This window comes from Camellia sinensis, chromosome 11 (assembly GCF_055761805.1).
Source record: "Camellia sinensis isolate YWXY chromosome 11, ASM5576180v1, whole genome shotgun sequence".
Taxonomy (NCBI): domain Eukaryota; kingdom Viridiplantae; phylum Streptophyta; class Magnoliopsida; order Ericales; family Theaceae; genus Camellia; species Camellia sinensis.
In genome coordinates, this window is record NC_138971.1 from 80,093,972 (window position 1) to 80,166,060 (window position 72,089).

Sequence of the window (72,089 nt, forward strand, 5' to 3'; positions counted from 1 at the left end):
TCACCGGCTGTGATTTGGTGGTCATCGGCTAAAGATGAATCCATCAGCCACCGATGGATAGCCGGTCGCCACTTTGTGTAGTCGATCGGCCGAAAATTCCTGCAGGACCTGTTTGACAGCAGCAGAGGGCAAAGCTTTGCATGGCAATGCAATTCAAGCGAATGTGTGCACCGACACATCCCTTGTCATGTTTGTGACTCAAAGGGATACGGCCCTTGGTTCTCGGACCACCAATCGTGCATTTCGATGCGTGATGGCCCAAGAGACCAAGTTGTGCATTTTCATTTCAAATGTCATGCAATGCACATAAACAAACAAATTGAACTCAACCTCTATCACAAGCAATTCAAGAGGGCAAGTATGCATGCTAGTACAATGCAACCTAAGCATGTGAGCCTAAGTGTGTAACATGGAGATGCAATGCACAATGCTCACTAGGCATGCAATCCATGCAAGCTAATCAAGTATGCAATGTGCAACTCAACCATGCAAACATGCAAGTCATACAAATATGCTAACAACTTGACCAAGAGGATGCATACCCAATGCAAGTGATTTTAAGCATGCAACACATACAACCAAAGCATGCAACCATGGAATAATGTAATGACATTTGAATGGCGTGCAAGGAAGGGACTTACACTAATTGGACAGCCCTAAACTAGGTCCAAAACAGTAGCCAATGCTATGGAAATGAGGGCCAACACACACATACACATGCACATGCTAATGGGCCAACACTCAAGCATCAAACATGCAACCTTTAAGCACACTTAAAAGTGACAAAACATGGATTAATGGCATGCACATAAAGCTCTGAAAAACATGTTATAAAGGTGCCAAACCAAGTAAATAAGGCAAGCCAAACATGCAACAATGGTCCAAGACTTAAGGCAAGCCAAAGGGGAGGTAAACCAAGGCTAGGTCAACCAAGCCTCACAAGGCCAAAGGGACTTAAAATAGGTCTAATGCAGACCTAAAAAAAGCTAAGGATGTACTTAGATGGCATCTAAGTGGTCTAAAAATGCAAGCATACTCCAAGGCCTAAACAAGGGGCATAAGGCAACAACCTTTAAACACATTGAAGGGGAATCAAATGCAAGCATATGGGCACATCATGAGGTCTGAAATAACATGTCAAGTGGTTCCAAACCACTGAAACAAAGCGAGGATGGCATGCTAGAAGGGCCAAAGCTTAAGGCATACAAGAGGGGTTACATGGTAGCTATACAAAGCAAGGCATGGATGACTCAAATGACTTAAAACAGTCCCTTAGCACATCAAAATATGCATATAAGCTTCACAAAGCTTGGCCAAAACACAAAAGCATGGTAGTCTAAATGCTATGCATGTATTGAGGCAAATCATGGCATTACAAGGTATGTATGCTAGACAAGCATGGTGTACCAAAACCAACATACAACAATGCTATATTATGACATAATGAGCCTGAAAATTAGCCAAGGCATGGTCAATGCATACTCAAACTATATGCTCCCTCAAGAGGCTAAAAATGGCCCTTTTCAATGACAACAAGGGGAGGGGGTGGCCCTCTCTTTCTTGGGATCTCAAGGCACCATCCTCACCTCTGAAATCCCTCAAGATTTTAGTGATGAGGAGGCCCAAACACAATGATCCCGGAGCTCAACCAAAATGGCACAAAATGGAGCCTTTCAAAGCTTAAGAGGGGTCAAACAACCCCAAAGCTTGAAACACCCTTAAGCAACTACTTAGAGCAAGTAAAAACACAACTTTTATATGTTATACACTAAGCTCAAAAACAGATGCAAGATAGGTAAATAAGCTATGCAAAAATGGGGGAAAAAGGGACAAAAGTCTTACCCTTGTAGACCTCCTTCAAAAATGGTGGACCAGCTGGTTCTTTGAGCTCAAACCAGCTCCACAGCTCCAAAAAAAACCCTCAAGGGCCTCAGCTCCAAGAAAAGGTGTGATGGTGGGTGTTTGTGTACAAAACTAAGACAAAACACACACAATACACAAGAGAGAGAGAGATATATATAGATGGAGGATATATGAACCATAACCCTAAAACTCAAGACCCTCTGAAAATGCTATCTAAATTGTCTAACCCCTCCACAAGAGAGAAGAGCCTCTCTTTTTGTAGACAAATGGTCATGTAAAGCTTCCAAAGGAAGCTAACAAGAGGGCAATCCCTCCATACACGTGTATGGAGGGGGTGGAAGTGTATGCCAGCTGCACAAAAATATCTGCAAAAGCAGATGCACAGTAATCGGCCGGCCAAAATGCAATTGACCAAAAAAAAGATAGCCGGCTGGCCATCTATAGTGCCGGCCGGCCAAACATTTGGCCGGTGGAAGCAAAACACAGCCAGTGGCCTCAAGCCATGGCCAGTAGAGTGTGGGGATGGCCCACAAGCCATTCCCTGCCCCTCCAAGGCAAAACACAAGTGTTTGGTGCAAAACCAGACACAAAACAGTCGAGTCGAGAGATCTTGAGGCAAGGCGCGTAGCCGAGACCTCCGGGAACTCAAGACGAACATAAACATGGATGATCACCGAGTGTTCAAGCGGTGACGTCCAAGTCTTGAGGACGATGAATTTGAATTCTCAATTCTCAAGTCAAAGACGATGAATTTGAATTCCCTTTAATTTTCATCCTAATTCCCTTTCTTTTCTTTCTCTTCTACCACCACTTAAGAAAAACGTTTTTCTCTAACTGTCTCCGTCCTTCTCCAACCTTCTCTCTTTTGATCTAGGAACTAATTAGCTTTGGCAACTATTAGTTTCATTAGCTTAAGTGGCTAGGTGTAATGACCCCAAAATGCGTATAAGAAATCATCTTTATTTCCCTATGAAATGATGTGGTTTAATTTAATTATATCTATGAGAATTGAAGCATTATTAGTTAAGTTACGGACTTAAAATGGGAATTACTGCCCTTTATGGGTCCAAAAATCAAAATTGAGCACTTGGATATGTTAATGGGAATTTTTGGAATTATTTGGGAAAATTAATTTGAAATCTAATTTGTCTGGTTCGTTAATGGACGTTTGGGTGATTAACTTTATACTACAAATTAAAGGCCTTAAAGACTTCAGATACCGGAACATGGGACATATTTATGATCAGCATAATTTTTAGAGTTATCTGGGAAGTTTAATTGAAATGTGATTTTGTGCGATTCGTAAGGGCGTGTTTGGCCCTTCCTATTTGTGGGAAGCTTTTATATATGCATATATGCCTTTTGAGTTGTTGAACTCATCTATTTTGAACCAAACAAAAAATAAAAATATCTAGAGAAAGGGGAAGGAGAACCGTGAGAGAGAGAGAGGGAGAGAGAGAAGAGGAAAAGCTTCTCCCTAAGGAATTCAACATCCATGGAAGCTTGAAGAGGGTTGAAGAAGATAGAAGAGAGAGGAAAGATCAACCAAAAGCTTGGGAAAATTGAAGAGACTAAGGGATGAACAAAGGTTTGGGTAAGGTATGTGGCTCTAATTACTAACCTTGTATAGAATCCATCTACTACTTGAAATCATGGATTGATATAGAAGATGTGAGCTTTGAACCCATGAACCTTGATTTTCTAAGAATTCCTTGATTGAAGAAGTAAAATCATTAAATTTGTTTATTGTGAGATTATGGTGTTTGATGAAGAATAATAATGTGAAATTGGTCATGTATTAAAGGGTTTTGGGCTTTGATTTACATGTAATTAAGGCTTGATTTTTGAAAATGAGAAGTCCCACAATTTCAGCCATTTTCGGACTGCTGCTGTCCAGGGCCGCACGTGCGGCACTGTTCATCCGCACGTGCGGAGACAGCTCTGTCCAGCCAACTTTGAATAGGTATATCTTTTGCATCCGGACTCCGTTTTGAGTGATTCTTCAGCCTAAAATCAAGCCCCGGAAGTCTAGTTTCCAATGGCGCTAGTCTCACTCCCAAATTCTAAATACAGAAAAAGTTATACCCAATGTAGTGACGACTGTTCACGTTATGTCAATTAGTTATGTACCATTTCTTCACTTAAACCATTTCCTACCGATTTCTCCTGTTTTCTAAGACATGGATTACAACATATTAAAGAATAATGAGCTTGGTACCACTATGACTAATTGATTGAACGATCAAAGAGAATTAGTAAAGGATCGAGTATAACCTCATATTATGTGTTGTGCACTGTAATTGTAGGTCGAGACGAGGACATTGTACCATTACCACCGGGAACCGATCACTGTGAGTAGTAGTACTTTGATGTACCTTTAACCATTTATCGTTATTGATGTTAAATCTTCGTTGTAAGAATTATGTTGACATAAATGTTATGAATGCTATGTGAGAAACACTGTGATATTATGGAAACTTCAAAAGAGTTTATGAAGTTATGTATGTTATGTGAGAAACATTATGGAATTATGAAAACATCAAAGGAACTTGTGAATGTGTGAACCCCTCAGGCCAAGGGCCGAACTGTGAATTGTGAAACCAATAAAGTCATCTATAATCTAATGAAAATGTACTTACTTTTCGTTACTAATTATCAGGAATGTCCTATTAACTTTACGTTGATTATGTCAACTCATGGGAATGATGTAACAGTTACCATTAGGACTATGTTAATTACAAGGCAAGGCAACTATGTTAACATATAAGAATGATTAAACAAAGGTGTATGCTATTGATAAGAGAGCACGTAAAGTAGGTCATTTACCCAAAAGAATTTATGTTCATTCTTGAAGAATGGATTCTGAGTAAATATAAGAGTAGCTACATGTATCCAGATGAATTGAAGTTAATTTGTTATGTTGCTTATGAATTGGAAGTGATCCAGAATCTACGATATAAGTACAAAGTTTAGCATCATTATGTGACCCTCATGAGAATGTGAATTTGTCACACCCTACACCTGCCCCTAAAGGTTTGGGCATGACCTAAGCAAGACCTGTCATGAAAACTGGTGTACATACCGTACGGGGCCTTGTCGGATGCATAAAATATTAATATAACAAAAAAAAAAAAATGCAAGCATATTCCATTGAGCTATTTCTATATGCCAGGATCTCATGCATTACATACATCATCAAAAGCGGATAAAGTTTAAAACTATATCCTTGGATATAGTGTATAACATATACATTTACAGTCCTAGCCCGATAATTGGGCATAACAAAAGGAATATAAAAGTTAAGTACAACATCCATAGGTGGCTCTCAAAAGCAGACCCATATCTTAGCAGCTTCACAAAAATAAATGGCCTGGTATGGTGCCTGAACATGTAAAGGTTGACAAAAGGGACAGCGTCAAAGTTAGGACTGACCCCCTGACTGATAACCTACAGAAACAGACATAATAAAGAGTGAGCCGAGCTCAATGAGTAGTAATACATAATGAAAGACGTCTGACTTGAAGCTTAAATACATCAATACATAAAATGATGTAGCATGCACATGATTTGTCTAATTCTGCATTTAACTCATAATGGCCCTAGGCCTATTCCCGTGACATAAGCTTGTGGCTAGAAGCCCTTGAAACATGATGGCACGAAGCCCATGAACATATGGCACGAGGCCCTTGAACATATGGCACGAGGCCCTTGAACATATGGCACGAGGCCCTTGTACATATGGCACGAGGTCCTTGAACATATGGCACAAGGCCCTTGTACATATTCTTGAAACTTGTGGCACATGGCCCTTGAAAATGTACTTGAAACTTGTGGCACACGGCCCTTGAAAATGGCATATAGCCCTTGTAAATGCTTTTCTTTACATATAACATTAACATATCTTAAACATGCATAAGAGCATTACATGCTTGAGACATTAACATGATTGCATAACATAACATAAGTACTACTACTCACAGTGTTGAGATGGCGTGTTGCTTCCTTCTGGAATGTGCCCTGCACACAAGTAATACATTAGTCTCTCTTTTTTTTTTTATAAAGCATTTCCTGAGTCTTACACCTTGCATGCTTACAACCACTTTAAAATCATCTGTAAAACATTCTAAAAATACCAGAGAAACAAGCACTCAAAGCTGAACAAACATTTAATTTTTCCTAAAAATGAGTCCTCCGCTCGAGCGTAACTTTGGCCGCTCGAGCGGACTGTAAATTGCACAAAACTGCTGAGAGGTGGTTTTTCCCGCTCGAGCGGGCTTTCCTACGCTCGAGCGGACCAAGCGAATTTTCTGAAATTCTGGACCTTCATTTGAGTCCCAACCAGGTATTCATTCCATTTTTACATGCAACCCAAGGTTAGGTTAATGCAATATACTCACCTAACTTCACTATAACATGAATTCTACCTTGAGTATTATAAATTAAGCAAGATTAGGAGCTTTAAAAAGTCATCTCCCTCTCTAATTCCACTCTTGAATTCAAGTTCTTTCATATCTTTGAAACATAACACATGATATATACATAATTCCATGAAGTGATGATAGAAAACTATAGATTGAAGTATACTTTCATACCACACCCAAATCTAGGTGCCTAAGCAACCAAGTAAGAGAAACCCTCATCATTCATGCATGAATTAGACATGAATCAAACATACACATCAATACAAACTGTAAGTGGCCATAGCAAGAAGGATTTGAGCTTACCTTGAATTCAATCCTACACCTCTAACAATTTTGCCAAGCTTCCTTGTGGAATCCCTTCTCTCCCGATTTCTCCTCTTTTCCCCCAAAATGGTATTCACGTTTGTTTATTTTTGATCAAGGCTCCTAAAGGCTTAGATATATATATATAAGTAAGGCATAAGTAAGGCATATAAGACAAAAATGGATCGTTTAATCATTCCAAAATTAAAATTTCACGAACATGCTTAATATTACCTAAAAATTATGCTGATTACGGATATATAATCAATTTCAGCTAATTAAGCTGTTAAGGCTTCCAATTTCTAATTCAAACGTGTTGATGGTGACAGATAGTTTCCTTGTGAGACAGATAGACATTCATAGACATGGATTTCACTTCCTTAATCATAATTTTTTTCACGGAACTACACAGTAAGCATTTAAGAAATCATGTACGAGGGTCGGGTTATTACACTCTCCCCCCCTTAAATAAGTTTGGTCCTCCAAACTTGGGTTACGTTAGGGTTGGAACAGGTGTGGGTATTGATGTTGCATTTCCTCCTCTCTTTCCCATGTTGCGTCGGTTCCGTAATGTTCTTGCCACTCAACTTTTACCATTGGAATTTCACGGGTTCGTAATTGTTTTACTTGTCGGTCCAAAATGCGAATTGGTTTTTCCTCATAAGTCAACTTGTCGTTCAACTCAATTGGATGGTAGTCAATAACATGTGACGGATCTGGAAGGTACCCACGAAGCATAGAGACATGAAACACGTTATGCACTTGACTCATATGTGGTGGAAGGGCAACTCGGTAAGCTACCGGACCCACTTTTTCCAGAATTTGAAAAGGACCGACATACCGGGGTGTCAACTTACCTTTCTTTCCGAATCTTGGGTGTCCTTTCATCGGAGTGACTTTCACGAAAACATAGCTATCCAAGTCAAATTCCAAATCTCTCCGTCGGTTATCAGCATAGCTTTTCTGCCTACTTTGAGCAGTTTTCAATCTTTCCTGAATAACGTGAACTTTTTCAGTAGTCAACCGAACAATTTCAGGCCCTAATAAGGATTTATCCCCAACTTCAGCCCAGCACACGGGAGAACGGCATGGTCTTCCATACAAAGCTTCATAAGGTGCCATGTCTATGCTCGAATGGTAACTATTATTATACGCAAATTCTATCAACGGGAGATGGGTTTCCCAACTGTCTTGAAAATCTAGTACACACATCCGGAGCATATCCTCAAGAGTCTGTATCGTCCTCTCGGATTGACCGTCGGTCTGAGGATGGAAAGCTGTGCTGAACTTTAATTCTGTACCCATTGCTTCCTGTAAACTTTGCCAGAATCTAGAAACAAACTTAGGATCTCTGTCTGACACAATCGAGACCGGAACACCATGAAGCCTCACAATTTCATTTACATAAATCTCTGCTAATTTATCTGTGTTATACTGAGTTTTTACTGGCAAAAAGTGGGCGGACTTAGTTAATCGGTCCACAATGACCCAAATTGAATTCATACCTCGAGGAGTCCGTGGTAACCCTATAACAAAATCCATAGTCAAATGTTCCCATTTCCATTCTGGGATGGGAAGAGGTTGCAATAATCCGGCAGGTCTTTGATGCTCCGCTTTTACTTGTTGGCATTGCAAGCACTTAGAAACAAACTCCGCAATCTCCTTCTTCATACTTGGCCACCAAAAATTCTGCTTTAAATCTCGGTACATTTTAGTACTCCCTGGATGGATTGAGAACCTTGAGGTATGCGCGTCCTCCATCAATTTTTGTTTAAGACTCATCACATTGGGAACGCATAGTCGGTTTTGAAATTTGAGCACTGAATCTACCACACTGAATCTCGGTTTTGGTTTTGTTTCGAACTCACCATGCATCTTCCTCAAAGTTTCATCTTCCATTTGGTGCACTTTAATCTCTTCCAATAAGGTTGGTTGTGCTACTATCGCTGCTATTAGGGCTTTTTGACCATGTAACACAAGGTTCAATTCTTCCTTATCCAATTCAATTACTAAGTCCTTTTGTCCTGTAACCATACTCGCCATATCTGCTGAAATCCCCATATTTTTCCGACTGAGCGCATCTGCAACTGTGTTGGCTTTACCAGGATGATAATGAATCTGCAGGTCATAATCTTTCAAAAGTTCCAACCACCATCGTTGCCGCATATTTAATTCTTTCTGAGTGAAAAGGTACTTGAGACTTTTATGATCAGTGTATACCGCACAGGTGCTACCGTACAAATAATGTCTCCATATCTTTAAAGCAAAGACTACCGCTGCTAATTCCAAATCATGTGTGGGATAATTCTGCTCATGGAGTTTCAGCTGTCTAGATGCATAAGCGATGACTCTTCCGTTCTGCATAAGTACGCAACCAAGCCCTTTGTGTGAAGCGTCACTGTAGATCACAAATCCTTCTGTACCGGATGGTAAGGCCAAAACTGGTGCTGTTGTCAACCTTGTTTTCAATTCCTGGAAAGCAGATTCTCGTTCCTCTGACCATTCGAATGCAACTCCTTTCCGTATTAGTTGTGTAAGTGGCACAGCAATTTTCGAAAAATCTTGAACAAATCTCCTGTAATAACCAGCTAACCCCATAAAACTACGCACCTCAGTCACATTAGTGGGAGTTGGCCAATTTACGACTGCCTCAATCTTGTGTGGATCCACAGAAACTCCTTCCTTTGTGATGATATGCCCCAGAAATGCCACCTCTAGTAGCCAAAATTCACATTTCTTCAACTTTGCGTATAATTTCTTTTCCCGGAGGGTTTGAAGGATCAAACGGAGGTGATTCTTGTGAGCATCTGCATTCTTCGAATAGATGAGAATATCGTCAATAAAGACCACTACAAAGTCATCCAAATAGGGCTTGAAAACACGGTTCATCAAATCCATGAAAGCTGCTGGTGCGTTAGTAACTCCGAATGGCATAACCAAAAATTCATAATGACCGTACCGGGTTCGAAAAGCTGTCTTCTCAATATCATCAGCCTTGACCTTTAATTGATGGTACCCAGATCGCAGATCAATCTTGGAAAAGACTTGTGCCCCCTGCAGCTGGTCAAATAGATCATCAATCCTTGGTAATGGACACTTATTCTTGATTGTAACTTTATTAAGTTCTCTATAGTCAATACAAAGCCGGAGTGTTCCATCCTTCTTCTTTACAAACAGAACCGGTGCACCCCACGGAGACACACTCGGACGAACGAACCCTTTGTCCAATAAATCTTGCAACTGCACTTTCAATTCCTTCATCTCAACTGGCGACATTCTATACGGAGTCCTTGATATGGGTTGAGTTCCCGGTGCTACTTCAATGGTAAACTCAATTTCACGGTCTATCAACTGCCCTGGTAATTCTTCAGGAAAGACGTCCGGAAATTCACACACAATTGGGATCATGTCAATAGTTCCATTCACCACTTGCCCCTCCAAAACACTGCATAAATACCCCTGACCCCCTTTTTGAATTAATTTACATGCTTTTGCTGCCGAGATCAAATAAGGTGGAGAAATTATGCCATGCCCCTGTAAGGTAGACTCTAATTGTCCCGGAGGATGGAAGCTGACTCGTTTAGTTAGACAATCTATAGTTGCACCATATTTACCCAACCAATCCATTCCCAGAATAATATCAAAATAAGTCATGTCGAGAGGCAACAGGTTGGCATATACCCGGACATCCCCAAGTTCGAGTTCGCAACCACAATAAACAGAAGTACAAAGCACAGAATCTCCCATAGGTGAGGATACACATAACATATAAGACAGTGTTTCTTCAGTTTTGTCTAAGTTTTGTGCAAATAATTTTGACACAAAGGAATGAGTAGAGCCAGAGTCAAATAAGATAGAAGCAGAATGACCGTGAACCATAAATGTACCTGACACCACTGTTGCTGCATTCTGCACATCTCCTGGAACCAATGCAAACACCCTGCCTTGTCTCGCTATGTCTTTATTGTTGTTGGGTTTGACCGGCGCCTTGGTATTAGTGGTTGGTGTCGACCCTGCTGAGCTAGTAGCAGTCCTGTTACCATTTCGTTGATTCCTCTGAGGGCAATCCTTTATCAAATGACCCGTTTTTCCGCACTGATAACAGGCTCCAGACTTCCATTGACATATCCCATGGTGCCTCTTTCCACATTCCAAACAAACAGAAATTGTACCCTGATTAGGGGCAGAAGTATTCGAAGTCCCTGAGTTTTGTTTCTTGTTTGGTGGAGTAGCCACTCCCTTTGACCATTGATTATTTTGTCTCTTTCCCTTCCATTCAGCAATCCGGTTCTGAGCAGCAAGGTTTCCCTCAGCTATAACAGCCCTCTCCAGCACATCTACGTAGGTAGGCAACTTTAACATATTGACTCGATCCAAAATGGCACCCCGTAAGCCCCCTTCAAATTTTCGTGCCTTTTTATAATCCGTATCCACCATATGCGGTGCATACCGGGCTAACTCTGCAAATTGGGCCTCATACTCAGCAACAGTCTTGTTCCCTTGTCTGAGAGTCTCGAATTCTGTCACCTTTTTGTCCCGCATTCTTTGGGGGAAATATTTATCATAAAAAAGCCCCAAAAATCTATCCCATGTTAATTTTGGATGGATTGTCCTCGTAAGCATCCACCACCTCCGTGCCTCGTCTTCAAGAGTGAAGGCCGCTAGTTGTACCTTTTGAGCTTCGGTGCAGGGAAAGACTTCAAATAACTTCTCTATGCCCAATACCCAGGCCTCAGCTTTCATCGGTTCTATTCCTCCTTTGAAGGTTGGCGGTTTCATCTTTTTAAACTCCTTAGTGAGGGTGATAGTTCGGTCTTCAGCATGAAAATCTTGCACCACAGGTGGGGGTATTGGTGGTGGTGGCGGCTGTTGGGGGGGCTGTTGCTGTTGTTGCCGTAAGGTCTCTGCCATTTCCATGAGCATCCTTTCCATCCTATCCAGTCGTGCTGAGGTGGCATCTTCCACATCTTCTGTCCTTGTTCTCACCATGATCTACACAACAATTAATTCAATACTATAGACATAATGCGACATGGTTAGTATTATCAGAGTACACTTAATGTTGCCATCGAACTTGTCTTATATGTTTAGGATGTCATGCATGAGGCCTAAATCCTTTCTAGACACCCTACAGCTCAATGGATCCGTGTGTGAGATAGCAACTCGTGCTCTGATACCACTGTCACACCCTACACCTGCCCCTAAAGGTTTGGGCATGACCTAAGCAAGACCTGTCATGAAAACTGGTGTACATACCGTACGGGGCCTTGTCGGAAGCATAAAATATTAATATAACAAAAAAAAAATACAAGCATATTCCATTGAGCTATTTCTATATGCCAGGATCTCATGCATTACATACATCATCAAAAGCGGATAAAGTTTAAAACTATATCCTTGGATATAGTGTATAACATATACATTTACAGTCCTAGCCCAATAATTGGGCATAACAAAAGGAATATAAAAGTTAAGTACAACATCCATAGGTGGCTCTCAAAAGCAGACCCATATCTTAGCAGCTTCACAAAAATAAATGGCCTGGTATGGTGCCTGAACATGTAAAGGTTGACAAAAGGGACAGCGTCAAAGTTAGGACTGACCCCCTGACTGATAACCTACAGAAACAGACATAATAAAGAGTGAGCCGAGCTCAATGAGTAGTAATACATAATGAAAGACGTCTGACTTGAAGCTTAAATACATCAATACATAAAATGATGTAGCATGCACATGATTTGTCTGATTCTGCATTTAACTCATAATGGCCCTAGGCCTATTCCCGTGACATAAGCTTGTGGCTAGAAGCCCTTGAAACATGATGGCACGAAGCCCTTGAACATATGGCACGAGGCCCTTGAACATATGGCACGAGGCCCTTGTACATATGGCACGAGGCCCTTGAACATATGGCACGAGGCCCTTGTACATATTCTTGAAACTTGTGGCACATGGCCCTTGAAAATGTACTTGAAACTTGTGGCACACGGCCCTTGAAAATGGCATATAGCCCTTGTAAATGCTTTTCTTTACATATAACATTAACATATCTTAAACATGCATAAGAGCATTACATGCTTGAGACATTAACATGATTGCATAACATAACATAAGTACTACTACTCACAGTGTTGAGATGGCGTGTTGCTTCCTTCTGGAATGTGCCCTGCACACAAGTAATACATTAGTCTCTTTTTTTTTTTTATAAAGCATTTCCTGAGTCTTACACCTTGCATGCTTACAACCACTTTAAAATCATTTGTAAAACATTCTAAAAATACCAGAGAAACAAGCACTCAAAGCTGAACAAACATTTAATTTTTCCTAAAAATGAGTCCTCCGCTCGAGCGTAACTTTGGCCGCTCGAGCGGACTGTAAATTGCACAAAACTGCTGAGAGGTGGTTTTTCCCGCTCGAGCGGGCTTTCCTACGCTCGAGCGGACCAAGCGAATTTTCTGAAATTCTGGACCTTCATTTGAGTCCCAACCAGGTATTCATTCCATTTTTACATGCAACCCAAGGTTAGGTTAATGCAATATACTCACCTAACTTCACTATAACATGAATTCTACCTTGAGTATTATAAATTAAGCAAGATTAGGAGCTTTAAAAAGTCATCTCCCTCTCTAATTCCACTCTTGAATTCAAGTTCTTTCATATCTTTGAAACATAACACATGATATATACATAATTCCATGAAGTGATGATAGAAAACTATAGATTGAAGTATACTTTCATACCACACCCAAATCTAGGTGCCTAAGCAACCAAGTAAGAGAAACCCTCATCATTCATGCATGAATTAGACATGAATCAAACATACACATCAATACAAACTCTAAGTGGCCATAGCAAAAAGGATTTGAGCTTACCTTGAATTCAATCCTACACCTCTAACAATTTTGCCAAGCTTCCTTGTGGAATCCCTTCTCCCCCGATTTCTCCTCTTTTCCCCCAAAATGGTATTCACGTTTGTTTATTTTTGATCAAGGCTCCTAAAGGCTTAGATATATATATATATATATATATATAAGTAAGGCATAAGTAAGGCATATAAGACAAAAATGGATCGTTTAATCATTCCAAAATTAAAATTTCACGAACATGCTTAATATTACCTAAAAATTATGCTGATTACGGATATATAATCAATTTCAGCTAATTAAGCTGTTAAGGCTTCCAATTTCTAATTCAAACGCGTTGATGGTGACAGATAGTTTCCTTGTGAGACAGATAGACATTCATAGACATGGATTTCACTTCCTTAATCATAATTTTTTTCACGGAACTACACAGTAAGCATTTAAGAAATCATGTACGAGGGTCGGGTTATTACAGAATTAGTCTCTCATTGTTAAGCGTACGATAATGACACGATACAAGAAGAAATGCTCTAGTTATGATATGTTCCGTTTGAATTAATGAATGATGTTCAAGTATGTTTCAGGCATGTTTCCAGTATGTTACAAGTTCAAGTATGTTCAGGTATGTTTCAAGTATATGTTACAAGGTTAAGTCTGTCACAAGTTTATGTATGTTACAAGTTTATGTTGTTACAAGTTGATGTTGTTACAAGTTGATGTATGTTACAAGTTTATGTTGTTACAAGTTTATGTATGTTACAAGTTCTTTGTTTCAAGGGCTTAATGCCAATCTTTCAAGGGCTTTCATGCCAACTTTTCAAGGGCTTAATGCCAATCTTTCAAGGGCTTTCATGCCAACTTTTCAAGGGCTTAATGCCAATCTTTCAAGGGCTTCATGCCAACTTTACAAGGGCTTTATGCCATATGTTTCAAGGGCCTTAGTGCCATATGTTACAAGGGCTTTATGCCATATGTTTCAAGGGCCTTAGTGCTATATGTTACAAGGGCTTTATGCCATATGTTTCAAGGGCCTTAGTGCCATATGTTACAAGGGCTTTATGCCACATGTTTCAAGGGCCTTAGTGCCACAAGTTTCAAGGGCTTATAGCCACCATGTTTCAAGGGCCTCGTGCCACCATGTTTCAAGGGCTTATAGCCACCATGTTTATGTTGCAAGATTGAACTTAAGGCCGTTATGTACGTAGCACAAAATCAGACTAACTATGTGAACTCTATATCTTTATATGCATTGCTATGTGTTATGTTTCAATTTAAGCATCGTTTTATTTATGTATTACTATTCACTGAGCTTGGCTCACTCTGTCTAATGTCTGTTTCTGTAGGTAACCAACCAAGTGGTTAGTCCTAGTCATGACACCTGTTTTCTTTTGTCAACCTTCGTGGGTTCAGGCACTGCACGAAGCCATTTATTTTTGCAAAATCTATTGAAATGTTGGCTTAATTTTGATTACCCATTTAAAGCTAAAGAGGTAGAACTTCAATGATTTTTATATAAGCCCAATGATGGGGCTGGGTCTGTACATATGGTTGTTTATCACCGATGCTACAACATATGGTTTGGAGCTTTATCTATTTTCCATGATGAATGTGATGTATAAGAGGTCCTGGCATGTAGATGTAGCTCAATGGAATTTATATGTATAGTTATTTTCCTACTTTATGCTTCCGATGAGGCCCCATATGTTATTTACTACAGGTTAAGTGTTCGTTTTCAAACAGGTCATGCCCAAACTTTTAGGGGCGGGTTTGGGGCGTGACAAGTGGTATCAGAGCACGAGTTGCTATCTCACACACGAATCCATTAAGCTTTAGGATGTCCAGAAAAGACTCAGGCATCATGTATGACATCCTTAGTGTACATGAAAGGAATTGATAGCAACGATAATGGTACATGTAATGACGCTAACCGCAATTGTTATTATTCATGTCTGTTATACATTTCTTGTATATATTGTGATTGATTACTATGCAGAACATGGTAAGACCTGTAGATGGGATTAAATCAATAAAGTTGCGCAGCGGAAGCGTGGTAAGAATTCACGTTTAACGGTAAGACAAGTTATATGCCTATGACTAAGTGAAATGTGTGTTATTAATTGTGACTGTAGAATTGATAAATATCTGCGAAGCATCTGTTTAGATGACTTACTTACATGATTTAGTGCGCACATAAGATAATATGTGCGATGTGCACTTTCTGTAACATAGGCACATCCTCCTTATTATAACAATGTTTAAACCTGCGAGTTCGAGAGGTTATTGTAAGTTGATAGTTGCTAAAATAAGTTTCGCATGATACTTTGTAATATGTTGAAAAGGACTGGCCGTGATAAAAAGTTATACATATAGTGATCCTGTTTTGTTCATGCGTAATCTGTAATCTGTAATCAGGATTTCTTACAAGGAATGGTCGAATAATATGAAGAACCCCACCTATATGATGAGTCTGCCCATATGATACCGGTAAAAAAAAAAAAAAAACTGATAAGTTATGACAAAAAAAAATTGGAATTTTGTTTCTGCATTTTAATGCAAACTGTTAAACTAATCCCTATTTTGTATTTAAAAAGGGGTTAAGTAAAGTTTATGACTAACTAGTCAACTTGAACTTATGACGACATGACCAAGTGTCTAGTATGTTGCGAGAAGTTACGAAACTATATGCTCTTTGTTTTGATACTATAAGGATGATTTGTGATCACATGTTTTCAAACAGTAAGTATTTTTCGAAATGATCAAAATGTTATGAACTTCCGACATGTTTATGACATGATAAGCTTTCTGGATAATTTTCCAAAATGACTAGATACGCTACGAAGCTCCGAATGTTCAAGATATGAGAAGATTTCTGAAAGAAATATTCTGCTATGCGTGAATGAGTTCTTTAATTGATAATTTATTGTTGCATACTTGATGAAAGCTTTATGTTGAGCCTCAAGTTATTCTGCCTATCTGTTACAAGTTAAATCAGAGATTGTTCTGTCAAAGTTTAAATAAGTTTAAGGCTATTGAGAATTATTCCATCATCTGATATCTTTGAAAGGCCTGATAAGTTTATGAGTAATATCTCTGAACAACGTATTGTATGTACGTATGAAGGGTTTGAAGAACTTTATGTATTACATATTTTTGGAAAATGTTTTTGTCCATGTTAGAAACATTTTACTACCTATGGAACAAGAATATAAGAATTTCATGGTAAATGTATTATGTGCTTGCTGTCAAGATGTTGACTTTGAGATCTTCTAAGCCAGCATGGATTTTAAATGAATACTACTTTACTGTAATGTGGGAAGTATGACCATTAATGTTTGATCTGTATTTGATTTTACGAATCCTCTACTCTGAACATGTAATTTCTTGATATGAAATTTAGGTTGGCACTTGGAGTTTGTTAGAGATTTGATTTGAACTGATAAGTCTAATTCAGATAATGAACAAAGAGCCATGACGTCGTTGAGTTAGAATTTAATTACTACGATGGGTCTAATTATTGTACGAGGTATATACCTTTGAAACATGATTATGTCGTGAATGTTTCCTTAACCTTTGAGGAATTATGATAATGGGGGTTATTTGTGAGTTTGAATTATGTTTGATAGTTTATGAGCTGCATGCGAACGAATACTTGAAATGAATTCATTTTTGAATACCCTTAAGTTGTCATATTATGTGAAAGATATGATTTGTGAAGTAATAAATTAAAATGTACAAGTTATGAATAATGAGACGATACTTGATGTTATTACATACTACTATCAAGTGGGTTACCCTATTTCGCTTTATTTTCTCTAACTTTCTCTTCTACCACTCGGGGAGAAAGATTGTCTCTAACTCTCTCCGTCCTTCTAGAACCTTCTATCTTTTACTATAGGAACTAATTTGCTTGGGGAACTATTAGTGTCATTGGCTTAAGAGGCCAGGTTTCACTCAAACTAATCTTACTTGGCCTCATTGAAAGAGAATTTACGGAGTAATTGTTGCTTAACGAAATTAGTTTAACATTAGCAACTCATTTCATGTGTTTCTAAATTACCTATTTGTTCAGTTATCAAGTCCAAAATGATGAATTTGAATTCCCTTTAACTTTCATCCTAATTCTCTTTCTTTTCTCTTTCTCTTCTACCATTCAAGAAGAAAGTTTTTCTCTAACTCTCACCGTCCTTTTTGAAACTTCTCTCTTTTGTTCTAGGAACTAATTTGCTTGGGCAACTATTAGTTTCATTAGCTTAAGTGGTCAAGTTTAGCTCAAACTAATCTTTCTTAGCCTCCAAGAAAGAGAATATACAGAGTAATGGTAGCTTAACGATATTACTTTTACTTAAGCAACTCATTTAATGTTTTCTAAATCACCTAAGTGTACAATTCTTAAGTCCAAAAAGATGAATTTGAATTCGCATTAATTTTCATCCTATCTCCCTTTTTTTCTCTAACTATCTCTTCTAGTTCTCAGGAAGAAAGTATCTCTCTAACTCTCTCCATCATTTTCCATTCTTCTCTCTTTTTCTCTAGGAACTACTTAGCTTAGGGAACGAATAGTTTCATTAGCTTAAGTGGCTAAGTTTAACTCAAACTAATCTTGCTTAGCCTTCAAAAAAGATATTTTACTTAGTTATTGTGCCATAAGGATATTAGTTTAACTTATGCATCTTATTTAAAGTTTTCTAAATCACCTAAGTGTTCAATTCTCAAGTCCAAGTGGATGAATTTGAATTCCATTTAATTTTCATCCTAATTCCCTTTGTTTTCTCTTACTTTCTCTTCTACCACTCAAGAAGAAACTTTTCCTCCAACTCTCTTCGTCCTTCTCCAACCTTCTCTCTTTTGTTATAGGAACTAATTACATTAGGAAACTATTAGTTTCATTAGCTTAAGTGGCCAAGTTTAACTCAAACTAATCTTTCTTAGCCTCCAGGAAAGAGAATATATGGAGTAATTGTAGCTTAACGATATTTCTTTTACTTAAGCAACTCATTTAATGTTGTTTAAATCACCTAATTGCTCAATTCTCAAGTCCAAAAAGATTTATTTGAATTCGAATTAATTTTCATCCTATTTCCCTTTCTTTTTTCTAACTTTATCTTCTACCACTGAGGAAGAAAGATTCTCTCTAACTCTCTCCGTCCTACTAGAACCTTCTTTCTTTTATAGTAGGAACTAATTAGCTTAGGCAACTATTAGTTTCATTAGCTTAAGAGGCCAAGTTTCTTTGAGAAGCTTTGACCCTTTCTTGAGGCTTCTCCAAGAAGCCATGGCTCTCTTCCTCTATAAAACAAACCATCCCTCTCCATTTGCAAGGGTTAAAAAATTTAGCCAAGGCATATACATACTCTCCTCCATATCTCTCTCATCCAAGGTCAAATACTCTATTGTTCTTTGCCATTACACCACACCTCCTAGCACAACACCTCCACCATCCATCCAAGCACCTTGGAGCTATTTTTCAGAGGTTGAAGGCTCACCTTCTGGGTCCAGAACTTGCTGCATTGCTATGCTACAAGGGTAAGTCATCATTTCCCCCATTTTTGCATTATTTTGCTTCATAACTTAGCCCTATTCGCAAGAATTTTTGGGTTTCGTCTTAAACTGAAAAGTGTCCTGTTTTGAGCTCCTCTTAAAGTTTGTTTAAGGATACTTTTATGTTTGAGGTCATCTACCTCCTTGTATGCTCCATCCCTCTTTGTTGGCTTATTTTGCTTCCTATCTTAGCCTTACTTGCAAGCATTTTTGAGATTTGTCATAAAATGAAAAGAGTCTTATTTTGAGCCCGTCTTGAAGTTTGATTAAGGGAATTTTTCTGTTGGGGGTCATCTACCCCCTTGTATGCTTGTTTGCATCTTGTTTTGAGCCTTGCATCTAGGCCTTTGTTTCATGCTTTGTTTGGCCTTCTAGCCACTGAAATCCAATGGATTTTCAGTGGCTATCACACTATTTTGAGAGCCAAAATCAAAGGGGGGTGATCCCCTCTCTCCTTGTCTTGTTTGTTGGCCCTTTTGGCCTTCCAAAGGACCCCCATTTTGCATGCTTTGAAGTCTTGTTTTAGGCCATTATTTGTGAGGTTTTAGGTCTGCCTTAACTCTATCTGGAGCCCCTTTGGCCATATTTTGTGTCTATCATGCATGTGTGGAGCAATCCTCCTCAAGGCCTTTCAAAGGGGCTTTCATTTTCTTGATTCATTGACCCATTCCAGGACCTTTTTGGTGGGTTTTGGGACCTTCATAACCTATTTCTAGAGTTGGTTTTGCCATTTGGCGTGTCCGTCATATAGGTGTGGAACAACCCCTTGCATGGCCCTCCAAAGGAGCGCATCATTTTTGCATGCATTGACTGAGTTTCAGTGGTTATTTGGGCATATTTTAGCATACCATATTGCTATTTTTGTCTGGTTTGGTGACCTCTCTTATGCTTCATATACATGAAATGTAAACCATGCTTACTAGCCTATGTTGCATGTTGTTTTAGCCCTTCATGTTAGCACTTTTTGGCCATGCTTAAAACTGATTTGGTGCATGTTTAGGATTGCCTTGGCTCTGTTTTCATGCCTCATGGTCAAATAATGCTTGCTTTGCATACTTGTGGTTCAATGCATTTGCCTAGTTTTGAGTTTCGGGGCTTATTTCGTGCATTGGGTGACATGTTTCCATGATTTGGGACCATTGAGCATCTTATTTCAGTGCTGGAAATTGCATGTTTGTATGCCATCTTTCATCCCTTGCCATGCTTTGGTAGAGTGGCATTTGATGCCTTAGGATCGGTCCCTTGCATCGTGCATGTTTGCATGTGTTTCGGTTGTCTCATTTCCGTCATATGGCCACTGATGTGAGTGTGGATGAGGTCCACTCATATTGGTGTAAGTCCATCTTGCATTGTGTATTCCATTTCAGTCCGTAGCATGCTAGGTTGCATGTTAGAGCATTGTGCATGCCATGTTACATCACGCGCATTGTGTATGCCATTTTAGTCCATAGCATTTCGTATGCTAGGTTGCATGTTAGTTGCATTGTGTATGCCATCTCATTTGCATTGTGTTTGGGATAGGAGTTAGCCCAAACATGGGAAACAAGGAACGTTTCGTACTCAAAGTGACGAAACGCGTCTCAATTTCCGGTCACCGACACTCCGGATTATCCATGATGGAGTCTAGGTCTTGTTGTGTTTTCATGTGCATTCATTTCACATCAAGTCGTGCAATTCGAATCCTCGGCCATCATGCATCAAGATGCGTGATTGGTGGCACGAGGATTGAGGTCTACACTCCCTTGAGCTTGTGCAAGGATGGGGAGAGTGGTCTTGCACACATATGTTGAAAATACCTTGCTTTCTCTCTCTCTTGCCTTTGTTGCAAAAAAAAACCAGAATCCAAGGGCAGAAAGTGGTCGACCGACCAGGTTTTTTGGCAGGCCGACCACCTTTTTTGGTTTCTACCACAAAGGGTGGTCGGTAGGTGTTTCCCAAGCCAATATCTAGTCGGCAGCCTTCCCAAGGTGGAGTTCATCCTTCTGGAGCTTTGTGCAAGTTTCTAAAATCAGTTGCAAACAAAGGCGAGACGAGGCATCGCAATGGATTTCCGCGCAAGGCAACTCGAGCATGCATCTTTCATCATTCGGAATAGAGCTTAGGCGGTCCATGAATTTGCATACTAGTTTAGTTAATTTGTTAATTAATTAGGGTTTTGTAATATTTAATTATTCATTCGGACTGTAATTATTTATTCGGACCCTCCGAGCGATGGCACAATTGTAATAAGTGTGCGTGTGTGTGATGTATGTCTTCCAACCCCACGTCCTTTGCCCTTTTATTTACCAGCTTATGATGGTTAGATTAGGGCATGTTTCAATTAGCATACTTATGCTATGCATGCGTGCATCCATACATTTGTCTTGCATGCACCGGGCTCGGCACATCATACTATCTACATTGTATTTCAATTCCAAGTTGAATACGTGTTAGTTGTAGCACCATCATATGCCATCTTAGAATAGCCGAGCCTATTGTAGTTGCATCTCGTATGTGTTGCATTAGCCATCTTAACATGAACTAGGATCATGCATATGATTATTAACTAGTTTCTGTTTTGGCTTGGAGTACTCGGTAAGCATTTATGTTTTAGCATCCTTGCATGAGTGTAAGTGTTGCCATGATAGCATGCTTACCATGAGGCTATGTGCTTATGTGTTATAACTGCCTGAATGCTTGTGGGTGAAGGTTGGGTTGCTTGAATTGGAATAATTCGCCGAAACCCGTGTTTTAGCCTACTTGCGAGTAGCAAATTTCAATCCATTTTCAAAACAAACGGATATGCGATGTTTTGTTCCAATTTAGGGAATTCAGTCTATACTTGTATGCTATGCGCATCACATAGTAATTCTAGGCTAATAAACCAGAATAAGAGTGCATAATGTTTTCAAAAATTTATATCATGGTTAGTAGAGGCCAACCTTTGATCGGGCGAGCCGGGGTGCTCATAGCTGACCTTCCCCAATCGTACCCAACTTCCCGAGCCGAGGCAACTTTGGTGATGACGGACATGTGGCCTTAGGCAAACGAGTCAGGGTTTCCTAAATTCCCCCATAAAAAATATTTAGGTGGCGACTCTGTATCTGGCAAAGTAGTCCATGTTTGGCACTTATTTACAAAAAATCTATTTTCAAAAATGATTTGCCGGATTTGGACTCTTTGGTTCAGATTTAGAACCATGACAATTTGAGTCCTGAACTGTAGTCAGCCCTAACGAACAGAACGGGATTCCCTCCCGGGACGTTCGGGGACGTCTACAGTTTCTGGCGACTCTACTGGGGAGTTAGAGAACTTGACTCGAACTCGTGATATCTGGTTTTGACTACACTTGTGTGTTTCTTTGCATTGCATTTGCATTGGTGCGCCTAGGACACCGTGTTTGCCGTATGGTATTCCTGAACGGTTTGCCGGAGGCTCGCTTCGAGAAGCATGCCATAAGGCTGACCGGTTGCGGGCTCTGCCACGACGGGAACACAAACCCCGATTTTACTGGGGCACCCTTTTTGACCATTCGACCTAGTGCATATTCGGAATCCATAGTGACCATTCCAAGCTAGGACAGGTTACTTACCCGATCATAGGTTGTTTGAAACCGCTGCGTGCGTGGTTTCAGAAAAATAGGACAGGGAAACCCTACCCCAACATAGGGGTGTTTTGGTTCTCGCTTGCTTGTTATGTGCTTTCAGAGTGCGTCTCTACAGGAATGCATGTATTAGTTTGCAAGTCTGGGTATCAGGCCTGTGGGCATCACCAGTTCAGTATTTTGGGAATCAGTTATCTGCGGGTATCAGATTCAGTTTTTGGGGCAGTAATTTGGGGAACAGTGATCAGTGGTTGAATATAGTTATCCAGCCATGCCTATATCTGTCCTAGTGAAATTGGGCTGAGCTGCTGCCTATTTTCTCTTTCAGTTTGGAGAATTCAGTTCAGAGCAGTCAGTATCTTCCTTCGCTGAGGCAAAGCAGAGAAAGGCCAGTTAGGACGCATCGGTTCATCTGATCCGTCAGTCACCAGTCACATCACCTCCGGTCAGCTCAGCGGACTCGTGATGACACAGAATTAAGAGGAAATAGTGGTTATGGAAGCCGCATTAAACCAGGGAATCATCATACAGGGTGATACCGGCGTCGAAGTGCCACACCCACCCAGGTCACCTACCGCGCGTCCGATCTGGAAACGCCAATTATTTCAAGCTCAAGAGCCCACTACCTTTGAGTTGATGAGAATGATTGGCAACCTTCAGAGGTCTGTGGCTGATGTCACCTACAGAATGTCGACCCCGCCACCAATCACATCGTATGCCGGGAACTTCATGCCAGAGGAGCCCCCGCTACTAGGGTGAATTGTAATAGAGCTCAGCCAACCTGAAGCTGTCTCGAGCTCTGGCAATGATATGTCAACAGCAACTGGACTTCGCACTGGTCAAGCAACCCAAACCTTCCACCAAGCTGAGGCTAGCAGAAAGAACAAGATGAAGGTGGACATTGATCCCTATGAATGACTTCAGCAAGCTGTTGAGGCTCTAAAAGCCGAGGGTTTGCATAAGCAACAAGTACTCGCAGTTGTGGCTAAGATTGTGGATGACATCTTCCCAACTCAGGCCGAGAGCAATTTTAGCCAGAGGAAAAATTGAGATGGGGACCGTTGTACCAGAACAGTTCCTTCCAATCCTAACCCTGCACCTGGAAAAGATCAGAGAGCTAAGGCAGCACCTGCCGATCCTTTTTCGAGTGCGCCCAGCAAAAGTCAGCAAACCTCGAAGTATCTGCCTCGAGGTCACAGGGTCTTCCATGCCCCCTACATGCCTTTGTCTAAGGCCCTTCAAATCCTCGTCGAAAAGGGCATCTCAAACCCCTCGAGCCTCGGCCTCTCCCGAGTCCCCTTCCAGCTAAGCATGATGGTACCCAGTACTGTGCATACCATCAATAAACCGGTCACAGCACCGACAACTGCTTCCGTCTTTGCCACAAAGTGCAAGATTTGATTGACAATGAAGTCATCCTCCCGCCAAGCTCGGCAAAGTCTGTCACCATCGGGTTGGTGGATTTCGAGGATAATGCAAGTATGTGATCAGGGGTTGGACCACCTGCGGGCGGCGCACGGTTTACCTCAGATGTGGCGTACGACACGCACTATTTTGAGCATTTGCGAATGCTAGTTTTGTAGTTTCTGACTTAGGTGTTGAGTTAGTTCTGTAGTTTTGTTTTAAGTCTGTCTCATTGTCTTGAGTCAGTCTTTTTGATTAAGGGTCTGTCTTGTTGTATCGAGTCAGTCCTGTTGTACAAAGGTCGGGTGATTCCGGGGGTGTTACCTCGGGCATCACCACTTTGTTTTGCGTTTGTCTTTTCGTTTTGTTTTGAGTCTGTTTCTGCCTAGGGCTAGTTACACCAACAAATTTGAATGGAACAGTAGTAATTTTCACACTCTTGCATTTGTTTCTGCCTTGTGCCGGTTGTGCCAGGAAATCTAGGATGAATTGACGGAGCATCTCACCTGCTCTTTTGCACCTTTAAATCATTGCATTGACCTAAGTTTTTCAAAACTTTTTCTAAAATGATGTGTTGAAAACAAAGAAGAAGGAATTCCTCGGGATTTGCAAAAAATTGATCAATTGAGAGAAAGAGAGGCATGCTAAGCCCTTAATGATTGAGATCATGTTTGTTAATGTGAGTACTGCGAAGGATCTTGGCTTGATCCAGATTGGTTCCGCACTGTCTTCAGCGCGAGCGACTAGTCGCTCTCTTAAAAGATTTCAAAAAATGTTTTGCGCGGTCCTGCGAAGACCTGTGTGGAATCGCTCTTGAGATTGTGCAGCTTAGGATCGCTCTCAGCCTCGAGAATCAACCCCTTCGCTTCCAAACCTTGAACCTTAATTCAGAATGTTCGACGGTCAACCACAACGTAAAGCCCGTGTGGCCGGATCAGAAGCAACCCATGAACTAGGGGCGAGAATATCATATGTGATCAAAGGAAGCTTCCGAAGCTAGATCAAAAGCAGCCCTCGAACTAGGGGCAAAAATGCCAGATGCGCTCGAAGAGTCAAAGATGAGTCGTTTCTGCAAACCAGGGAAGACTAGCAAGAATGCCAAATCCCAGAAAGGGGAAAGAAGAAAGTATTGCTGAAGGACAACCAAGTTCCTATCCACAACACTAGGGGCAAATTCACCCTCCATTAGATGGACTCCTACATCATCAGCGAACAATAGCCACTCTCTTGGATTTAGATAACTTCAGATCTCAAAACCATTTGACATGGACAAAGCTACACTTTTACCCTTGAGAGGCTCGTTGGGCCGAAAACCCGGAAGGGCGACCCAGGCAAAAGTTAGAGCAAGAAAAAGAACAAAAAAAAAAGAAAAAAAAGAAAAAATGCAAAGAATAAAGAAAATGAAAAGAAAAGATGAAAAAAGAAGAAAAAAAATGAAAAGAAAAGAAGAATAGAGCTCGCAAGGTTGAAAACCCGGAAGGGCAGCCTTGGCAAAAGTTAGAGCGCAAAAGGAGAGGTCAATACCCGAGTGTACCTTACCCCCAAACTACGTAAGGCTTCATTCCCATCTTTGGGATACGTAGGCAACTTCATTCTGAAGTCCAGCCATAAACACTTCAAATTGAACTGTGTCCGTGCGATGGTTCTGGTCATCTTTGACTTCTCTATATCCGAGAGTTTGGTTGTGATCGTCACCTTGAAAACTGGTTACAGTGTGCTGCGATGCTATTCAAACAAGGGGCAACTTTCCGTTGCCATACAGTGCGCTGCGGTGCCATTCAAACAAGGGGCAACTTTCCATTGCCATGCAGTGCCGTTCAGACAAAGGGCAATTCTCCTTCGGATCTGAGGTTGTGCATCTCGAGAGTAAGTTCCGTGCTCGTTGAGCAGTGGTTGTTTGCAAAAATAGTTTTGAGAATTTTTACTGAGGTTGGCTAATTCTCTCGAAAATTATTCCACTTTTCCAAAACTAGACCATTTTTTGGACCCAAAAGGGAAAATTTTCAGTGCTCATAACCTAACTTGCATGATTTCAAATCAGAAAATTGAACAAGCATGTTAATCTAAGTCGCATGTTGGTCAAAATTGTTTTAGTAGAAAGCCAAAAACAAAAAATAGTCAAAATGATGAACTAGGGGCACAGTTGAGTCAGGTTTTCTGTCTTTTTCCCTTTATCAACGCACTTGCCAGAAAGGGCATCATACCTGCCGGAAAAGGGCATAACTAAAGCTAACAACAAAAGGTCGAAAAGCTCTCTTATCCTCCAAGCAGCGAGGTATGAAGCCAAGTGTGAAGCACGAACTGGAATGGAGTAGGATATTCCATTCCCTCATCTGGACAGATCTGATCACGTCCAAACTCCCCAGCAGAGCATTATCAACCGATGTCAATTGCAGATCTGCTGCACATCTAGCCGCATCACAACCCCTCTGTGGGGGAAGTTCACTGTTGTGAGCAGAAGAAAGAGAATCTAGCAGAATGCTAGGGGCAAGAGCCCGCAACTTCTTATTTACCCATCAACCACCCAGGGGAGGGATAAAAAATGAGAGATTGAAGAATAGAGAGATGTGCGCTGAGAGAAAAAGTGAGAAAAAGGGCTTTTTCAGAAAAAAACAGAGCCTGAGGGCCGAGTGATGCGAGAATCACAAATGAGAAAGGGTGGGAAATAATACTCGGAGAAACTGGCTCCTCGTGCACTGAGAGGTCTCTTGCCATTGGAACATGTTTGTGTGTCGTGTTAGTCGTTTTGTTTGTCTCGATTCTCGTTTTGAGTCGTTTCGAGTGCTTATAGATGTGTTTAGGTTGTTTTACCTTGTTTTTCCTTTGTTGTGTGGTGTTTAGGTTGTTCTACTTTTGTTTTCCATTATCGAGTCGTTTTGGTTATGGTCAGTTATAGGCTCAATACCCGGTTGAGAACCCTTTTCCCATTTCACTTTCAAAAAATCGTTTTGTGCTTAGAGTGCTGTGCCATTCTCCACATTTGTGCAAAACAAAATTTGTTCTTTTATAAAACCGCAGGATTCAACCCAGGTCATACGGGAACATTAAAACCAGGACCTATCTGAAGCTATATAGGTTCCAGACTTCGAAGCAATAGAAAAAAAGGAAAATGTCAAGCATTTGAGTTGGTTTCAACTTCTACAAGTTCCGTCGTCGCATCCTGTATGTTCAGAATGAGCTGTGTGTTCAAAATTAAAAGACTACTGTATTATGAGCCGTGTGTTCAGATTGAGCAGAGTTGTGTTATGAGCTGTGTGTTCAAAATTAAAAGACTAATGTGTTATGAGCCATGTGTTCAGATTGAGCAGTGTTGTGAGTTGTGTGTTCAAAATTGAAAATGTATGAGCTGCGTGTTCAGAATTGAAATGTGTGAGCTGCGTGTTCAAAGTGAAGTGAATGAGCTGTGTGTTCAGACATGAAAATTTATGAGTTGCGTGTTCAAAATTAAGAATGAGCTGCGTGCAAATGAAAATGTATGAGCTGCGTGTTCAGAATTGAAATGTGAAAGCTGCGTGTTCAAAGTGAAGTGAATGAGCTGTGTGTTCAAACATGAAAATTTATGAGCTGCGTGTTCAGAATTAAGAATGAGCTGCGTGCAAATGAAATGAATGGGCTGCGTGTTCAACTTTCAACAAGTGTGTGCTGTGTGTTCACAATCAAAAATGGGCTGCGTGTTCAGAAATTCAAGAGTTTGGGCTGCGTGTTCTACTTTCAAAAACTGTAGACTGCGTGTTCACTACAAGAGTGTGGGCTGTGTGTTCACACTACTACAAAAATAGTTAAAGATCACACTTTGACAAAAAAAAAAAAAAGATCTCACTTTTATTGAAAGTGTGATAAAAAAAATTAGATTGATATTTTAATCACACTTAATTTGATTGAGTGTGATACTATTTATTTTTTATGTCACTTTTCAAGTAAGTGTGATTATATATATATTTTTTAATCACACCTTCTAATTAAAGTGTGATTATATATACACTACTACTTTTTAATCATACTTTTTAAACAAGTGTGATTATATATATATTTTTTAATCACACATTCTAATTAAAGTGTGATTATTTATATATTTTTTAATCACACTTTTTAATTAAAGTGTGATCATATATATATTTTTTAATCACACATTCTAATTAAAGTGTGATTATTTATATATTTTTTAATCACACCTTCTAATTAAAGTGTGATTGTATCACTATTACAAAAATAATTAAAGATCACACTTTGATAAATGAAAATATCTCACTTTTATTAGAAGTGTGATAAAAAAAATTAGATTGATATTTTAATCACACTTAATTTAATTGAGTGCAATAATATTTATTTTTTATGTCACTTTTTAATTAAGTGTGATTATATATATATATATATATATATATTTAACCCACTACAACAAAACTGAGTTTTTACGACTTCACATCAACGACATACAGTAAATGCAAGCCGTGGTTTCTCACTTTTACGGCTTGTTTTTTTGGCATGTCGTAAATAATTTTTCAACCACGACGTGTCTATTGTGTAGGTCGTGAATGCTAATAACAATGACTTTTTTAAGGCTTGCAATGTTAGCCGTAAATAATAAAACTTTTTATAACATGCATATGGCATGCCGTTGATACATTAACTATAAAAATATTGAACATTTCACGATGCACAAAAAGTCAATCGTTAAAAATTACACTTTCCACGACGTACAAAAGCCAGCCGTTTAAAATATTATGCTTTCCACGACACGCAATTGCTGTCGTGAAAGGTATGATCAGGAAACAAAATAATAATAATACAAAAATGTTTCAGGCCCCATTTTCCCCCACCCCCTCTCTCTCTCTCATTGGTTACATTTTTTTTCCTTCTCCTCCAATCACCACCCGCCACGTGTGTATGGAGTGGTAGAGGTAGTGATTGGAGGAGGTCTCTATCATGGCTCATAATAATAATAATAATAATAATAATAATAATAATAATAATAATAATAATAATAATAATAATAATAATAATAATAATAGTGCCAAAATAAAAATTTTGAGCGCTAAAATGAAAAATTTAGCGGCAAATTAACCCCCCAAACAAAATAAAAAATCCAAAACAACACCAGCACTATCAAAATTAAAAGAAATAAAAATGAAGAGACACATATGGAGAATAGCATAATCATTTTCTCCATCATCGACTGAAGTTCGTCGGCGACCAGTGCTTCCGTCGGCTACTATTACTTCCATCGGCCTCCTTTTTTTCCTTTGTCAGGTATGTAATTACATCATTCTTTGTATCGCAGTGCCTCTTCTTAGTCCTCTTTGTCCAAATTTGAGGTAATTCGTGATGAGGCATAAGGAAATTGAAGCCAATGCCTCAACACTTTGAAGTTATTTTCTGAATCTTTGAAACTATTTTCTGAATCTTTGAAGCTTTTTTTTTATTGGGTGAATGAATCTTTGAAGCTATCTAATATCTATCTATGTTTTTCTCGCATAGCCCTAAAGTGTTCGACATCAATCGGTTTAGGGTAAACAGAAGTTGCGACTTTTATTCTTGAACAGAGCTTCGATTCTTCTTCTTCTTCAACATAGCTTCGACTTGCAGACCTAACAGGTTAGTTTCGACGTTTCTTCTTCTTCTTCTTCTTCTTCTTCTTCTTCTTCTTCTTCTTCTTCTTCTAATTTGAAAATACTGTTACAAAGTTCAGTTTTCATTATTTATTTATTTATTATTGTCATTATTGAGTTCAAGCATGTGTTGTTGATGAATTTTACTTATCTTTCTCCATTTTTCTAGTTTTGTTTTTTAATCTAACGTTGTAGTATGAATTACTTTTGACAAATTTGGTCAGATTTGTTAAGTTGATCCCAGTCCTCCTAAGAAAGATGGCTCAGAAGAAAGCCCTTGTTCGGAAATTTCCTAGTGTTGAAATTATTTGCTGCACAACCGTGATTCGTTCTCAGCTTCATTCTTCATCTCAATTGATGAAATGTAAGGAAGCTAGTTACAAGGGTTTTGATTTTTCTGAATTTTCTTTTTCAATTTTGTGGCTGAGAATCTGTAATCTAATGATGAATTATGCGTTAAGGGGAGCTAGTTACAAGGGTTTTGATTTTCGTGGATAATTTGTAAATCTAATGATGAATTGTCTGTTTACTTTGTCATATTCTATTGAGAATTTGCCATATTTACTTCACAAATGATTATTCACGTAATTTTCTACAATCCTCAGCAATCAAAATAACATTGATTATTTTTATTATTATTATTACTTTTGAATTGAAATATAAAGTGCTTTAGTAGATGTTTAATATTCTGTTGGGAATGGACACATTTCATTATGCAGGATAATATGACAATGGATTTTGATGAGAGGTACTTCCATGGGAAACCACAAAATAGCTTCCACAAAGCAGTGAATATCCCTGATGTGGCAGTTTTTCCAAGGTGAGATTGGGCTTTTTTTAACTTGGAAACTATAATTTTTTTTTATTTTTATAATTCGCACTTGTATTTATTTTCGTTATTTTCCATTTTTGTTGTGTTGGTCCCAGTTTACACCATGAGCTCGTGCATTCAAAAGAAACGCGGCATTTTATTTGTTCACTGAATGCTCATAATTGATATGTTGCTTCTGTTTTCATCTACTCTTGAGAAAATCTATGTATGATGCAGTTCCTATTTTAGCTATTGATAGTGGACATAAATTTGACTTGTGTCTTGAATTTGTTCATTATTGATTCATAGGCTATTACTTCAACATTTCATGATATCCATAGAATTTTCATCTAACTTGAAATAACACATGCAGTCCTTGGTGTTAGTTTGGTTGTTATCACAAATATGAGATACGGGATACGACTGTCTATTGTAAAGATGGTTCATCAAGCTATTTTTTAGTAGTCCTTTTCTCCATTTTTTTGTGGTCTGCTCAGCAGTACATTGTGTAGTGTATCCTAGTTTTCTCTCCAAAATGCACCTTAACTGTAGTTTGTGCAAGTAGGAATGCAGAGGAAGTGTCCAAGATAGTCAAATCTTGTAACAAGTATAAGGTCTGAGCTCCTTGCTTTTGAGGGTTGTCTGATTTTTCTCTTTTTCTTTCAATTGTTTCTTATTGTTTTTCAGTTGCTAATATATAATGTGAATGGGTAACTCTTCTTTTACGCATTTGAGTTTTGGGCTATTGGATTGTTCAAACTGATAATTATTTGTATCCATTCATTAGGCATGAAAATCCAAATTTGAAATGCAGAAAAGAACCAAATATAATGGTTGCTTTTACTTAACATATACATATTCACTATAAATAATTTTGACAACTGGCTTATTTATTTGAACTTTTCTTTTATTTTTTTTATAATTTATTTTCTGGTTTAATTTGATGAGCAGGTCCCTATGGTGGAGCCACATCACTCGAGGGTCATACATTATCACCTCATGGAGGTGTTTGCATTGACATGAATTTGATGAAAGTATGAGCTTGTTTCTTGTTATAAATCACGCCACATGATTTTAAGGCCCCTTTTATCAGTAAAATTTAGTTTATTGACATTCATTAATAACTTGATTTTGTTTTAGCTATCAACCATACATTTTGGTGCTTTCTAATGCATTTTAATCTCAACATAGGGTTCGCATATGTTTGTTTTATAATGGAGATTATTTTGAATACTTTTCTTAGGTCTATTTTGGCCCTTTGGTGATATAATGTGTAGTTCATGTCACTTATGTTTCACTAGGTCCAGGGACCCCATTTGTAGATTTTGGCTCAATCAATAAGGCCTACTTGTTTCATGTTAGTGGTGAAGCTTGTGCAGGCTCACCTTATTGCTTTACTTCGGGTCTGTGCGGTCGTCTCTGATTGAATGCCTTGGAGTGGAGACTTTCTACTAGTTTCCTTTCTTGTGACCCTCTCTCTCTCTCTCTCTCTCTCTCTCTCTACTTTATTTTATTATTATTATTTTTTTGCAATTTTTGAGTTATATAAAGTGTGATATCTTCTGTTAATGGAACCAAAATGGCTCTCTCTCTCTCTCTACTCTAGTTTTTTTTTTTTTTTTTTTGCAATTTTTTGAGTTATATAAATTGTGATATCTTCTGTTAATGGAACCAAAATGCATTCTTTCTATTGTCTACAAACATTTTTTTTTGAACTTTCCTTCAAATTTTTTATTTTATAGGATCTTTTATTCCAAAAATCCTAAATCAGATGATCCAAAATCTCAAAATGAGCAATTTGTTAAATGGGATTTGTATTTGAGATGATACTATCATCATTGCTCTGCCAATTTTTGAAGTACCCATTCTAATTTATTCTAAACTTTGAGTAGGGTTGACTGGACATAAAAATAAAAAGGGCATTCAATATTTGGTGTTATGAGCTCACATCAACAACTAAGGTGTTCAATTATTTTTTTGAGGGATAAAAATGGCATTCTAATTAGCTCAAGATGTTGGTTTTTTTTTTTTTTTTTTTCGAAGGTGACAATTGATAATCCAAGCAACTCAAGGTATTCAAAAATTTCTTTTACGAATGAAAAATATAGAAAATACATCCATTAAATGTATGAAAAAGAAAAAAATTGAAAATGAATACCTTCTCACATCTGTGGTGCCACCTGTCTACAAATATCATGCCATTTGTGTGTCTTTTGATTTCTTATGTGATAATTGAATGTTCCAAATCCACAAAACAATAAATAAAATAAATCAAACACAGAGAACACAGAAATACGTGATTCGGCCTAACGCCTTGGTCCTCCAGCCTCCGTAAAACATCCCTGCAGTAAATCTGAACATTAAAAAATACACAACCCCTCACAGCACGAGTGTTATAGGCTGTTTGCAATGAACATCTAATCTAACCCAATTTTTGGTTGATATTCTTAGTAGTTAGTTGTCTAATCTTATCTTTATTTATTCTCGAGGCATAATTCTTTGCACATGATCCACAGTCTAGGCTATAAACATGATGATTGATGCGAGGTTTGGTGCGAGTTAGTGACAGAGAGTTCTTGAGAATGCTAACGGACCACTTTCTAGCCTCGAATACCTTCCTTTTGCAGAACAAATGAACAACTGGGCTTTTGCTTTTTCTTTATGATGAATCTTTTTCTTTTTTCTTTTTTCTTTTTGGGGTCTAGATCCTGTATAATGACTTAGCTTTTCTTTGTGGATTACTTTTTCTAATTGTTTTTGACTCCTCTAAGTGCAACATTTCTGCCAGATACATCTTGATCTATATAAAAAAAAGTGACCTTTATTTTTATTTTCCTCTATTTTAAAGTCAACCAAGAACATTTTTGCATCTTGCTTTCTTATTTTTTTCCCAAATCTTCAACCTAAAGTGCACATTGATAATTTTTAACCATGTTCATTGATGCCTCCTATTTTTGTAGAAAATAGGAGTTTCTTTCACAGGGGTCATGCGTTATACTACCCACAGGGGTCATGTGTTATACTACCCTGACATTCTTCTTTAGGTAATAAAGCTAGGTGTTCTTGTATGTAAGGGAGAAGATTATTATATTAAAATATGAAGGGTCTCAATTAGAGTTACAATTACAATGTCAAAAAGGAGTAAAATAAAATATCCTAATACCATAATTTCTCCACATGAAGCACTGGACTTTAAAAAATTAAAATTGAGGGTTGGCTCATCTTCTATAAGGAGGGTCTATGTTCCAGTTCTTTCTGCACTTGATGTTGCTTTTGTACTAGTTATAAACTAAAGAGTAGTGGAGTTCTGTTTCTCTTTAAAATAATAGTTCACCTTTTTAACAGTGGTGGAGTTCTATTTCCCTTTGTTCCCAAACTTTAAGTTTTCAATTTATTTTCAAAAAGATTTTCAATAGTGGAAAGAAAATGATAAAATCAGCTTTACTTTCCATTATGAAGAATAGCTACAACAGAAATTCAAACTGAAATGTAAATAAATGAACATTTTTTTAACTTCTCAACTCTTAACTTCTTCAATGCTTCACTTCAGTTGACGGTTCTCGGCTTCAAGACTACAATCAAGTGAAACCATGCTTAAATGCGCTGAAAGGGAAGAAGTATAAACAATAAACTTTCAAATTTAAGGGTACTATAAAGCAAGAGTTAGAGAGAATATTGGTGCTAGTTGTATGATTTAATTTTAACTTCTCGTGGTGATAAGGATAGAATTGGGAATATTTCTTAGAAGCTATGCTTTTAATCAATCATGGACAGAATTTTGTGTCCTCGTTTTCTGCAGGATGTTCACAGAAGCAATATCTTCTTTTGTTTCTGTCCCCTAGCATGCCCATTATGTTCAAATTTGTGGTGGTGTTATGTGAGGTTGCTTTTGTTCTTTAGTTTTTTTTTTAATCTTTACAATATCGTTTCTGCTTCATTGAAAGATATTCAATCTATTTTTATTTGCAGTTGGACCTCATTTATTCAATTTCTATCAATGCTCAGAAATTGTTTTGCATTTCTTTTCCTATGCTTGTAATAAAAAACAGAGTAGTTGTATTCTTATCTTTACTAATATTGTTGCTTCCTCCAGATACATGCATGATGAGCTAATTCATTGCAAGGTATCCACTGTTGAACCAGGAGAGTAACAAGAGTTGCTGAGGTCATGTTCGAATCATTGATATGATTAGCATATACCCCACACTGAAGCTCCTCATGAAGCTCCAATCCTTTCAAGTGGTTACTTCCATTTTTATCCTATTGAAGCTCCTCATGAAGCTCCAATCCTTTGAAGTTGCTGCAAAGCAATAAATATTGAGCTAAAGCAATTTTCTCATCATGAGTGTTTATGTTTTTTCAGGTTATGGTTGAGAAAATGGGACTTCCTAATGGATTGGATTCTGGTACATCTAAAGGTTATGGTGATGTTCTACGTAAGTTACAATTATAACTTATGTTTTTGTTGTTTACTAAACATGTTTACGTGGCTGCTAATGTGTACCATTTAATTTTATGTAATTGAAGGTTGTTGTCGGACGTGGAGTAAGATTGAAAGATGGATTGCCACTCTTGAGTTTGACCATGATAGGAAATCAATGGGAGTTATAGTGAGATGCTTCTTCTCTGTAATTTCTTCATTTTTATAGAATCTTTATTGCTCATGAATGCTTGATCTGCACAAAATGTGATTCAAATGCATGAAAATTGTAAGTTTCTTATAGATTAGCAATTCAAGCTCTTCAGTTTTGATGATTTTATTGTGTGTTGTTTAATGATTTTTATTTTTATATTTTTTCCCATTTTCTTGGGTGTAGAAGAAAGTTTGAAAATTTATAGCACTCCAATTGTTTGTTCTAAAGCCTAAAAGAGACTCATTGATGACTTTGGCTTATCAAAATAACTTGTTTGAATTTTGAAACTATACCCTTATTTGGTCTGTGTTGTTCTCAGTTTTCGATTCGTCGATTTGATTGGCTAATGGTGATATTTGTTTGTAACAAGGGAATTTAGTGTTGTTCTAGGAAGAAAACCTGAACCTTGTACTGCTTTTTATTCTTCCTACCAGTGCAGGTAACTCATGTTCATTGAATGATAAATTTTAGTGAAGGAATGCATTTTCAAAATTTTGGCGTATTTATGAAGGGTTGCAGGCTAGGGTTGCCTAATTGTTAAGTGTTTTTGTATGGGACACGGACATTCAACACACCACAGATATCTGAAATCCAGTCAAAGTATTTGCACAATCAACATTGAATTGCATTTCTTTTGTAGAACATTAAATATTTAAGATGGATAGAGCCTCTTAAATTAAGTTGTTGGTTATAGTAAAATTTCTGTTGAACTTCCAATTTTTATGGGTAAAGTGACATTTTGTTTTTACATGTTTCATGTCATGGCAGAGGTATTTATGTTAAGACATTTGAAGGGGTGTGATTGGTCAGACTTTATCTTTTTGTAAGACTAGAACAATCTCTGCAAATAGTTAGTTTATTCATATGCTTCTAGTGGTGTCTGAATTAATTTGTGTTTTTATTTTTCAGGTTAGAAATTTTTTGGAGAGATGCAAAATATGGTCAAAGAATTCAAGGACTTAGTTTTTCAAGTTTTTTTTTTATTTTTTAATATATGTAAGCACAGCTTAAATTTTTTTATTTAATTCATTTGTATATACTTTTGAACATATTTAATTTTCATTTATGAAATATATGACATTATTCCATTGAATATGTGGTTATGATTCAAAGTATAGTATATAGTGTGTATTACATTCCTGAAATGCGCGTACAAAAATAATATCGATTATTCTTCAAATATGTCAAATCTTTTTAGTAATTAATCACACTTAAAAGATATGATCTAAATGTTATTAATCACACTTAAAAGATGTGATCCAAAGTTTATTATCACAGGTTTTATTAGTTTTTAATCACACTTAAAAGATGTGATCTAAATGTTTTTAATCACACTTAAAAGATGTGATTTAAAGTTTATTATCACAGGTTTTATTAGTTTTTAATCACACTTAAAAAGTATGATCTAAAGTTTATTATCACAGGTTTTATTAGTTTTTAATCACACTTAAAAGATGTGATCTAAATATTTTTAATCACACTTAAAAGGTGTAATCTAAATGTTATTAATCACACTTAAAAGGTGTGATTAAAAATGACCCCTTTTAATCACACTCTCAAAGATCACACTTTAATAAAACTTAAAAGGTGTGATTAAATAACAAACATCATACAAAAAAAGTGTGATCTTTATCTGTTTTGTAGTAGTGTCACCATCAAGAGTTTGGGCTGCGTGTTCAACATTCAAAAACTGTGAGCTGCGTGTTCAACTTTCAAAAAATGTGGGCTATGTGTTCACGACAACAAGTTTGAGCTGTGTGTTCAGATTTCAAGAAAGTGTGGGCCGCGTGTTCACCGCAAGAGTTTGAGCTGTGTGCTCGGATTTCAAGAAAATGTGGGCTGCGTGTTCATGACAAAAGTTCGAACTGCGTGTTTAGAAGTTCGAGTGCTTGAGCTGTGTGTTCAAAATGCAAACCGAATGCTGTGTTATGGACTGAATGTTCAGATTGAGCAGTGTTATGAGCGGTGTGCCCGAAATGAGCCGTGTGCCCGAAAAATGAGCTGTGTGCCCGAAAAATGAGCCGTGTGCCAAAAAATGAGCTGTGTGCTCGAAATGAGCTATGTGCCCGAAATGAGCTGTGCGCCCCAAAACGAGCTGTGTGCCCGAGATCTGCCGTGTCCCTGGAAAATGAGTTGTGCGCCCAAAACGAGCTGTGTGCCCGAAAAATGAGCCGTGTGCCCCCAAATGAGCTGTGTGCCCCCAAACGAGTTGTGTGCCCGAAAAATGAGCTGTGTGCCCCGAAATGAGCAGTGTGCCCGAAAAACGAGCTGTGTGCCCGAAAAATGAGCCGTGTGCCCAAAAATGAGCCGTGTGCCCAAAAATGAGCTGTGCGCCCCCAAACGAGCTGTGTGCCCGAGATTTGCTGTGTGCCCGAAAAATGAGCTGTGTGCCCGAAATGAGCTGTGTGCCTGAAATAAGCTGTGTGCCCAAAATGAGCTGCGTGCCCGAAATGAACTGTGTGCTCGAATGAGCTGTGTGACCAAAAGAGCCGTGTGGCCAGATAAACAGAGTGCTGTGTTTCGAGCTGCGTGCCAAATGAACAGAATATTGTGTTGTGAGCCGCGTGCCAAACAAACAAAGTGTTATGTAGTGAGCTGTGCATGAATGGAGTGCTATGTCATAAGCCGTGTGCCATTACTTGCATTGTGTATACATTTTATCGTGCTATTTTGAGCATCGCACTGTTTTGTGCAGTTTACATTCGCACTATTTTGCGCATCGCACTGTTTTGTGCAGTTTATCATTCGTGCTATTTTGCGTACATCATTGCACTGTTTTGTGCAGTTTACATTCGCACTGTTTTGTGCATCGCACTGTTTTGTGCAGTTCACATTCGTGCTATTTTGCGCATCGCACTGTTTTGTGCAATTTATCATTCGTGCTATTTTGCGTACCTCATTGCACTGTTTTGTGCTGTTTACATTTGCGCTGTTTTGTGCATCGCACTGTTTTGTGCAGTTCACATTCGCCTTATTTTGCGCATCGCACTGTTTTGTGTAGTTTATCATTTACGCTATTTTACGTACCTCAATCGCACTGTTTTGTACAGTTTACATTAGCGCTATTTTGCGCATCGCATTGTCCTGTGCATTGCATTCATTCGCGCTATTTTGCGCACCTCAATCGCACTGTCTTGTGCTTTGCATATCACATCGCGCTATCTTGCGCACCTTACCTGCACTTGTTAGTGCATTGCATCGCACTATCTTGCGCACCTTATCTGTATCGCACTGTTTTGTGCATTCACCCCACTGGTACTGTTTTATACACCTTTAGCATCACACTATTTTGTGCATCTGTTTAGCACTGTTTTGTGCATTCACTCTGCATCACACTGTCTTGTGCACCCTCTGGTCTAGGAGACCTTAAATCCTCTAAAGGTGCAATTCCTTTGGTGTTTGTCGTGCCAGAATGACTTCCGGTGGTTTGGTATAGCCACCTGCCTATGTTTGCGGTGAGTTCCTAGGAGACCAACTGAGACGGTGGAAACTAGAGTTCGAATGGCTCTTGCCTAGAACGCAAAGGTTCGGGATTTCCAAGACTAAAGTCTGGTTTAAATACCCAGAGGTATATCCTCGGCTTGAAATCTGTATGACAGCCCCATAGATTGAGATAACATGTGTATGCACCTCAATTCTGGATACTAAACCAACCTAGTCTTTCACCCTATTGCAGAATAGGGAAAGCTGCGACCACAGTCAGGGAGAAAAGTAGTACTTGTGGTTCAACCGAAAAGAAGGGGAAGATTCCTACATCAGCAGGAGGTAAGACATTGCTGAGGAAGGTCATTGCCAATTGCCCTTGTAAGATACCTTCACTTCCTATCTATTGCATCACATTATGTTTATTGCATTGCATATAGCATCCATCGCATGCATTCTTTCCAAGTTAAGCCTGGTCTGGCATGTACCCATACTTTTCACGTTGAAGCATGGTTATGAGATTTTGTGTACGCACCTATTCCACTGATGGAATTGTGGTTTGAGGGTGACAACACCATTTCCGTGTTAGACGTGGTTTGTTTGTGTCCATGCCTTTCCTAGGCAAGATACGGTTTGGCCGCGCGCGTTATCCATTGCATTCATTGCATTGTAGTGTAGTGTGTTGCATCCAGCATTTAGGATCATGATCTTTCCTCAGCAGATCATTCCTCACTTATATCATGCCACCCAATTACTTGTATCATGTGTTCCGTCTACACACATATAGTTCTGCATGTGTACGAGCCTATTCCACTGATGGGATTGTGGTTTGAGGGTGTCGGCACCTTTTCTATGGTAGACGGGTTTTGCATCTCCATCATCTTTATGATATTTGTGTGGTTTTATACTGCTTGTGGTTTGATCATCTCAAATGCATTGCATATCATTTGCATTGTTTCATTACATTGCATTGCAAAAATTCTGAATTTTCAAACCGGCTTCGCGTAGCATATAAGTCCAATTTTCAAACCGGCTTCGCGTAGCGTATAAGTCCAATTTCCATACCAGCTTCACGAAAGCGTGTAAGTCCAATTATCAAATCGGCTTCACGTAGCGTTTAAGTCCAATTTTCAAATCGGCTTCGCGTAGCGTCTAAGTCCAATTGTCAAAATCTTCTTGCATGTCTTTTGCATTTTTTTTGCGTCTGCCTGTGGGCACGTCTTTGTTTATCTCGCCTGTTTGTCTAAGTCTTCGGCCTGGTCAAAAATGGGTCGTCTCTGGGCTTTGACATTCACTCCCGTCACTTATGACACTACAAGAAATTGCACTTTTGGCGACTACTTTTGGCGACAACGTCAATTTTTCGTAGCCAAAAGTATATTTTTGGCGACACAGTGATCAATTTCGTTGGGAAAAGTAGACCTTTACCAACGCAATTTACTATCGTCGCTAAAAAGGCATAACATTGACTAGGCGCCAAAAATATTGGTTGGCGCCAAAATTTCATAAATTTTAGCTACGAGGCTTATTTTTTAGCAACGTAATAAGCGTCGCTATTAATGTGCTTACTTTTGGCGATGACAAGTTGGCATGGGCAAAGAGTTAAACATTTAGCGACGATAATACTATTCGTCGGTAAAAGTTTTGGTAGTGAAATAAGGTGATTTAGTTATTTGTATTTTTATTATAATTTTTCAAATTTTTTTAAATTTTCTAATTATTGAATTGTAAAATTAAAGTGATCATCGAATTATATCACAAAATGAATCCATCAAGCCCAAAAACACTCTTAAGTTTAGATGGCTAATTTGAGATAATTTAAACTTTTTCAAAGAATCTAGTTAAATTTTCAATTTCAATATGTTTGGTTTTATTTTCAGAAACCTATTTTAGAATTTTTTTTTTCCTAAAAAACTAAAAAAAAAAATTGGTGAAAAAATAAAAAAATACTTATTATTTTTGTATAATTTTATTTTTTAGGAGGTCATAAATAATTTTTTAAATTTTGAAAATATAATTTTGATTTTTAGTGTTCAAATTAGTTTAATCTTTTTTATTTATTTATAGCATTCATTCCAATTTTAATAGTTTTTTAAAAATGATGTAAAAGATCAGTTAAGTTTTCAAATGGCATTTTATTATTGTTATAATTGGAAAGATAATGCTGAGGAAAACCTGTATGCAGAGGCATTAGAGATAATTTGTATTTAAATTTAAATTTAATTAAAAAAAATGGAGATGCTATAATGCTTCCAACATTAATCGTCTGAGCATAGAAGGGCTACAAAATCAGAGGCAGAGCTTCCTCTCTCTCTCTGTAGCTCTGTAGTAGCATCGATACTTCAAGTTCAAACCACAACCGCACCAAATCGCAGACCCCACAAATCTCTGCATAAACAACCCCCCCTTCTCGCTCGCTCTCCCTCACTCCACCTCTTTCTCTTTCAGCAATGCTAGCTTCCTCCTCAGGTAAACAAACCCCACTAACCTAACTTTTTCACTCTCTCTCTCTCTCCTACTCAATTTTCAAATTCATCAATCTCTCTCTCTTTCTCTCTCTCTCTACTTTGCCATTTCCACAGAGACTCGCACCAAGTGGAGGAAGAAGAAGCGAAAGAGAGACCCCCAAATCACTCGACGACCCAATCCCCAAGACAACGACCTCGACGATGATGACGAAGAAAACGAAGACGACGACGACCTCAACCAACAACAACAACCCGAATTCGAAGGAGACCCTTAATCGGGTCCCACCGATTCGGCTCCGATTGCCTGCGAGATTGAGGTCTTATCGGATGGCGGGGGTTCGAATCTCCCACTTCCCTCCCATGATCAAGCACACAGTCAATCGCCCCCACTCCTCTGTGCTTGAGATTGTGGCCCTAGAGAAGGCGATTCAGTGTGGGGAGGGCAAGAACCTGCAGAACGGCGTCGTATTGGAGAACGTATCGCATGGACAGCTCCAGGCGCTGTCGGCCGTGCCGGCGGATAGTCCGGCGTCGGCCGGCGATTAAGGGTCTTCTTTCACGGTCGCGTATGTGATTACGCCGCCTCCGGTTATGGAGGGTTGAGGGGTTGTGAAGCGTTTTGGGGCTAATCGAGTTCATGTTGTTCCAATGCACATAGGTGCTTGCTTTATCTCTCTCTCTCTCTCTCTATATATATATATATATTTTCTTATGCCCTAATCTGCTCTATTTAGGTTGATAGTTGAACTATTATGTCTCATATTATTCTCTGTTTATGTACACATGCTTATATGTATTCGTAAAAATTTGTTCAAATTATTATTTTTATATGTTTGTCTCTTTCATTGTGCCATATTATTACTTTGTGAGTTTCAGGTTTTGGGTTGTTGATTTGGAGTTTCCCCTTGGCACATTGCTCTCACTCTCTATGTGTGTTAATATTACAGTCTGTTTAGATCAAGTGATAAGAAATGGAGAGAAAGAGAAATCTTTTATCATTTTTGGTTTATAAATTAGGTGAGAAATGGAGGGAAAGAGAACTCTTTTATTTTATAGGTTTCATTTGTCATCAAAAGTAGTGAGATTTGGTAGGAAGCAAAATCATTGGTTGTGTATTTTCATAATATTGAAATTGCCCTGTTAAAATACGAAAGAAAAAGAAATCCCACCCATATTACCATATCACATACTTTGCTTTCACATAGAGTTCATTTCTTTTATTTTCTCACTTGGATGAGAGACCACAATCATTTCTTGCCTATTATCTTTTATATTTTGCTATGCTGTTTTGTTTCAGTCTGTCTTTGTTGATCTTGTGCTAACAATATTCACATTGCTCTATTTCTCATCATGCCATATTAATTTGCTTTTAGTTTATCTCATTTGGTTTTGAGCTTCTTTGGAGAGCAGATTGGTTTTCGCCCAGTACTGTGCATAGATTAGAGAGACAAGTGGTGCCACATTTTTTCTCCGGGAAGTCAGCTGAACATATGCCAGAAAAATACATGGAATGTCGTAACTGGATTGTTGCCAAGTACATGGAGAATCCAGAGATGAGACTGTCAGTTGATGATTTTCGAGAATTGGTAGCTGGCATTGATATTGATGATTTAACACGAATTGTTCGGTTTCTTGATCATTGGGGAATCATTAATTACTGAGCGTTTGCTCCCAATCGTGAGCATCGGAGTGATGGTTCATATTTGAAGGAAGATTCAACTGGTGAGGTTCATGTGCCATCAGCTACTTTGAAGTCCATTGATAGCTTAATTCGGTTTGACAAGCCCAAATGTAGGCACAAGGCAGCAGATGTTTATCCATCATTGTCATGTCATGATGGTGAGGAGTCTGATTTAGACAGCAGGATCCGAGAGCGATTATCTGAGAATCGATGCAATTGTTGTTCCTGTCCCCTACCCATTGTTTATTATCAGTCACAGAAGGAGGTGAATAGCATACCTTTTTCTAGCCACTTGTTATTATGTTAATTTGAAGAGCAAACAGGTACTCGAAATCTTTGTTTTTGGTCTCTAAGATTAATTTGAACCTTTAAAGATAGTTATACTTAATAATAATAACCGTTATATTGAAAAAATATATCTTCTAATTGTGGCTGGTTATATTATGGGGAGTGATGAACCGAACTTAGTGGATTATCTTTGAGGCAATTTAGTTATCTTGTGAGAATTAAATGCCTCTCTCATATTTTAGGCAGCGTTTGAGGATACAAATCCATGATTTGAATTAGTTCCGTTAAAGATATGGAGGAGCCAACAATATTGATGGTATGAAATCAGTTTTACAACTTGTAAAATGTCTGTTGCAATTTTTCTATGTTAGTCGTGGTGATGAAAGTCATTTTTCTGCAAGGATCCCACGCTCAATGATGGATTTGTGCATAAAATTATATGGCAAAACATGGTAGGGTAATACCAGTTCTGTGAGTGTACAAATGCTTTCAAAAATGTCATCAACCAGTCTAATCCTACCTATGATTACAATGGATTATTGTTTCTATATTTGTTGCAAATAAGTGATTACTCATTCATGAGAATATAGAAAATAATGAGCAACTTCTTACTTTCACCTGCTTTCTTTAGGATGCTATATTTTTTTTTGGGGGGGGGGGGGTGTTTAGATTTGAGAACTCTGGATTTAGTGGAGGCTATAATCTTAAATGAATGAATACTTAAAATTTAAAAAATGATGCAAAATTAAGCAAATGTCTTCCTTTTTTCAGAAGTTACTCCAAAGGTGGTTCTTAGCTTATTGGTTAAGTGGGGGCTCATTTTTATGTACTTAATTAATTATAGTAACTGGCAGATGAAGACGTGTGTACTTTTTTGCTCTCTCTCTCTGCCCCCCTTACCATCCCTCACAACAAGGGTATAGGTTTGTTCATTAACAGTTTTATCATTTTATTAGCAACTTCTCCAGCAGAGACAGTATTTTGGTTAGTATGGAAAGGTGTTAAAGGTGTCTATATCTCGGACAGTAGCTGGTGCTATTCAACATTTTGCAAACAATACTTGTAGTGTGTAAGTCTAAGTGTTTTCATTATTGCTAGTTTTTGTTTATGTATTTATTTTTATTTTCCTTGAGAAGTGAAATTGAGTTATAAATACTTCAAAATGTTTTTGTCAAACATTGCTTGTTCATTTCAATCTTTTGCTTATTCTATTAGTTCATATGTACAAGGAAACTGCCTAATCTGAAGATGCATTTTATTTCTGCTTTTTATCCAGTTGTATGTTGATACTGGCTTGTTTACATATTTTTGTTCCATTACTTCACTACAACTGTTTTGTTCTTCAACGTGATTTCTATCCCAGATATATTACTTACCCAAAGGAGGAGGAAGCGGTTCGATGTATTCAATCAATGCATGGGTTTACCTTGGATGGTAGATCATTGAGGTGGAAAATGGCTACATTCAAGATTTATGTTCTATTCTGTATTCTCTTATGTGGGTGTTGGGATTTCATTTTGCAGGGCATGCTTTGGAACCACAAAGTATTGTCATGCCTGGTTGAGAAGTGTGGTATGATTTCTGAATTATTGATTGGAAATTGGACTATTGGTTATAGGCGAGGATTGAAAATTTTTTTGGTGCAGTCTTGCAGCAATCCTGATTGTCTGTATTTGCATGAGATTGGCACACAAGAAGATAGTTTCACTAAAGATGGAATAATATCAGCATACACAATGTATTTTCATATTTTGATTACCCTCTGCTTTTCCTCTCATTTAATTAAAATATGGCCCCAAGTCCATACTATAAGATTCTAAATGAACGCTGTGAATAACACTTGAGTTTGTAGTGGTAGACTTGGGATTATTTTTCTGCGAGCTAACTAAGAACGTCCCTGATGTGGATTTTATCTTTTTAAGCACCTTAATTGGTCACTGATACAACTATTATTAGCATCATTGGTGGGGGTGAGGCAAAATCAGAAATACAAGATGTCCTTGGAAAATTTGTCTTAAAATGAAAAGGAATATAAACCTGAGACTGGGCCCATCAATGGACTGTATTCTAAGCTAAATCTAATCCAATAATTTGTGGTTGAAATGTGATTATTCAATTACTATCAGAATCTAATAGGTCTGATTGTTAACAGATCATACATGGATTTAGTTGATCTGATCTGTTAATGATTCTGCTCAATTATAAAGATGAATATGCTAGTTATAAAATGTTTCAACTGTCAAATCCTAATTTATTGGATGGTGGCTTCTCTGTATACTGCAGAACAACAACACTTATTTGACTATAGGATTTTTTTTAACAACACCACTTGTTTAGAAACTTATATATGATATAGTTTTTGGGTAGTTTATAACTTTTTGGCCAATTATAACTTAAGGATAGTTCTTTTTGGATGGTTTTGAATTAAGGCTAGTTTTTGGATGATTGGAATGTATAGACAATTCTGAATCTAGGTTGAGAGAGGAAGACAATAACTGGACCATGATTTTGTGTTCACTGGCTGCCCAACTGCATAATGACGGCATCCTATATTCAGTCAGTCTTAGAGAGTAGTATAGTATTGTGTAACCTGTATTTAGTCAGTATTAGATGGAGGAGAGACAATGCCTAAGAAGGTATGGTTTTGTAGTTAATAAAATGGAGAAAGATTCAAAAGAATGTTGGACACAAATCTAACTCCATTCACAAAGACATTAAAATCTTCAAATCACTTAGGATTCCCATGGCAAAGGACCCAAATGGTTACCTGACAGTTGATTCAACACCTAGGTGCCAATATTTTCTTTTTTTCACATTATCGTTCATCTAACATCGATGTGGCGAGATTAATTTCCTGCAATGTATGACTGATATATTTGCATGTTAAGGAGACTTGAACTTGAGCCTCTTTATTGCTGGGGTGTTCCGTAGGTGACTCTCGCTGCTTCATTAGGAAGGTTTATTTCCTATGTGTAGACTCTAGACTATTTGTAGTAGCATGCTACTATTTGATCATTGTTGTAACCTCAAATTAATCTATATTAAATTTATTCCTTTTTTCTGTTGTCATTGATATAGTTTATATTACTTTCTGGATTGTTTCCTTTTGTTTTCCACTGATTGAAGCAATCAACAAGTAATGAAAAAATACTGAACTTCAAAGCTACTAAAATGCTTCCATGACTCTGAATACTGTCTGTTATTAGTCCGTAAAAGCAGAGTTACATCTTGATGATAATGGTTCTATTGCTCTTTTGCCACTTTCAGGTTGCCACTTTGACTTTATCTATGTTATTTTTTATTGATAATCTTATAGAATCATGCCTTATTTCCTTTTTCTTCGTTTGAAGGGAACCAAAAATCAATCCCATACTGACCAAATTTTGTTGTGCGACCACATATCGTTCATCGAGATATCAAAGCTAGCAATATTCTCCTCGAAAAAGACTTGACACCCAAATTTCAGATTTTGGTCTACCAAAACTTATCCCAACCAACATGACTCATGTCAGTACCCGTGTGGCAGAAACGATGTAAGTTCTAACAATAATGCATCCATTTTTTTAATCCATCTAATCATAAGAGTTCATCTTCGTTACATTCTAACAATAGTGCAAATATGGAATTTACACTTTCTTAGGAATGTCTGTGTCTGTGAGTTGAATTTGATATGGAAGGAAACTAATATCTGTGCTGATCTCCTAGCTAAGAATGCAGCAGCTCGGCGTGAAACTTTTATGCTTATACATGATGCTCCCAAGACTCTTCTAACGTTATTGGCTAAAGATAGGATAGGTGCTGGGTGTTTGAGAAGGGTGCATTTGTGATCTTTGCTTTCTTTTGTTTTGGCTTCAGCCATCGTTTGGGGAAAAAGAACCTTATAAAAAAGAGAATGTGATATAAATTTCCAAGTTCGTGATTAACTTCTTAGAACTGCAGATTTCCCACTCATTACCATTTATGCCACACTTTCATCATTTGCATCATTGTTTAGGATTATTTTCTTCGACTTCTTTATTTATTTATCCCTTTTCTATTTTAGATATATCGAACAGTGTAAACATGTGCCTTGGTATTTCGCATCTGTTTTTGTGTGTTTGATGCAGCTACTGGTACCTTTTTGGTGTGTCTTCAATACTTAAGTCTCAAAACTAGCAATTTAGTTTCTTTTTCTTTGTTTTTTTTAATTTTTTTTTTAAGTATTCCCATGGTGCCCTGAATAATGATTTTGGTATTCCATATTTATTAGAACAAATGCAAATTTCATTGAACCTACCTAACGTACTTGGCTAATCTTTTTGCATGCTTTACTTTGAAATGTGATTCACAGATGCTTCTGTTCTGAGCTTATGGTTGTAGTCTCCATTTTTAACTTTGCAGAGATGTCTTTTGAGCTTGTGTCAGTATTGGTAGATATGATTTTCAAAACTTTTTGTATTTATGATGATCGAGGAAGGAAAGTTGTTGATGATGTGATCACAAAAGCTTTGGGCGAAGTTACATTTATGATGAGTTTTGCGGCAACCGTTGTACAGGTCATGGAAAAGCAAATAAAATTGCAGTCTCATGTAGGCTGCTACAGACTTCTCAAGTGGTCGTGTCTTCTACTAAGCAAGAGTCAATTTGCTTAAGTATCAAAGAATGCATTTTACAGAGTGGCTGCAGTGCAGGCATCACTTCTTCATATTGTTATTCAAGGATCTTTTCGTGAGAGAAGGGCTTGCAAACGAACATTTTTTCGTTTGTTCTCAGAGGTTTACCCCTCTAACATTTTTCCAGTTTTGATTAAATCATTTTTATGGGTTTCTAGTTCTAAATTTCTTATGCATTTTATATTTTTAATTTTTTCAGTCATCATAAATCTACAAAACCTACATTGCATAACTAAAGGATGTGAGGATCCCATACAAAGATAGCCCGGAACTGTTGGGGCTTTTGCTGGAATTTTCAAGTTCAATTCCTTCTTTATTTGATCAATGGAAGGTAAGAAGCTCTTTTCTTTTAGCTGTTGTATCAGCAACAATATTCTTTTGGGCTATTAATGACCCTATCTAGTGCTGAAAAATGATAAATTTTGGAGCTTCCTCTATTGAGTGCAATTTGGTAATGCAAAATTAGTTACTAATTAAAGAATAAAATCCATTAAAGAGGGGGTCTAATTTTTAAGATAGAGAAACTTGACTTTGCACAACATGATGAACATGCTAAATGAAATATGATTTAAATTTTGATTTCAAGTGCCAAATTAACCATTACATTTTGAAATTCTATAAATTTGGATGCTGACAGTGTTTAGTAATACTAAAATGGCACTAAAATTATCAATGTTGTCAAACATGATGTTAATGTTATGTCGGGTCCTGCGATTTCGGATTTTATGTTGCACTTATATTTAATGTCCCTCTAGCTAGTGTTTTGATTGATTGCTTTTTGTTGCACAACCAACATTTCTTGATATGTATGTTAAATTAGTTCTGAATGCAAAAGAAAAGCCAACAATGGGTCTCAGTGAAGCTTTCCTTCCACTGTTTACTTATTTGTCGCATGAAGATTTTAAAAGTATTGTGGTCCCATCATCTGTTAAAAGTAAATTTGCATCACAAGCATCTATCCTTGTAACTGTAGATTTACAAATTTGAACATACTAAATTCTAAATATAGAATTATTGTTTAGCTACAATAATAGTGATTGCGTTGAAATTCAATTTTTGTTACCAAAAGAAAAAAAATATGGTTTCATCTTTACTGCTTCCACTCGGTAACACACTACAATAGTGATTGCCTTGTTGCTTAGATGTTCTTCATCTTTAATTCTGCTGGTCTGTTGCTGCTGCTGCTGCTGCCGGTGCGCTACTGCAAAATTTTGCTGGACTGCTGCTGCTGCAATTGCAATGTTGCTGTGAAGCGGGCTGCTACTAGATGCTGGTTTGCTGCAAATTTGGGTTGTTGTTAGTTTCATGATTTCATTTTGTTATCTGCTGTTTTTACCATGTGTTCACAATGTGGATGTATTTGAGTATTTTAGTGAGTTTATCCTTTTAGGTTTTATACAACGCTTCCAAAAGCATATTTTTTAGCAGCGTTTTTTTGCCTACACATCAACTTTAGGTGATTTAATATTAATGTTATTAGTTTGTAATAGTAGTGCCTAAGGGATGCCTCTTGTAAATATGTAAATCATATAAAAAAATATATATGATTTTCAATTTTTTTTGCCGTTACAAATTTGTCGTTACCAAAAAGTAAACCTTTCTCGACAAACAACTTATCGGTAAATGTGTAGCCAAAAGTTTGTTTTTGCCCACTTATATTGTGTTGCTAAAAGTGTATTTTTTGCCAATGCCAATTTGTCGTTGCCAAAACTAAAGCTTTATCGACAACCAAATCGTTGGCAAATGGTAACATTTACCGACGTAAATGTGTCGCTAAAAGTTACTTTTGCCCACTCATATTGTGTTGGTAGAATTGTATTTTTTTCCAATGCCAATTTGTCGTTGCCAAAAGTAAAGGTTTAGCGACAAACAAATCATCGGCAAATGGTAACATTTACCGACGTAAATGTGTCGCCAAAAGTTTACTTTTGCCGACGCATATGTTGTTGGTAAAAGTATATTTTTTGCCCATGCAAATTTGTGTTGCGAAAAGTGCCACATAATCATCATATTTAAATGACTTTTACCAACGCAAGGTAAATTGCCGACGATGGATGAAGGCTTTTATCAACGACTATGTTCGTCGCTAAAGGCATTACTTTTACCAACGCAATGATAATTTCGTCGGCAAAAACTTTTGCCAACTCACTTTTGCCTACGCGTTGCCAACGTAGCTTTGTGTGTCGGCAAAACTCTTTGCCAACGAATTTTCCCTTTTAGCAACATATTTTGTTACGTTGCGAAAAATGCAATTTCTTGTAGTGTGACTTCCAAGTTCTGTCAAAGAGGGGCAACTGTAGACACCCCATTTTTGACTGACCCTAAGACTCAGACGTCACCAATTGAGCACTCGGTGATGATGCATATTGTGCTCGTTCTGAGGTTTCAGAGTCTCGGCTGCGAGCCTTGCCTCCGGACTTCGGGGCTCCTTTGTGTTTTGCCTCGGTTTGCGAACCAGGTCCTGTTTTCTCTATTTTTTCTTCCTGAAGGAAGGGAGAGGTCTCGTAGACCACCTCTCAGTGGCCGTAGGCTACGTTTCGTGGTTGTAGGCCATTTTTCCCGTTTAGAGACCAGTTTTCGGTTTTCAGAGCCGTCGGCCATGTGCCTCGGTTCGGGACCGCTTAACTACCTCCGTTTGCTCTGATTTTTGGTACACACCTTGTTTCCTCTCTTTTGAGGGACACTGTGGCCCGAAAGACCACCTTCGTGGTCGCACACCACTTTCGGTACCTAACAGCCTGTTTTCGGGGCCCCAGGCCGCGTGTTTTTGCCCCCGAACCCTCGTTTTGCATCGGTTAGGGTTCATTTTTTGTATGGACCCTATTTTCACTGTTTGGAAGGTGGTACTACAGTGGGAGACCAGCAATTCTTTTGGAAATCATTTTCTCTCTCCTCCAGCGGATTTTCTTGACAGAAAGCTGGTTTTCCTCACTTTTGGGCCATAATTTCTGGTCTCCCATACCACCATTGTGTTGTTCTCATTTGGGATGCCACCAATATGGGTAGGCCGACAAGCTTTTCTTCCTAACCCTTTTGAACCTTGCTAGAAAGCTGGTTATCCACTCCCCTCGGCCACAATTTTTGGTCTCCCACCATACAGCTGTGTTGTACTCATCTGGGAGGCCACCTTTCTGGTATAGCCGACCAGCATTTCACCTTGACCCTTTTGAACCCTGGTCGGCCGACCAGGGTAAGTGGTCGGCCGACCACTTGAACTGGTCAGCCTACCTTCTGCTTTTTGGCCTTCCTGAGTGCAACACAACTGTGCCAACTGTGAAGCATTTGACCCTATCTCCGAGATTTCACGCTCTTGTTTGTCTTCTTAAGGAAGCTTTGGTCCATTTGATTAGCTTCTAGGAGAAGCTTGACCCTTTTGTCAAGCTTCTTGAGGAAGCTTGACCCCTTTGGTCTAGCTTCCTCAAGAAGCTTGACCCTTTTGGTTAAGCTTCTTTGAGAAGCTTTGACCCTTTCTCGAGGCTTCTCCAAGAAGCCTTGGCTCTCTTCCTGTATAAAACAAACCTTCCCTCTCCATTTGCAAGGGTTATAAAATTTAGCCAAGGCATATACATACTCTCCTCCATATCTCTCCTCCATATCTCTCTCATCCAAGGTCAAATACTCCATTGTTCTTGGCCATTACACCACACCTCCTAGCACAACACCTCCACCATCCATCCAAGCACCTTGGAGCTGTTTTTCAGAGGTTGAAGGCTCACCTTCTTGGACCAGAACTTGCTGCATTGCTGTGCTACAAGGGTAAGTCATCATTTCCCCAATTTTTGCATTATTTTGCTTCATAACTTAGCCCTATTCTCAAGAATTTTTGGGTTTCATCTTAAACTGAAAAGTGTCTTATTTTGAGCTCCTCTTGAAGTTTGTTTAAGGATACTTTTCTGTTTGACGTCATCTACCTCCTTGTATGCTCCATCCCTCTTTGTAGGCTTATTTTGCTTCCTATCTTAGCCTTACTTGCAAGCATTTTTGAGATTTGTCATAAACTGAAAAGAGTCATATTTTGAGTCCCTCTTGAAGTTTGATTAAGAGCATTTTTCTGTTGGGGGTCATCTACCCCCTTGTATGCTTGTTTGCATCTTGTTTTGAGCCTTGCATCTAGGCCTTTGTTGCATGCTTTGTTTGGCCTTTTAGCCACACTATTTTGAGAGCCAAAATCAAAGGGGGGTGAGCCCCTCTCTCCTTGTCTTGTTTGTTGTCCCTTTTGGCCTTCCAAAGGACCCCTATTTTGCATGCTTTGAAGTCTTGTTTCAGGTCATTATTTATGAGCTTTTAGGTCTGCTTTAACTCTGTCCGGAGCCCCTTTGGCCATATTTTGTGTCTATCATGCATGTGTGGAGCAATCCTCCTCAAGGCCTTTCAAAGGGGCTTTCATTTGCATGCTTCATTGACCCATTCCAGGGCTTTTTGGTGGGTTTTAGGACCCTCATAACCTATTTTTAGAGTTGGTTTTGCCATTTGGTGTGTCCGTCATATAGGTGCGGAACAACCCCTTGCATGGCCCTCCAAAGGAGCCCATCATTTTTGCATGCATTGACTGAGTTTCAGTGGTTGTTTGGGCATATTTTAGCATACCATATTGCTATTTTTGGCTGGTTTGGTGACCTCTCCTGTGCTTCATATACATGAAATCTAAACCATGCTTACTAGCCTATGTTGCATGTTGTTTTAGCCCTTCATGTTAGCACTTTTTGGCCATGCTTAGAACTGATTTGGTGCATGTTTAGGACTGCCTTGACTCTGTTTTCATGCCTCATGGTCAAATAATGCTTGCTTTGCATACTCGTGGTTCAATGCATTTGCCTAGTTTTGAGTTTCGGGGCTTATTTCGTGCATTGGGTGACATGTTTCCATGATTTGGGACCATTGAGCATCTTATTTCAGAGCAGGAAATTGCATGTTTGTATGCCATCTTTCATCCCTTGCCATGCTTTGGTAGAGTGGCATTTGATGCCTTAGGATCTGTAATACCCGTGTTCCGTAATATGTTAATTAGTCCTTAATATGAGTATGATTATGTGTTTAATATGATTTTGTGTGCCATTATGTGGTCTTAGATTTCTATCTGTTCACCGTAGGAATATCTCTTTGATTTATCTGCTTTGGAAATTTAATTGGAGGACTTATCGGCCACAGAATCCGAAATTGATTACGCCATTGAGATTGGCATAATTTTTGGAACCTATGGTGAAATTTAATTGAAAATTGATTCGGGTAAGATTAAATCGATTAAATCGGTGAGTTAGAGCCCAATTATCTTATTAATATTATATTGGCCTTAGTGGGTTTTGTTGTGAAGTCACTACACTCTCTATCCTCTCTTTTTCACTTCATTTTGGCTGAATTTGGGACTCAAAATAGAGAGAACTGGTTGTAGAGAGAGAGAAGGAGAGAATTGTGTGATTTTTGGCTCAAGCTTGGGAATTTGAAGATGAAGTTCAAGATTTGGCTAGAACTTGAGTGTTTAAGGCTCCTAAGTGAGTAATTAACCCTTGAATCATGGGTTTTTGTTTGCTATTTGTAAATTCAGAGCTGAATAAGAATAAAGAACATGAATTTAATTGAGTATGATGAAATTGAATTGGTTTTGTTGAATTGAAGGCTAAATTGTGCATGCATGTAAGAAATTGTCTTAAATTTGCATGTTTGAGCTTGAAATACATGATTCATGTAGAGTTTTGGTTAATGCTCATGATGTAATCACCAATTGTATTCTCTAAGTTGAGAATCATCACATGCATGTACAAATTATAAGGTTGAATGCATGACATTGTTATGTTGGTAATGAGTTTGGTGGAAAATGAGCCATGCATGTGTTTGATTCATGAGATTAAGCTCCATGTTGACGTATTCTAGTGTTAGTACAAATCTATGTGAGATTGGAGCCATTGTATGCAAGAAAATTAGTTGAACGTCAATTTGGAGCTCAAGAACTCATTCTGGAAAACCCAAAATTTTGTTGTCCGCTCGAGCGGGGGAGGGGGAGAACTACCGCTTGAGCGGGAAATACGTGCTCCCAGCACTTTTTGCAGACATGGTGTCCGCTCGAGCGGGGAAGTTGGCGTTCGAGCGGGGAGCTCTGTAGACGGGCCTTCCGCTCGAGTAGCCGAGTTCACGCTCGAGCGGGGATTTGATGTAACCAGTACTTTTGTAGGCCCTAAGGGTCCGCTCGAGCGGGGAAGTCCGCGCTCGAGCGGGGACCCTATTTTCTGAAATTCTGAAAATGCATTCTGTGTTCTGTTTTCCGCTCCCTTTCACTTCTAAGCACTCTTAGGCATACTTTGAGCATTGTAATTGAATTAAAGAGATAAGAATGACGCCTAAAGAGGAATGTGTGAATTAAAGAACGGATTGAGTTATTTGTGACCCATATATGTTATGTGATGTGTAGGGTCAAGCTCCAGGGCAAATCCACAAGCCGATCACTGTGAGTAATATCTTAACAAAAGATGTTTGAATATGTTGTTGTCCTATTGCTTACCTCTATGTAAGTCAGTAAATTCATTAATTTGAATGGTGGACAATGTCTGATATGAAAGTTTGCAACGGGCCAGAGGCCGTTTTGACAAGAAATAATGAATGGGCCAGAGGCCGTTTTGACAAGCATGAATGAATGGGCCAGAGGCCATTTCGATATGAATGATTGGGCCAAAGGCCAGTTTGACACGAAAGTGTGAATGGGCCAAAGGCCGTTTTGACATAAACGAATGGACCGACGGTCGTTTTGACACGAATGAACGGACCGACGGTCGTTTTGAGATAAATGAATGGACCGAAGGTCGTTTTGAGATAAAGGAATGGACCGAAGGTCGTTCTGAGATAAACGAATGGACTGAAGGTCGTTTTGACATGAACGAATGGACCGAAGGTCGTTTTGAGATAAATGAATGGACCGAAGGTCGTTTTGACATAAACGAATGGACCGAAGGTCGTTTTGACATGAACGAATGGACCGAAGGTCGTTTTGAAATAAATGAATGGACCGAAGGTCGCTTTGAGATAAATGAATGGACAGAAGGTCGTTTTGACATAAACGAAGGACCGAAGGTCGTTTTGACATGAATGAATGGGCCAGAGGCTGTTTTGACACGAATGGATGGGCTAGCGGCCGTTCTGACATAAATGGGCCAAAGGCCGTTTTGACATAAACGAATGGACCGACGGTCGTTTTGACACGAATGAACGGACCGAAGGTCGTTTTGAGATAAATGAATTGACCGAAGGTCGTTTTTAGATAAAGGAATGGTCCGAAGGTCGTTTTGAGATAAACGAATGGACCGAAGGTCGTTTTGACATGAACGAATGGACTGAAGGTCGTTTTGAGATAAATGAATGGACCGAAGGTCGCTTTGAGATAAATGAATGGACCGAAGGTCGTTTTGACATAAACGAAAGGACCGAACGTCGTTTTGACATGAATGAATGGGCCAAAGGCCGTTTTGACACGAATGGATGGGCCAGAGGCCGTTCTGACCTAAATGAAAGTATAAATGGGCCGAAGGCCAGCCTGATACGAACCATGGTCACTTGACTTAAATTGTGTATATATATATGTTAAATAGAAGTATGAATTGGGCCCAAGGCCGTTTGGAGTATGTTGTTCTACATATCATTTGTATGACTTCTTTGTTTGATGTTATTCACTCGGCTATCACTCACGCTCATTCATGTGTTTGTAGGTGAGCCAAGAGAGGTCCAAACCCAGCCTCAGTGAAGTTTGTGTGGAACAACCAAGGTTTTGAAGAGTCAGCCCTCGCGTCTTACGAACGAGACACGTCTTCGCCCTTTTGCTATCTTGTGTCATTTTGTCATGTTGGCGAGGACTTTGGTTTACGTCTGTAAATAGTTTTTCTTGGCTGACTTAGATTCGAATGATCCTGTATGTACAGAGGTTGTGTTAGTACATATTTTGAAGTGAGTTATTAATATGTATTTGCATGATTGTTATGATGTGCCATGTAAGCACAGCTCTATGTACAAAGTTTTAAATTGCTTCCGTTTGGCCCCCATTAACTCTGTTAAAATACTTTTGGTTTGGTTTGAGGCCGTAGGTAATCTCATGATTACTGGCCGGTCACGTCCTTAACCCATGGGGGCGGGTTCGGGTCGTGACAGAGTGGTATCAGAGCACGAGTTAATAACTCACACACTCGTCCAAATGAGCAATAAGCAATTAGAAAAGACCTAGGCTGCATTCATGTGATAAATGTGAACTTAGAAGCATCAAGAATATGCTTAATTGTTTCGATATGAACAGTTATGTGTTATAAATTCGTGAATTGCTTGCATTGTAAACCATTGGAATATGTATGCTCTCTAGTATATGCATACTTGTGAATCTTTTGTGTAAAGTATAACGCAAGTTTAATCAAATGGTGAACTTTAATTATTTTCTGATGATATGAAATGACAAGTTCCATGAAATGCTATGTTTTGCATGAGTGAATGACTTTCTAAATTTTCTTCGAATGTAATTGTTGTATCCTTAGTAGAAGCCCTCGCACGGGGGAAACAATACCGTGGCTTATGAATGAGATATGTTACCCGGTACCGAAGGTTCCATTATGGAACTTGTTATGCTTGACCAACATGATATGTTACGCTAAAGGAAATACCACACATGATTTGAATATGAGATATGAATTGGTACACTACAGTGCACAATAAAATTTGTTTTGTTATAGTGCACATACATGAACATATGAATCATGAAAAGTTGCTTATGTGCATTCGATTCTGCCAATGGGTGCCTATGTGAAACATGAACATGATTTGAGTATATAATTACTTAGTAAATGTTCAGCATGCGATATTTGATAAGTATGCAATTATCTGTTACGTATGTGATTTATTGCATACGATATGTGAAATGAGAATATAACAATGTGCCTATGTGCGAATGTACCCATGTGTATCTGTGTTTATTTTGGTATTGGACATCCCAGTAATTGGCAGGTTTAATGAGAGTTTGTGTAGAGGGTGGTTAAATTAAGGGCATACGAACTGGAAAGCTCTTCCATAGCCCGACTTGATAGACTGGGAAAAATGGTATAAGAAATGACAGAGATCTTAAGACAACAACGTCAGTTGCTGCTATGGCAAGAACTTTTGCCACCACCAGTGTAAGAAACGCTGAGGGGTCGTTGTCGAATTTTGGGGGCTTGTTATAGGTGTGGTAAAATGGACCATATGATAAGGGATTGTTCCCGAACTGAGCAATGTGAATAAATTTTCGGCCTCAGCTAAATTCATACCAGTGGTAGGAATTGCTACTCAGGATAGAGTAATTACATTCATCCCAGAAAGCACTCAGAATACTGTGATTGTTATCCCAGGTATCTATATTGTTTACAAACGAATGCTTATGGGTTGATTGATTTTGAATTAGTACATGTGTACATCTTTGCTTGGGATATTATTTGATTCGAATTGGCATATCCTTTCGTATCTGCTGCATGTGTATTTAGATTGGTTGGACCCACAAGATCGAAACCGTATTCATTGAATGTGTATGTTCCATTTGGGGAAATTTGTGAAATGCGTATTGGGGTATCGATTAACTCTGCACATGCACATGTACATCTGAACCTATGCTTAGGGTGATTTGTTATATTACTGTTTCAATGACTAAACCACTGGAAGTATGATTCTGTGATCGTGTGACCGAGTTGAGCACCCTAAATGATGAACTCTATAATTGTGAGACCATGTATTTTGATTGGTAGAAAGTTGACTGGATTACGTGACTATACTGGGCTCGACTCATAAACCTATGCTTTTGTGTCTAATTTGGAACTTTTGCGTAACAATCCTATACTATGTGTACCTGTGGAACTCTGTTTAATGTGTTACTGTGCACCATGTTCTTGCATATAAGACGTATTTGAGAACTGCTATACTAATTATGATACGTACCTCCCGAGTTTATGTAGACAATACCGTATTGTACCTGATTTGAAACACTTTGATATGAACTATTGTGGTGAATGATTTCGATATGACCTTGAGAACTGATGAACTTAGGGCAGTTGAGAAACCATCACCTATGTACCTAAGCAGACGAAGTATGCGTTACCGAACTGAATGTGCCCTATTTGAGAAAATTTTTATCTGACTCGATCTGATAGAACCTTTGCCTGATATTGTCTTGACGGAACCCTCATTTGATATAATCTGATAGAACCTTTGTTTGATTTAATTTGGCAGGACCTGTGTCGGGATTGGTTTGATAAGATCCTCTACCTAATTTAATTTTGTAAAAAGGGATTGAGGATTGCCTGTAAATAAATAGCCAGAATATTCTTGGCAGAAAAACTGATAGTCCCAAAACTTGAATCTGTTTAGAGTACTTGACCTATTTGAAAGACCTTTTGTGGGCTATGACTGATTGATCTAACCATGAACACCATTGAGAACCAACCCCCAACTATCAAGGACATATGTGTTGAAAATGAGCCGAATTGTACAAATCCCGTGATTGGGTGTCTTAAGGAACAATGCTTGTGTATTGTCCCATCCTTGTTGGTTGACGCTATAGGGATCGATGATGGCAGATTGATTTGATTATAAGCAGTATTGAACATTTGTCCGACTGATCAGAATATATTTTGTAAGGGAGAGTAGTTGCTTCAATGTTATCAGATTTTGGGAAATCAGGTTAAAGTTAATGGTATTATGTTCGTTTTGATGACATTCTTGGAGCGTCCCTTCGTGCTAGGGGACGTTAAGCCTATGTAGCACCTTTGTTGAGATATCTCTTTTGCCATCGACAGTCTTGTACAGGTGGGTCTGTCTAATCGATCTCGGGCCGGCCACCGATGGTCGTGAACGGGTGTGCTTTGGTCCCGAGGCGATTATTTGTTTGCTTTGTCCCAAATGTCATCTCTTGAGATCATGTAGATGTTATTAACATCCAAAGAAGCTTTGAAAAACCCTGATTATCCGAAAGTGTGTGGATTCAGTATGTCTTGCGTAAATAACTGCTCGGTGCCATTATATTCTGTAATTGGGGCTCTGAGGATGTGCAAATTGTGTTTAACGTGTGTTTGACTATTTTTAATACTACCTTTGACGCCGTGGGGATTAATATGTGAATTTCCTTATGCTTTCGACAACTATCAGGTAATATGGAGAGACTTGATGGAACGGGGAATTGAATGAATTGAGAACACGTGTATTGTGTTAAAAGTTGCTGCTTCGATGTTCTTGTGCTTTACAATTGGTGCTTTGGGGATATATGAGTTACGTATGTCATGTGGTGGATTGTTTTGTTGTTATCCTTTGTTGGTTCGGGAATCTGTATCTGGATCCACTTTGTGTTCCTGAAAACTTTTGATTAACCTTGGATGACTGTGATGAGTCACTAAACTAAGTACTGAATTGGGTTGTAAATTGCGGGATTATTGAAGAACGAATTGAACTTCTGTGACAAGGAAATGAACCGAACTTTTGGGGTAAAGTTAGTTAGCATTAGAAATAAATATGTTGGGAACCTATTGTGAAGAAGAAATTGTTGAATTAGTCTCTAAATGTTTTCGGTGCCAACAAGGCAAAGTTGAATAACAGATATTGGCAGAACTACTGCAATCTCTACCTCTATTTCGGAATGGAAATAGAAATATGTGACTATAAATTTTGTTGTGGGGCTACCTTGGACGCCCAAGTATAAGTCCCATTTGGGTTATTGTGTACAGAATTACTAAGTTTTCTCATTTCCTCCCTGTGAAATTTTTGTATGATGCTTATAGACTAACAACTGTTTATGTCAATAAGATTGCTCGTTTGCATGGGATCCTAGTGTCTACTGTTTAGACAGGAATCCTAAAATGTGTCTGAATTTTGACAAGCCTTCAAGAGGCAATGGGAAGTGAATTGTGATTCGACGTTGCTTTCCCTCCGAAAATCGAAATGTAACTAGAAAGAACTTTTGGGAGAAATGCTCCAAATACGTGCAGTAGATTTTTCGGGGAGTTTGGGAGATCTATCCATTGTTGGCAGACTTTGCTTACAACCATAGCCTACACTCTAGTTTTGGTGTAACACCATACAAGTCTTGTATGGAGGAAAAGTTGAGTCTTTGACTGATTGAGAACAGAGTGTTGCTTGATTTTGAAACTAAGCAGATAACTATCAAAAGGATTGGAACCATTGAATAAGAAGATATTCCGAAGTGTTTTTGGCTAAAGGTAAATTAAGTTTGGAGGACCAAACTTCCTAAAGGGGGGAAGACTGTAATACCCCTGTTCCGTAATATGATAATTGGTCCTTAATATGAGTATGTTTATGTATTTAATATGATTTTGTGTGGCATTATGTGGTCTTGGATTTCTATCTGTTCACCGTAGGAATATCTGTTTGATTTATCTGCTTTGGAAATTTAATTGGAGGCCTTATCGGCCACAGAACCTGAAATTGATTACGCCATTGGGATTGGCATAGTTTTTGGAACCTATGGTGAAATTTAATTGAAAATTGATTCAGGTCAGATTAAATCGATTAAATCGGTGAATTAGAGCCCAATTTTTTTATTAATATTATATTGGCCTTAGTAGGTTTTGTTGTGAAGTCACTACACTCTCTATCCTCTCTTTTTCACTTCATTTTGGCTGAATTTGGGACTCAAAATAGAGAGAACCGGCTGTAGAGAGAGAGAAGAAGAGAATTGTGTGATTTTTGGCTCAAGCTTGGGAATTTGAAGATTAAGCTCAAGATTTGGCTAGAACTTGAGTGTTTAAGGCTCCTAGGTGAGTAATTAACCCTTGAATCATGGGTTTTTGTTTGCTATTTGTAAATTGAAAGCTGAATAAGAATAAAGAACATGAATTTAATTGAGTATGATGAAATTGAATTGGTTTTGTTGAATTGAAGGCTAAATTGTGCATGCATGTAAGAAATTGTCTTAAATTTGCATGTTTGAGCTTGAAATACATGATTCATGTAGAGTTTTGGTTAAAGCTCATGATGTAATCACCAATTGTATTCTCTAAGTTGAGAATCATCACATGCATGCACAAATTATAAGGTTGAATGCATGACATTGTTATGTTGGTAATGAGTTTGGTGGAAAATGAGCCATGCATGTGTTTGATTCATGAGATTAAGCTCCATGTTGACGTCTTCCAGTGTTAGTACAAATATATGTGAGATTGGAGCCATTGCATGCAAGAAAAATTGGTTGAAAGTAGATTTGGAGCTCAAGAACTCATTTTGGAAAACCCAGAATTTTGGTGTCCGCTCGAGCGCCGGGGGGGGGGGGAACTACCGCTCGAGCGGGAAATACGTGCTCCCAGCACTTTTTGCAGACATGGTGTCCGCTCGAGCGAGGAAGTTGGCGCTCGAGTGGGGAGCCATGTAGACGGGCCTTCCGCTCGAGCGGCCGAGTTCACGCTCGAGCAGGGATTTGATGTAACCAGTACTTTTGCAGGCCCTAAGGGTCCGCTCGAGCGGGGAAGTCCACGCTCGAGCGGGGACCCTATTTTTTGAAATTCTGAAAATGCATTCTGTGTTATGTTTTCTGTTCTCTTTCACTTCTAAGCACTCTTAGGCATACTTTGAGCATTGTAATTGAATTAAAGAGATAAGAATGAAGCCTAAAGAGGAATGTGTGAATTAAAGAACGGATTGAGTTATTTGTGACTCGTAGGTCAACAGAGGTGTCAGAGAATCAATTTGGGTTTATGCCTGGTAGGTCAACAATGGAAGCGATCTATCTTTTGAGGAGAGTAATAAAAAAGTATAAAGAAAAGAAAAGAGACATTCATATGGTCTTTATCAATCTTGAGAAAGCATATGACAGAGTGCCCCGAGATATAATATGGTGGGTGTTAGAGAAGAAAGGGTTGACAAAAGGCTACATTGACGTGATTAGGGACATGTAGGAAGGGGTGGTGACCACTATTAGATCGCCAGCTGGAGAAACAAATGAATTTCCTATCACTGTAGGGTTACACCAAGGATCTACCTTAAGTCCTTATCTTTTTGCTTTAGTTATGGACGAGTTGACGATAAATATTCAGGATGATGTGCCATGGTGATTGCTTTTTGCAGACGAAATTGTGTTAGTGGATGAGACTAGAGAAGGAGTTAACACAAAGTTGGAGATTTGGAGAAAAGCTCTTGAATCTAAAGGATTTCGAATAAACAGAACTAAGACTGAGTACATGGAGTGTAAATTTAGTAACAGTAACAATGAAAGCAGAGGAGAAGTGAAGATTGAGAACCAAGAACTGCCTAAGAGTGAACATTTTCGTTATTTAGGGTCGATTATCACAACAGCGGAAGATATTGATGCAGATGTGGCCCATAGGATTAAGGCGGGATGGTGTAAGTGGAGAAGTGCGTCTGGGGTATTGTGCGATAAACGAATACCCACTAGACTAAAAGGTAAGTTTTATAGAATGGCTATTAGACCAGCTATATTGTATGCGACAGAGTGTTGGGCAACCAAGAAACAACATGTAGATAAGATGAGTGTGGCTGAAATGAGGATGCTAAGGTGGATGTGTGGTAAGACTAGACAGGACAAGATTAGGAATGTGTGTATTCGGGAATGGGTAGGAGTAGCACCGATAGAAGATAAGTTGAGAGAGAATCGTTTGAGATGGTTTGGTCATATTCAACGGAGACCAACAGAGGCAGTAGTGAAGAGATGCGATGCTGCAACGGTAGATGGAAGTGTTAGGGGACGAGGTAGGCCAAGATTAACGTTGACTAGCGTTATAAATAGAGATATGAATCTACTTAATTTGACTAATGAAATGGCCCTTGATAGGGCCGCGTAGAGAAGAAGGATTCATGTAGCCGACCCCATTTGATGGGACTTAAGGCTTGGCTTGGTTTGGTTTGGTTATATGTTATGTGATGTGTAGGGTCAAGCTCCAGGGCAAATCTACAAGCCGATCACTGTGAGTAATATCTTAACAAAAGATGTTTGAATATGTTGTTGTCCTATTGTTTACCTCTATGTAAGTTTGTAAGTTCATTAATTTGAATGGTGGACAATGTCTGATATGAAAGTTTGCAATGGGCCAGAGGCCGTTTTGACAAGAAATAATGAATGGGCCAGAGGTCGTTCGATATGAATGATTCGGCCAAAGGCCAGTTTGACACGAAAGTGTAAATGGGCCAAAGGCCGTTTTGACATGAACGAATGGACCGAAGGTCGTTTTGACACGAATGAACGGACCGAAGGTCGTTTTGAGATAAATGAATGGACCGAAGTTCGTTTTGAGATAAATGAATGGACCAAAGATCGTTTTGAGATAAACGAATGGACTGAAGGTTGTTTTGACATGAACGAATGGACCGAAGGTCGTTTTCAGATAAATGAATGGACCGAAGGTCGCTTTGAGATAAATGAATGGACCGAAGGTCGTTTTGACATAAATGAAAGGAACGAAGGTCGTTTTGACATGAATGAATGGGACAGAGACCGTTTTGACACGAATGGATGGGCCAGAGTCCGTTCTGACCTAAATGAAAGTATAAATGGGCCGAAGGCCAGCCTGATACGAACCACGGTCACTTGACTTAAATTGTGTATATATATATATGTTAAATAGAAGTATGAATTGGGCCCAAGGCCATTTGGAGTATGTTGTTCTACATATCATTTGTATGACTTCTTTGTTTGTTATTATTCACTAGGCTATCGCTCACGCTCATTCATGTGTTTGTAGGTGAGCCAAGAGAGGTCCAAACCCAGCCTCAGTGAAGTTTGTGTGGAACAACCAAGGTTTTGAAGAGTCAGCCCTCGCGCCTCACGAACGAGACACGTCTTCGCCCTTTTGCTATCTTGTGTCATTTTGTCATGTTGGCGAGGACTTTGGTTTACGCCTGTAAATAGTTTTGCTTGGCTGACTTAGATTCGAATGATCCTGTATGTACAGAGGTTGTGTTAGTACATATTTTGATGTGAGTTGTTAATATGTATCTGCATGATTGTTATGATGTGCCATGTAAGCACAGCTTTATGGACAAAGTTTTAAATTGCTTCCGTTTGGCCCCCATTAACTCTGTTAAAATACGTTTGGTTTGGTTTAAGGCCGTAGGTAATCTCATGATTACTGGCCGGTCACGTCCTTAGCCCATGGGGGCGGGTTCGGGTCGTGAGAGGATTGGTCCCTTGCATCGTGCATGTTTGCATGTGTTTCGGTTGTCTCATTTCTGTCATGTGGCCACCGATGTGACTGTGGCTGAGGTCCACTCATATTGGTGTAAGTCCGTCTTGCATTGTCTATGCCATTTCAGTCCGTAGCGTAGCGTATGTTAGGATGCATGTTAGAGCATTGTGCATGCCATGTTACATCACGCGCATTGTGTATGCCATTTTAGTCCATAGCATTGCGTATGCTAGGTTGCATGTTAGTCGCATTGTGTATGCCATCTCATTTGCATTGTGTTTGGGATAGGAGTTAGCCCAAACACGGGAAACGAGGAACGTTTCGTACTCAAAGTGACGAAACGCGTCTCAATTCCCGGTCGCCGACACTCCGGATTATCCATGATGGAGTCTAGGTCTTGTTGTGTTTTCATGTGCATTCATTTCACATCAAGTCGTGCAATTCGACTCCTCGGCCATTATGCATCGAGATGCGTGATTGGTGGCACGAGGATCGAGGTCTAAACTCCCTTGAGCTTGTGCAAGGACGGGGAGAGTGGTCTTGCACACATATGTTGAAAATACCTTGCTTTTTCTCCCTCTTGCCCTTGTTGCAGAAAAAAAACAAGAATCCAAGGGCAAAAAGTGGTCGGCCGACCAGATTTTCTAGCAGGCCGACCACCTTTTTTGGTTTCCACTACAAAGGGTGGTCGGCAGGTGTTTCCCAAGCCAATATCTGGTCGGCAGCCTTCCCAAGGTGGAGTTTCAGCCTTCTGGAGCTTTGTGCAAGTTTCTAAAATCTGTTGCAAACAAAGGCGAGACGAGGCATCGCAATGGATTTCCGCGCAAGGCAACTCGAGCATGCATCTTTCATCATTCGGAACAGAGCTGAGGCGGTCCATGAATTTGCATACTAGTTTAGTTAATTTGTTAATTAATTAGGGTTTTGTAATATTTAATTATTCCTTCGGACTGTAATTATTTATTCGGACCCTCCGAGCGAGGGCACAATTGTAATAAGTGTGCGTTTGTGTGATGTATGTCTTCCAACCCCACGTCTTTTGCCCTTTTATTTACTAGTTTATGATGGTTAGATTAGGGCATGTTTCAATTAGCATACTTATGCTATGCATGCGTGCATCCATACATTTGTCTTGCATGCACCGGGCTCGGCGCATCATACTAACTGCATTGTATTTCAATTCCAAGTTGAATGCGTGTTAGTTGTAGCACCATCATATGCCATCTTAGAATAGCCGAGCCTATTGTGGTTGCATCTCGCATGTGTTGCATTAGCCATCTTAACATGAACTAGGATCATGCATATGATTATTAACTAGTTTCTGTTTTGGCTTGGAGTACTCGGTAAGCATTTATGTTTTAGCATCCTTGCATGAGTGTAAGTGTTGCCATGATAGCATGCTTACCGTAAGGCTATGTGCTTATGTGTTATAACTGCCTGAATGCCTGTGGGTGAAGGTTGGGTTGCTTGAATTGGAATAATTCGTCGAAACCCGTGTTTTAGCCCACTTGCGAGTAGCAAATTTCAATCCATTTTCAAAACAAACGGATATGCGATGTTTTGTTCCAATTTAGGGAATTCAGTCTATACTTGTATGCTGTGCGCATCACATAGTAATTCTAGGCTAATAAACCGGAATAAGAGCACATAATGTTTTCAAAAATTGATATCATGGTTAGTAGAGGCCAACCTTTGATCGGGCGAGCCAGGGTGCTCATAGCTGACCTTCCCCAATCGTACCCAAGTTCCCGAGCCGAAGCAACTTTGGTGATGACGGACACGTGGCCTTAGGCAAACGAGTCAGGGTTTCCTAAATTCCCCCATAAAAAATATTTAGGTGGCGACTCTGTATCTGGCAAAGCAGTCCATGTTTGGCACTTATTTACAAAAAATCTATTTTCAAAAATGATTTGCCGGATTTGGACTCTTTGGTTCAGATTTAGAACCATGACAATTTGAGTCCTGAACTGTAGTCAGCCCTAACGAACAGAACGGGATTCCCTCCCGGGACGTTCGGGGACGTCTACAGTTTCTGGCAACTCTGCTGCGGAGTTAGAGAACTTGACTCGAACTCGTGATATCTGGTTTTGACTACACTTGTGCGTTTCTTTGCATTGCATTTGCATTGGTGCGCTTAGGACACCGTGTTTGCCGTATGCTATTCCTGAACGGTTTGCCAGAGGCTCGCTTCGAGAAGCGTGCCATAAGGCTGACCGGTTGTAGGCTCTGCCACGACGGAACAGAAACCCCTATTTTACCGGGGCACCCTTTTTGACCATTCGACCTAGTGCATATTCGGAATCCATAGTGACCATTCCAAGCTAGGACAGGTTACTTACCTGATCATAGGTTGTTTGAAACCGCTGCGTGCGTAGTGAAACCCTAGCTACTGAAAAATACGACAGGGAAACGCTGTCCCAACATAGGGGTGTTTTGGTTCTCGTTTGCTTGTTATGTGCTTTTAGAGTGCGTCTCTACAGGAATGCATGTATCAGTTTGCAAGTCTGGGTATCAGGCCTGTGGGCATCACCAGTTCAGTATTTTGGGAATCAGTTATCTGCGGGTATCAGATTCAGTTTTTGGGGCAGTAATTTGGGGAACAGTGATCAGTGGTTGAATATAGTTATCCAGCCATGCCTATATCTGTCTTAGTGAAATTGGGCTGAGCTGCTGCCTGTTTTCTCTTTCAGTTTGGAGAATTCAGTTCAGAGCAGTCAGTATCTTTCTTCGCTGAGGCAAAGTAGAGAAAAGCCAGTTAGGACGCACCGGTTCATCTGATCCGTCAGTCACCAGTCACATCACCTCCGGTTAGCTCAGCGGACTCGTGATGACACAGAATTCAAAGGAAATAGTGCTTATGGAAGCCGCATTAAACCAGGGAATCATCATACAGGGTGATACCGGCGTCGAAGTGCCACACCCACCAGGTCACCTGCCGCGCGTCCGATCTGGGAACCCCAATTATTTCAAGCTCATGAGCCCACTACCTTTGAGTTGATGGGAATGATTGGCGACCTTCAGAGGTCTGTGGCTGATCTCGCCTATAGAATGTCGACCCCACCACCAATCACATCGTATGCCGGGAGCTTCATGCCAGAGGAGCCCCCGCTATTGGGGCGAATTGTAATAGAGCTCAGCCAACCTGAAGCTATCTCGAGCTCTGGCAATGATATGTCAACAGCAACCGGACTTTGCACTGGTCAAGTAACTCAAACCTTCCACCAAGCTAAGGCTAGCAAAAAGAACAAGATGAAGGTGGACACTGATCCCTATGAACGACTTCAGCAAGTTGTTGAGGATCTAGAAGCCGAGGGTTTGGATAAGCAACAAGTACTCGCAGTTGTGGCTAAGATTGTGGATGACATCTTCTCCACTCAGGCCGAGAGCAGTTTAAGCCAGAGGGAAAATCGAGATGGGGACCGTCGTACCAGAACAGTTCCTTCCAATCCTAACCCTGCACCTGGAAAAGATCAGAGAGCCAAGGCAGCACCTGCCGATCCTTTTTTGAGTGCGCCCAGCAAAAGTCAGTAAACCTCGAAGTATCCGCCTCGAGGTCGCAGGTCTTCCATGCCCTCTACATGCCTTTGTCTAAGGCCCTTCAAATCCTCGTCGAAAAGGGCATCTCAAACCCCTCGAGCCTTGGCCTCTCCCGAGTCCCCTTCCAGCTAAGCATGATGATACCCGGTACTGTGCATACCATCAATAAACCAGTCACAGCACCGACAATTGCTTCCGTCTTCGCCACAAAGTGCAAGATTTGATTGAAATTGAAGTCATCCTACCGCCAAGCTCGGCAAAGTTTGTCACCATTGGGTTGGTGTATTTTGAGGATAATGCAAGTATGTGATCATGGGTTGGACCACCTGCGGGCGGTGCACGGTTTACCTCGGATGTGGTGTATGGCACGCACTATTTTGAGCATTTGCGAATGCTAGTTTTGTAGTTTCTGACTTAGGTGTTGAGTCAGTTCTGTAGTTTTGTTTTGAGTCTATCTCATTGTCTTGAGTCAGTCTTTTTGATTAAGGGTCTGTCTTGTTGTATCGAGTCAGTCCTGTTGTACAAAGGTCGGGTGATTCCGGGGGTGTTACCTCGGGCATCACCATTTTGTTTTGCGTTTGTCTTTTCGTTTTGTTTTGAGTCTGTTTCTGCCTGGGGCCAGTTACACCAACAAATTTGAATGGAACAGTAGTAATTTTCACACTCTTATATTTGTTTCTGCCTTGTGCCGGTTGTGCCAGGAAATCTAGGATGAATTGACGGAGCATCTAACCTGCTCTTTTGCACCTTTAAATCATTGCATTGACCTAAGTTTTTCAAAACTTTTTCTAAAACGATGTGTTGAAAACAAAGAGGAAGGAATTCCTCCGGATTTGCAAAAAATTGATCAATTGAGAGAAAGAGAGGCATGCTAAGCCCTTAATGATTGAGATCATGTTTGTTAATGTGAGTACTGCGAAGGATCTTGGCTTGATCCAGATTGGTTCCGCACTGTCTTCAGCGCGAGCAACTAGTCGCACTCTTAAAAGATTTCAAAAAATATTTTGCACGGTCCTGCAAAGACCTGTGTGGAATCGCTCTTGAGATTGTGCAGCTTAGGATCGCTCTCAGCCTCGAGAATCAACCCCTTTGCTTCCAAACCTTGAACCTTAATTCAGAATGTTCGACGGTCAACCACGACGTAAAGCCCGTGTGGCCGGATCAGAAGCAACCCATGAACTAGGGGCGAGAATATCATATGTGATCAAAGGAAGCTTACAAAGCTAGATCAAAAGCAGCCCTCGAACTAGGGGAAAAAATGCCAGATGCGCTCGAAGAGTCAAAGATGAGTCGTTTCTGCAAACCAGGGAAGACTAGCAAGAATGCCAAATCCAGAAAGGGGAAAGAAGAAAGTATTGCTGAAGGACAACCAAGTTCCTATCCACAACACTAGGGGCAAATTCACCCTCCATTAGATGGACTCCTACATCATCAGCGAATAATAGCCACTCTCTTGGATTTAGATAACTTCAGATCTCAAAACCATTTGACATGGACAAAGCTACACTTTTACCCTTGAGAGGCTCGCTGGGCCGAAAACTCGGAAGGGCGACCCAGGCAAAAGTTAGAGCAAGAAAAAGAATAAAAAAAAGAAAAAAAAACAAAAAATGCAAAGAATGAAGAAAATGAAAAGAAAAGATGAAAAAAGAAGAAAAGAAATGAAAAGAAAAGAAGAATAGAGCTCGCAAGGTTGGAAACCCGGAAGGGCAGCCTTGGCAAAAGTTAGAGCGCAAAAGGAGAGGTCAATACCCGAGTGTACCTTACCCCCAAACTACGTAAGGCTTGATTTCCATCTTTGGGATACGTAGGCAACTTCATTCTGAAGTCCAGCCATAAACACTTCAAATTGAACTGTGTCCGTGCGATGGTTCTGGTCATCTTTGACTTCTCTATATCCGAGAGTTTGGTTGTGATCGTCACCTTGAAAACTGGTTATAGTGTGTTGCGATGCTATTCAAACAAGGAGCAACTTTCCGTTGCCATACAGTGCGCTGCGGTGCCATTCAAAGAAGGGGCAACTTTCCGTTGCCATGCAGTGCCGTTCAGACAAAGGGCAATTCTCCTTCGGATCTGAGGTTGTGCATCTCGAGAGTAGGTTCTGTGCTCGTTGAGCAGTAGTTGTTTGCAAAAATAGTTTTGAGAATTTTTACTGAGGTTGACTAATTCTCTCGAAAATTATTCCACTTTTCCAAAACTGGACCATTTTTTGGACCCAAAAGGGAAAATTTTCAGTGCTCATAACCTAACTTGCATGATTTCAAATCCAAAAATTGAACAAGCATGTTAATCTAACTCTCATGTTGGTCAAAATTGTTTTAGTAAAAAGCCAAAAATAAAAAATAGTCAAAATGATGAACTAGGGGCACAGTTGAGTCAGGTTTTCTGTCTTTTCCCCTTTATCAACGCACTTGCCAGAAAGGGCATCATACCTGCCGGAAAAGGGCATAACTGAAGCTAACAACAAAAGGCCGAAAAGCTCTCTCATCCTCTAAGCAGCGAGGTATCACGCCAAGTGTGAAGCACGAATGGAATGGAGTAGGATATTCCATTCCCTCATCTGGACAGATCTGATCATGTCTGTAGGCACCCCATTTTTGACCGTCCTCAGGACTTGGACGTCACCATTTGAAAACCCGGTGATCATCCATGTTTGTGTTCGTTTGGAGTTCCCGGAGGTCTCGGCTACGCGCCTTGCCTCAGGATCTCCGAACTCGACTGTTTTGTGCTTGGTTCGATACCAAACACTTGTGTTTTGCCTATGAGAGGCAGGGTAGGGCTTGTAGACCATCCCCACCCATCACCGGCCGTGGCTTGAGGCCACCGGCTGTGTTTTGCGGCCACCGGCCAATTATTTGCCCGGCCGACACTATAGATGGCCGGTCGACTATCTTTTTTTGGTCAATTGCATCTTTGGCTGGCCGACTACTGTGCATTTGCTTTTGCAGATATTTTGACACAGCTGTCTTGCATTTGGCTCCCCTCCATACACGTGTATGGAGGGATCTCTCTCTTTAGAAGCTTGTCTTGTAAGCTTTACAAGACAAAAAGCTCTATAAGAGGAGCCTTCCTTTCTTGGCTTTAGGGTTAGACATTTTAGACAGCCATTTTAGGGTTTGAGTTCTAGGGCTAGGATTTATACATATTCTATCTCTATACCTCTCTCTCATTTGGCCTTTGTGTGTGTATAAGTGTGTTTGTGTCTTACTATTGCACACAAACACATAGTGTTACACCTTTTCTTGGTTCTTGAAGGGCCAGAGGTTTGTTCTTGAAGCTTAGGAGCTGTTTTGAACCCAAAGAAGCTACTGGAGCTTCATTTGTGAAGAGGGTCTTCAAGGGTAAGAAGTTTGTCCCTTTATTCCCCATTTTCGCATACTATTTCTGCCTATCTTAGAACTTCTTTTGAGCTTAGTGTATAATATAAAAAAGTTCTTTTTTTAGGCCCTCTAAATAGTTTGTTTAGAGTGTCTTGTGGTTTGGAGGTGTTTGACCCCTCTTAAGCCTTAAGAGGCTCCATTTTGTGCCATTTTGAGTGAGCTCCGGGACTTTGGTGTTTGGGCCTCCTGACCACTGAAATCTTGAGGGATTTCAGTGGTAAGGATGGTGCTTTGAAGTCCCAAGGAGGAGAGGGTCACCCCCTCTCCTTGTTGTCCTTGAAAAGGACCATTTTTGGCCTCTTGAGTTAGCACCTAGCTAAGCTTCATGTTGACCATGACTTAGCTGATTTTTGTACTTATTATGTCATAATATGCCTCTGTTTTTTGTTGGTTTTGGTACACCATGCATGCTTAGCATACCTACCTTGTAATGCCATGTTTAGGCCTTAACATGCCTTAGGTTGTAAACCATCGTTCAAGCATGTTTTAGGTCTATCTTTGTGAAGCTTTTATGCTTATTTTGCCATGCTAAAGGTCTATCCTTAGTCATTTTGGTCGGCCATGATGTGTTTGGTATAGCCCCTTTGCATTCCGGCTTGTTGGCCTTAAGTGTGCGAGTGTGTAGCATGCATTACTTGCTTTGTTTTAATGATTTGGCACCGTTTATAGCATCATTTCAGTCCCCTTAGCATGCTTGTATGCTTGCCTTGGATGCCTCTTTGATGACTTATGAGCTTGTGTGGTATGCTCCTTGAATGTGCATTTGTGCATACTTTTGGATTCAAGCCATTTAGATGCCATCTAAGTGGTCTTTTGGGCTTTGTTTTATGTGCTAAAACTCTATTTTTGGTCATTAAATTCATGCCATGTTCGGTCTTGCTAAGTGTAGTTCAATACTTCATTAGCTTGCCTTGAATGCTTGGGCCATTTGTTGCATGTTTAGCCTATCTTGTTTGCTTGGTTTGACACCATGTTCTTGCATGATTTTCAGAGCTTAATGCATGCCCCATGTCCATGATTATTCCCTTTTAAGTGTGCTTGAAAGATGCCCCTTGATGCTTGAGTGTTTAGGCCTTAACATGCGTGTGTGTGTTTGTGTGTTTGGTCCCATCTTCTTAAGCTTTGGCCACTGTTTTGTACCTAACTTAGAGCCGTCCAATTAGTGTAAGTCCATCCCTTGTACGCCATTCAAGTGTTGTTACATTATCCCATGTTTGCATGCTTTGGTTGCACGTGTTGCATGCTTGAAATCATTTGCATTTGGCATGCATTCCCTTGGTCAAATTACTAGCATGTTGCATGATTAGATCACATCTTGCATGCTCTAAGTAGTTTGCATAGTTGTGGCATGCTTGTATGCTTGTTTGCTTAGTTTATGTACCTAGTGTGCATCACTTGCTTGTATGCTCATGTTGCATGCTAGCTGTAGACACCCCATTTTTGACCGTCCTCAAGACTTGGACGTCACCGTTTGAACACTCGGTGATCATCCATGTCTGTGTTC

The 72,089-nt window shown here is 39.3% G+C and overlaps 2 long non-coding RNA genes and 1 pseudogene across 8 annotated transcripts; 2 read left to right on the top strand and 1 right to left on the bottom strand.

Moving 5' to 3' along the window:
* Nucleotides 1-5,055: 5,055 nt before the first annotated feature.
* On the bottom strand, nucleotides 5,056-5,970 carry LOC145803167 (uncharacterized). The gene is made up of 2 exons (XR_014345285.1): nucleotides 5,842-5,970; nucleotides 5,056-5,310 (listed from the first exon to the last, which is right to left on the bottom strand). It is a non-coding gene; the product is annotated as an uncharacterized LOC145803167 (long non-coding RNA).
* A 22,864-nt stretch (nucleotides 5,971-28,834) lies between these two features.
* On the top strand, nucleotides 28,835-34,747 carry LOC114294648 (uncharacterized). 6 transcript variants are annotated; one of them, XR_014344176.1, is made up of 7 exons: nucleotides 28,835-29,222; nucleotides 29,481-29,567; nucleotides 29,806-29,945; nucleotides 30,301-30,401; nucleotides 30,958-31,006; nucleotides 31,344-31,858; nucleotides 34,486-34,747. It is a non-coding gene; the product is annotated as an uncharacterized LOC114294648 (long non-coding RNA). The 6 variants fall into 6 exon arrangements; XR_014344180.1 differs by lacking the exon at nucleotides 29,806-29,945 and having other exon boundaries at nucleotides 28,838-29,222; XR_014344179.1 differs by lacking the exon at nucleotides 28,835-29,222 and having other exon boundaries at nucleotides 29,349-29,567; nucleotides 31,700-31,858.
* An 11-nt stretch (nucleotides 34,748-34,758) lies between these two features.
* On the top strand, nucleotides 34,759-49,111 carry LOC114277119 (SWI/SNF complex subunit SWI3C-like; annotated as a pseudogene). Its single transcript, XR_014344579.1, has 10 exons — nucleotides 34,759-34,828; nucleotides 34,920-35,020; nucleotides 41,229-41,575; nucleotides 42,328-42,863; nucleotides 43,843-43,955; nucleotides 44,250-46,153; nucleotides 46,237-46,419; nucleotides 47,217-47,640; nucleotides 47,738-47,869; nucleotides 48,681-49,111. The product of XR_014344579.1 is annotated as an SWI/SNF complex subunit SWI3C-like (transcript).
* The last annotated feature ends 22,978 nt before the right edge of the window (nucleotides 49,112-72,089 follow it).